Source organism: Cryptomeria japonica, chromosome 11 (genome assembly GCF_030272615.1).
Source record: "Cryptomeria japonica chromosome 11, Sugi_1.0, whole genome shotgun sequence".
Taxonomy (NCBI): Eukaryota; Viridiplantae; Streptophyta; class Pinopsida; order Cupressales; family Cupressaceae; genus Cryptomeria; species Cryptomeria japonica.
The window spans coordinates 2,214,402-2,286,490 of NC_081415.1; positions in this window are offsets into that span (position 1 = coordinate 2,214,402).

Sequence of the window (72,089 nt, forward strand, 5' to 3'; positions counted from 1 at the left end):
TGCCAAAAACCATTGTCTCTTATAGAGATACAAAGTTCTTAAGTAATTTTTGGCAAACTTTATGGAAGAAGATGGGGACTAAGTTGCATTTTAGCAGTGTCTATCACCCTCAAACCTATGGGAAAACAGAGGTAGTTAATCGTAGTTTAGGAAACCTGTTATGGTGCATTGTTGGAGAGAAGCCCAAGCAGTGGGATTTGCATTGCCCCAAAAAAATTTTGCTTACAATAGCTTAGTGAATAGATCTACAAGTAAATCACCATTTCAAATTATTTATGGTAGGAATCCTAAGGGTGTTCTAGATTTGGTACAGTTGCCCCTTGGTGATAGAAGTAGTGCTGATGTATTAGCATTTGCAAAACACCTTCACCAATTGCAGGAAGAGGTGAGACAAAAGTTGCAGGAAAGTAATGTGTAGTACAAATCTATAGTCAATGTTGGTCGATGACATCAAGTATTTAAGGAAGGTGATTTAGTGATGGTTTATCTGTGGAAAGAGAGGTTTCCTATAGGCACAAAAAACAAGTTAAAATATAAGAAAGTTGGTCCTTGCAAGGTTCTCAAGAAAACCAATGACAATGCTTACCAGGTCGATTTACCACCTGATCTTGATATCTCTCCTGTATTTAATATTTTTGATCTATACACATTCCATGGTGCCATTCATGATGATGGCATTGAGGAGGAAGTAGATTGGCAGTAGACACTCCCTAGTAAGAAACGAGAGAAGATTACACAGATTCTCGACAAGAAGACTGTTCGCACTCGACAAGAAGAATACCATAGATACCTTGTACAGTGGGATGGATTAGCACCAGCCGAGAACACATGGATTGCAGAGTGGGATTTTTTGTAGTTGGATCAAGGTCAGTGGCAGCAATTTGAGGACACCCACTTGCAGGAGGTGTGTTCTTTTCGACCAGAGGAGAATGATGCAGGGACTTCGCAGGGTCATAACTTTTGATTCGGTTGTCCGATTGGGCTGAAATTTTACATGGACGTAAATCTTGACTCTTTTATTGGATTTCCAAAAAAAAACTAGTTTGGTAGGGCCTCCATAAATTCAAATTTTTAGGGCGGGATTCCTTCATCTAAGGCTTCAAAATTGGCTTTTATTTTCTTTTTCAGTTTTTTAGAAAGTTGGTTTTTTAGTTAATTTAAAACTCGTAATCTTTTTGAGATTAGAAAGTTGGTTTTTTTTATCATAGTTATTGTTTTAATATTTCTAGAAGATTTCATGATTTTTGGGATAAATTTGAAAATTTCTTTAAATGGTAATTTTTGGATTTTGAGAAAATCTGCACAAAAAGGAAATTTTTGGTGATTGTTTAAAATACGGACTTTTTCATTGTAATGGCACAATGGTTGGAGTTGCAGAAGAATAATGAAGAACATATGATCAAGACTTGTCTTTATTTCTGATTATTCTTTGTTATATTTTAACTGGCTACATCATCTGGTATCAGAGCAGGAAGATGGTTGGGAGAGAAAGAGGAAGACGTCTTGCTCAGATGCATAGAGACATGCCAAACCTCCACAGGCAGGTTGCAGAGCTTACAAATATAATGGAAAATCAGAGACTGAGGCAAAGGGAAGATAATTCTAATGAAGGTTCAGATGAAGGAGAATAGATCAGTCTGAAGAGTTTGAAGAAGAGCCAGTAAATCATGGAAATTTTGAAGAGAGGATGCTTAGGGCATTAGAATGGAAGAATGAAGGAATAAAAGTTGAAGTTTCAGAATATGCAGGTAGTCTTAAACCAGAGGAGTTGATTGATTGGCTGAATGAGATGGAGAAATTTTTTGAGTGGAAATCTATGACAAAGGAAAAAAAGTTAACTTTGCATTCACTAAGTTAAAGAGTCATGCAATGATCTGGTGGGATCATCTACAAAAGGATCAAATGAGGAAAAGAAAAGCACAGATCAAAATCTAGAGCAAGATGGAGAAGAAATTAAGAGAAATATGTAGTGCCCCGCCAGGAAACCCCAAAGGGTTTAAGTTAAAAACACTCAAATAGAGTGTAAATATATATATATTTTTTAAATAAGAGCATTAATAATAAGTTACAACATTAAGATAATTAGGAGTCATCTAAAACTTAGATACCACAACGAACGGCTAAATGAACCTAAGGAGTTTCCCAACGCGATTACGCAACCTTACACCTAACTCAACTTGCGTCAATTGATCCAATAAGTTAGCTATCTTAATTACGAGATAATGCATAAGACATGATTATATATATGTTCAATGATTTGACATCTTAGAATTTTAGGAAGCGTTCATTTACTTTGGGTGGATAGGAGGCCATTGCGAGGTTATTTACTCATTGCACTTTAGATCATAATTACATTAAGAGGCCTCCCAAAATGTTCAAAGTGTTTAATATAACGAAGTTCATTCATTTGGGTTTAAGGTAACCACCCACAACTGATATCTTTCTTTAATATTAAAAGTATGGCTAATAAGATGAGATTCATTCATTAAGGATTAAACTACATTTAATAGAGTGAGGTTCCCTCATTAAAGTTTAAGCATAACCAAACTAAAGAGTCGTAGTTCTTTTATGGAGGGTAAAATGTGCGTAGCCATAGAATTCATTCATTGAAGTTTTAATAATACTAATAGATGGACTAAATTCATTAAGGTGAAAATGTAAATAGGAACACATGAGTTCATCCTTTAAATTAAAATATAATTAGCAAGATAATATTCATCATTACAGGGTTAAAATATTAGTTCATAGTGACGTTCTCCCATTAGGATTTGAATATAACTATCTTATTGCATGTCACTCTTTTTAGTTAAATTAAGTTAATATGAAGAGATACATTTACTAGGATTGAGATATAAACAACTAAATGAATACTTCCCTTTTCAGTTCAATTCTAACAAACATAAAGAGATTCTTTTATTAGGGTTATAATTATGGATAAATAGTTGAGTTCACCCAATTATCAAGTTAATTTGGTAAGGATTATTTGTTAAGATTAAAACATAAATAACTAAACAAATTCATCCAATAAAGTGAAGTATGATTAACATGGCGATACTCATCTAAGAAGATAAAAAGTAAATACCTTTATGGTGCTCATCCTTTAGATTTCAACTTAGAAATTATAACATTAATTCTAACTTTGTTTCCCATACACATTCGATCAATTTACCAACATAGATCAAGCTAGAACAATAAAGGCATCCTAATGAGATTCTTTCCATCATTATTTCCTTTAATTAACATAAACCAAATTCTTTTCCATAATCATACTTACAATGTTTTATGAACCTAATTACTACATTTATCAAGATGAATAATTTTATGCACTTTGATTTAAATTCATTAAATTTCCACCATACACTTATACAAGATAACAACCATACATGATAACTTAAAGCATGAAACAAAGGAGGCTAAACACATCGCATAACACAGATATGATCTCTGAGTTCACCCCTAAAGGGCTACATCTCTGGGTCTGCTCAACTGCAAGACCCCTTTGGTATTAATATCGTTAGGAATACATAATTTATAAGTCTTTTACATCTTTGCCACTTAGGCGAACACGACCAGTATACAAATGACAACTTTAGACCATAAATCCTAATTGACTTCCACGTAGAGGCAGAACCAACTGAGTATGCTAAAAGAAAGTACAAGGTCCATTGCCCAACGATACTCTATTTAGAGAACTAAGACTAAAATAGGTGCCCCAATTCCAACAACGATAGAGTCCAAACAAATACATCAAGGTTTGCCACCACTTTAAACAAGGAAAATACAGAATTTAAACTTACAACAATTTTCTTTTTAAACTGATACATTATCAACTTTCATTCATTCTGCTAACATATTGTTGAAGCAATAACAAAATATACGAAGATAAATTTAGATTCATATTCCATAAAAAACTTCTCATTAAAATGTAATACCAAACGTTAACAAAAATATATTATTTCAAAGATCTTCCAATAAAGACAATATTAAATCTCTGTTCCAAGATTACTCCCCTATTAGAATTGGTTCCAAAATTAAATGTTAACTAATATAAATTTAATATTCCATGATTAATGAAATTTTTTTATTAATCAACAAATTTAAATATACGCAAACTTCGTATTTAATGTGTGTATATATATATATATTAATAATATTTAGCAATAAAGATCTAAATTCAATTAAAATAGATCTTTCTACAATATATTACAACTTCTTTATATGTGCCCCGTGGCATTTTTCTTTCATTTTTTTAAATGTCAATATTATTTTTTTTTTCTTTTAAAAAAAAAAAAATATATATATATATATATATAAAATAAAACAATTTTTTTTTTTTTGTGGGAACCTAACCTATGGGTCCCACCTCCCATCACGGGAGTGGGAGAAGCCAACGCGCAGGTCCCTGTGGCCCACAGCGTGGACGCAAGTCCTGCGAAACCACACTGTGGTCGCAGGTTCCCTGCGGCCCACAGTGTGGACGCAGGCCCTGTGAGCCGCACTGTGGTCACAGGTCTCCTTGCGGCCCACAATGTGGACGCGGGTTCCCTACGGCCCACGTTGTGAACGCAGGTCCCTGCGGCCCACATTGTGGATGCAGGTAGAACTGCGGCTGCAGGGAGAGGGAAGACGGGGGGCGGGGGGAAATGGTGGCGTGAGTTGAGCCTCAGCTCCTCCGCCTGCCAAACCCTAACGCCCCATTTGATAATAATAATTTTTTTTATATATATTTACAGTCAAAACAAGAGGGATTTTTAGCAATCTTTTCTTTTTTTTTTCTTTTAGTTTCCTCACTACAAAATGTTCAAGAAACTGTAACAAACCCTGAATCCTAGAACAACCAAGCTTTCAAAAGAAACTGAAAACTAAATCTTTTGAACACACATGGGTAATATCATTTCTATTTTCCAGCATTTCATGGAGAACATTCAAACACCAAATTTGTTTTTGATTCAGCAAATAAATAAAAGGGTAGGTTGGAATCCTACCTCATATCGCATTTCTGGGCAAGACTTGAAGGAGAGCTCCACCTACAACTCAAAGCAAAACTCCATTTTCTCCAAAATTCCCCCATCTCCATTTTTTTTCCAAAAAAGGTCACCAAAAGAAAGAACCCCCAAAAATATTTCAAAAACTAGGTTAAATGAGAAACCCCCTTTTTTTGACCTAATTTTCAATTTCGAATTTAGGCATTTATTTTTAAAATAAAAGAAAATGAAAATGGAAATCATTCCTTTCCATTATTCAATACATCTTATTCGCTTTTCTTATTAAAATTAAAATGCTTCTATTTCTTATTTAATTCAAATTTTAATTTCTCCATATTACTTTAGCCAACATTTATATTTTGAACTATTAACAAGGGTAAGGTATTTAAATTAATTTAAATTTCCAAAAATCAATCCTTTATACTATATCAACCTAACAAGTAAAAAGAATAATTTCCTTTAATAATAAAATTTACCCTTTTCTTTTCCAAAATGCGAAAATGATTAATTTATTTCTATTTCCCAAATGACTTTAAATCCTTCCTTTCTAAAACGCATAACTCATTGAATTCGTTATTTTAAAATTAGCTATTAAATCAACTCGCTGTAACATAATAAAGCGACCTTTTTATTAAATGACTAATCTCATGAAAGAAATCTATTTATTCTAATTTTCTCAACTACTAATGTGTAAATGAACACATTAATTCAAGTTAAATTACAAATGCGTACATCCTCACATTAAATTGGATTAAATACTTAGGATAACAAACTCCACTTACCCTGCGCAAGGCACGCAAATCGAGGAAGTCCACCAAATCACATGACACGCAACCCAACAAAAAGAAAGCCCCACGAACCACACATGATGCTCACCTGACCATGGCTAAGGCGAGATGAGAGTTTTATGACCCACAAATCTGAATTCTGAGGATGGAGGAGGTTTACTCAAACCTGTGAATCCCGAAGGAGATGAACCTCACCCTAGGCGGTGTTGTCCCTGCAATCTCCTGCACCCATGAATCACGCAAGCATACATATACATATACATATTCAATGAAGGCATTAGCTCAAGATTTATCACAAGAGTTAGGAAACAATTACATTTACACAAGAATCGATGCAAAAGCACAATAATAGGTATGCACGATTATTTATATTATCTAAACTACCCATTGCATCATGGTTAACCTACCATTCAAGAATGCCACATAGGAAGTCAACCAAGTTCAAACGGGTTTTACAAGTCCGACTAGGGTAGGGGCATTACAAAATATTTTTGCCTTTAGACTATGCACAAACTCGATTTCACAGATTTCAAAATCTGAAGCAAAACTTATCTACTGTACAGGATTACATAGATGAATTTTACTAGTTGTCTATTCAGGGTGAGTGTCAAGAATCTGATGAACAAATGGCTACTAGGTATGTAAATGGATTCAAGTTTTCAATTCAGGATGAATTAAGCATGCATTGGATAGATAATATGGAAGAGGCCTATCAGTTGGCTCTAGAGGCAAAAGAAAAGCAACATAGACAGTATTTTCAAAGGAATAGAGGAGGAAGAAGGTGTACTTCATCTCATTCACATGGAGGTTCAAGTTATGGTAGGGGAGATTCATCCCAAGGAGTAGAGAAGCAAGATGACACCCGCCCAGAGTCCTCTAATCTACAACAAGGATGAGGGTTTCAAAGAGGAAGAGGTTATGGTGGCAATAGAGGATGGGAAAGCCAAAGGAAACCATTCACTTGTTTTAGGTGTTGGGAAGAAGGCCACAAAGCATTTGGGTGTTCAAATTTTAACATGCAAAATAGAAATCAAGGAGGACCGTCCAGGGTGATTTTAGCTAAATCGGAAAATGATGGGGCAGATTTAGAAGTTCTCCTGGATGTAGGAGAAAACCACATGATAAGAACAACCTTGATAATCCCAAAAAAGGAGAAAACACAGATTCATGCATTATTGGGGAGGCCTTGGCAATATGACAGAAAGTTCATGCATGAGGGGGAAAGGAATACATATACAATTTGGAAGGAGGGATCGAAAGTCATCTTATTACCCCTTAAGGATGTAGGGGAAGCTAAGAATATGTTGTCTAAAAAAGACCTTGTTAAGGAGATGAAGGTGACAGGATTCTATTATGCATTAATGGAACAAAAGGAGGAAGGAGGAGGGATACTAATACCTATTGAAGTAGCAAAGGTACTCAAAGAATATAGTGATGTTATACCTGATGAGATACCTGATGGTCTTCCACCAAAGCGAGATATTTAACATCATCTTGATCTAATTCTGGGAGAATCTTTACCTAATCAGGTAGCATATAGTATGAGCCCTACACAACATGCAGAACTCAACAAGGAGGTGATGGAGCTTATGAAGAAAGGTGTTGTGCGAGAATGCATGAGTCCATGTGTTGTACTAGAATTATTAACACCAAAGATAGATGGTACATGGAGGATGTGCACTAATAGCCACACAATCAATAGAATTACCATCAAATACCGGTTCCCTATACCTAGCTTCGATGACATGATGGATGTTCTTGCAGGGGCCCAGTATTTTAGTAAAATTGATTTGAGAAGTGGGTATCACCAAATTTGGATCCGAGAAGAGGATGAATAGAATACTGCTTTCAAGACTAGAGATGGATTATATGAGTGGATGGTGATACCATTTGGGTTGTCTAATGCACCCAGTACCTTAATGCGACTGATGAATACAGTGCTTTGAACTTGCATTGGTAAGTTAATTGTAGTTTATTTTGATGACATGTTAATTTTTAGTAAGAGCAAAGAGGAGCACTTTCAGCATTTGTGGATGATATTGGATGTGTTGAGGAAAGAGAAACTTTATGCAAACCTAAAAAAGCGTAGTTTTATGCAAGAGAGTCTGGTATTTTTGGGATTTATTGTTTCTGCAGAAGGTATCAAGATGGATTCAGAGAAGGTTAGAGCAATATGGAATGGTCTAGTACTAAGAGAATAACACAGGTAAGAAGTTTTCATGGTATGACCATATTTTAGTGAAAATTTATTTGAAATTTTAGCAGTATTGTTGCACCCATAATAGATTGTACCAAAGCAAAGGAATTCATGTGGACCAATGAGGCTAAAGAAAGTTTCAAGTTTGTAAAGAAGAAGGTACCTGAAGCTCCCATATTAGCCAGACTTCAAAAAAGTATTTGAAGTTGATTGTGATGCCTCACATGTAGGTATTGGAGTTGTTCTTAGCCAACCAGGTAAACCAATCACCCTTTTTAGTTAAAAGTTGAATGAGGCAAGGAAGAACTATTCCACATATGATCTAGAGTTTTATGCACTTGTGCCAGCCTTGTGACATTGGAGGCATTATTTAGTGCCAAAGGAGTTTGTCTTGTTCACAGATCACATCGCATTAAAATATCTAAACGCACAAAAGAAGTTGAGTAGTAGACGGGCAAAATGGGTTTCATTCTTACAAGGCTATACATTTGTTTTGAAACACAAATCAGGAAAGCAAAACCAAGTTGTAGATGCATTGAGCAGACATGTTGTACTTCTAACAACAATGGAGAATGAGGTAGTTGGTTTTGATGAAATCAAAGATTTTTATAATTCTGGTAATGACTTCTAGTAGATTGTGGAACAATTGAAGAACCCAATAGCTGGACATATGTCTGATATTCAAGTTGAATACTTTATTCAAGATGGCTATCTCTTCAAAGCGAAACAATTATGCATTCCAGTTGGTTCCATAAGGGAGAATATCATCAGGGAATTTCATAGTAGTGGTTTGGCTAGACATTTTGGCAAGGATAAGACAATAGCCTTAATCGAAGATAAATACTAATGGCCAAAGATGAAACAAGATGTAACCAGATATGTGGCAAGGTGTAGGATCTATCAGGTTGCTAAAGGACACTCACAGAATACAAGGTTGTACATGCCACTTCCCATACCTCTAGAACCATGGACAGATTTGAGCATGGACTTTGTTTTGGGATTGCCAAATACACAACAAGGTAATGATTTTATTTTCGTGGTTGTTGATAGATTTAGTAAAATGGTTCAATTTATTGCTTGGAAGAAAACTAGTGATGCAACACGAGTGGCCGAATATTTTTTTCAGAAGATGTTACGTTGCACGGTGTGCCAAAAACTATTGTCTCTGATAGAGATTCAAAGTTCTTAAGTCATTTTTGGCAAAATTTATTAAAGAAGATTGGGACTAAGTTACATTTTAGCAGTGCCTATAACCCTCAAACTGATGGGCAAACAGAGGTAGTCAATCGTAGTTTGGTAAACCTGTTAAGGTGCATTGTTGGAGAGAAGCCCAAGCAGTGGGATTTGGCATTGCCCCAAGCAGAGTTTTCTTATAAGAGCTCAGTGAACAGATCTACAAGTAAATCCCCATTTCAAATTGTTTATGGTAGGAATCCTAAGGGTGTTCTAGGTTTGGTGTAGTTTCCCCTTGGTGAAAGAATTAGTGATGATGCAATAGCATTTGCAGAACACGTTCACCAATTGCAGGAAGAGGTGAGACATAAATTGCAGGAAAGTAATGCGAAGTAAAAATCTATATTCGATGTTGGTCGACGACATCAAGTATTTAAGGAAGGTGATTTAGTGATGGTTTATTTATGGAAAGAAAGGTTTCCTATAGGTACATACCACAAGTTAAAATATAAGAAAGTTGGTCCTTGCAGGGTTCTTAAGAAAATCAATGACAATGCTTATCAGGTCGATTTACCACTTGTTCTTGATATCTCTCCTATATTTAATATTTCTAATCTATACACATTCCATGGTGACATTCATGATGATGGTGGTGAGGAGGAAGTAGATTGGTAGCGGACACTCCCTAGTAAGAAACGGGAAAAGATTGAAGAGATTCTCTACAAGAAGACTGTTCGCACTCGACAAGAAGAATACAATAGATACTTGGTACAATGGGATGGATTAGCACCAGCCGGAAGAACATGGATTACAGAGTGGGAATTGCATCAATTGGATTGAGGTCAGTGGCAGCAATTTTAGGACACCCACTTGCTGGAGCTACGTTCTCTTCAACCAGAGGAGAATGATGCAGGGACTTCGCGGGGTCATAACTTTTGACTCGGTTGTCCGATTGGGCTAAAATTTTATGTGGACGTAGATCTTGAGGACTTTATAAAATTAATAATAGAACCTAGTTTAGTAGGGCCTCCAAAATTACAAATTTTTAGGGCCAAATTCCTTCATCTAAGGCCTCAAAACTGGCTTTTACTTTCTTTTTCGGTTTTTTAGAAAGTTGGTTTTTAAATTAATTTTGAGCTCGTAATCTTTTTGAGATTAGAAATTTGGTTTTTTGTGTTGCAGGAATTTTTTTTAGATTTCTAGAAGATTTCTGGATTTTTGGGATAGCTTTAAAAATTTCCTTAAATGGCATTTTTCGGATTTTGAAAAAATCTGCTCAAAAAGGAAATTTTTGGTGATTGTTTAAAATAGGGATTTTTTCATTGTAATGGCAGAATGGTTGGAGTTGCAGAAGAATAATGAATTACATTTGATCTAGACTTGTCTTTATTTCTGATTATTCTTTGTTATATTGGTTATATTTTAACTAGCTACATCACACAATGAATTAAGTGAATTTTATTCATTTAATTATTCTTAATTCTTCCTATTAATTAATTTCCATTTTCTTCTAATCACCTATTAGTGAAATTAAGATTTAATTAATATACCCTTCTTCTATCTAAGTCATTTAATTAAATCCCCCTTCTACTCCATTTAATTAAATTTATATTTATATTTAATTAAATCCCTCCACTTGCATTTTCGTACATCTCCCACTTGCCTCCTAAAACCCCTTCATAAATTCTTCTAGAACCTATCTAATCGTAATCAATTAGCCTAAACCCTTCAATCATTCCTTTTCCCTAAATTTGAGGACGTCACTTCTCAAATTTGGAGGAAAGTCTTCCAAAAGCAATAAAGCCTTTATGTCTTCAACAAGCTAACTTGTTGAGTTTCCCCAAATTTGGAAGGACTCTTACAAATTTTTCCCCAAAGGACCAAACCATTAATGGTTAACTCACCCTTATGGCATGGTTAGAGACTTTTTGCCTAACTCAACCTTCATCTAACCCAGGGGTCTCATTAGGCACTCATGGTTTTACCCTTGGTTATCCCTTTAACCCTTGCACAAGAGTTTATCCTTTGGGTAAAATCTTTATCCAATGGATGACCTAGCCTAACCTTAACCCTTACCTCCTAGGGTAACCATGAGGTCTTCTCAAGCATTTAATGCTTCTTACATCTCCTCTCAAGCAGTCTTATGTTTACAATTGTCACCATTTCATTGGTGAGAATTGTAAACATGGATTGATAACTTTCAATCCTGGCCCTTGACAAGATTATCCAATCTTGACCATCCATTGCCCTATTTTCCCTATAAATAGAGCCCATTCCTTCTTCAAACAATCAAGTGTGTATGCATCAAACTTGTTATCACTGTTTAAAAATGGGTATGCTTGTCCCTTAATTGGGTAGGGTTTTTGAAAATTTAGTGTCTAGTATGCCCATGTTCTTTCAAATTGTTTTTATGTCGTAAGGGGTTCAGGGTTTAGGTTTTAAGTCACTTCAATATCTGAGAAAAACCCTTTTGGTTTCTAATTTGGCATTACCTTATTCACTTAAGTGATGGGTCCATCTCTCATAAAAGTGTTCCCCCCTTGTCATTTACCTAGGCGATCCCTTTAAATGTTTTAATTTTTATTCACTTTTAATCTTCCTTTTCTAATGTCCGTCGGGCCTTGTAAGCATCATGCAACTTTCTATTGATCTGATAGCCCACGTTGATTCATGACCAAAAGCTGCTCACAACTTAGTTTTCGCGAAATAGCGAAAGGCGAGAGTGGACCCGGCATATAGGTTTGGACTAAAGCTAAACACCGATCAAGTTCCATCTGATCGGACAGACAACGTGGTTTCGTGAGATCAAGTTGAACGTGCTTTAACCTTCACGAAATGGCAAAAGGGTTTGGCAGGACCTAGCAATGAAGACTTCTCCTTTGGCTAAAAGGTGATCAGGTCAAGCAGAGATCGACGTCTTGCATTGTTTCACGGTCAAGAGATGCTTGTGGTTTAATCCTTGTGAAATAGTGAAAGGTTGATGGGCCCAGGCGAGGAGGTTTATAAGAGGCGTAACAGATGCACACGTCCCCGAGATCTAATGGCCAGCACAGTTTCACGGGATGAAGGTGCTCAAAAGTTAGCTTTCACGAAGTGGCAAAATGACATGGCATTCCAAGTGAGTAATCCAGCTGGCTTAAATGGCAAGTAAGAAAGTGACACATGGCTGAAAATCAAAGTGATCAACGAACTAAATTTGAGAACTAAGGAGTGGGCCCAAGGAGGTGAGTCATACCGTGAATAAAGAAGTGACCTTTCAGACACAGGTGGCAATGAAAGAAGTGGATCCCGCTGAATTCTTTAAGCGAGTTAGAAGTTGACATGTTAGTTCAAGAGGGATTAAATGCCAGGTGGATAAAGTTGAGTCAGAGGACCCACATCTGCCAGTTTTAAACAAGTTGTTAAGCGACAAGCATCTCAAGAAAGATCTGACGACGGGCGTTATTTTGCAACCCAAAGATGCAAGCTTTTTACCGTTCACGAAGTAGCAAAAACGGCTAGTGATAAACAATTTGAGAGCGGTTAGTGATATAAACCGCCAGGTTAAGATGGTGTAAAGACCGATCAAGTCTCAGTTGATCAGATGGCTAGCATAGTTTCGTGAGGGCGAAATGCAAGATGGTTACCTATGGCGAAATAGCGAAAGGATTTTTAGCCCGTTGCCAAACAAGGAAGAGTCAACGGGGTAAAAGTAGTGCAAGTTCTACCTGATCCAATGATTGGCGTGACTTCGCTAGATCAACATGCGAGGGTTTTATGCTCTGCGAAGTAGCGAAAGAGAAAAAAGGAAGAATACTCTATGACCCGTTGGATCCAAATTTTTGAATTCTTTCATAAATACAAGTCTAAAGGGACGATCGAAGCATGTGGAGTTAATGTTAGAGTTAAGAACCCCGATCGTTGTATGTACCCTTGCCATCAGTTGAATGAATGCATCATTTTGAAGAAGTTAAAGCAGGGAGAGCTATTGCAGAGCAGAATTCTTCGAGCCGAAATCAGGTTTTCTTGTGTTTATTCTTGTTTATCATTTGCTTAAAGATTGTTTAATTGTGGTCTTGTGTTTTTAGAACATTGCTTTGATTGATAATCGGCTCAGTCGCATACCCTTAAAATGGCACCCAGAAGAGAATTAACAGGGAAAGTGAATTATCAGGACCAAAATATTTGTGATGACTTCCTTGAGTAGTTAACCATGTCGACCAATGTCAGGGCTAGGGCTAAGGAGATAGTGCCAAAGAACCCTCGCTTGAAAATTGGGGATGGTTTATATGACAAGGGGAATTGGTTGAGGGACCCTGAAATAGGGATTTCAGGTCTTAGTTTGTTCAAAATTGGTTTTGGTCAAAGACATTCCTCTGCCCCCTTGAATAGTATTTGGGAACTGGATGTAGGAAAACTTGTTGGCCCTAGTTGCACAGAGATATGACCCTATTGCCAGATGTATCAGAACCATAAAGGGATTGGCCCTAGTTGAAATCAAAGATGTGGAGTTTAGGAATGTTTTCAAGCTTAGTGAAGCTTCGAATTATCTGGAGCCTATTGATTTCAAAGAATTAGCTCAGGTCTACGGTGCACAAAGAGATCATCTTAGGAGTGGCCCATTGAAAGAATTCTTTGTTAAAATAGGAGGGTTAATAGTTGTAGGCCCTAGCACAATGGAATCATTTTCCCTAAATTTGTTTACCCTAAGAGCTAAGGGTATGTATTGGACACTGTGTCAGATCTTTGGAGAAGATGCTGAGAAGAATATGCCCATCCACTAAACGCTGATGATTGCCCAAATTCTGAACCCTTCCTTGGCCATAACATTTGACTTTTCTCCTTAACTCATAGATGCTATCCATGCAGGCCCAGTAGGAATTAAGAATGGTAAGGTAGATAAGCCATTTGGATGGTATTCCATGTTAATGCACATGTTCTTGTTCAAGGGTGCTGATTATTTTGCAAAAGAGATGGACCTGGATAAGGTCAAGGATAAAGAGGAGATGCCAGTGCAATTCTGGAGTACTGTTCTATCTTGGGATAGAGAGGATGCAAGTTATCTAAAGTTTGATAGATGCTTTGCATCTAAAATTAGAGTTCTCTTGTCTGCAGAAAACCCTAGGATTCCCAAGGCTCTTTTGGAATTCCTTAGGCCCAAAGAATTTGCAGAGGATATCAAGATTGTTCATAACTGGGGAGATATGTATCTATACCCTATGTCTACTATTTTTAGAGTGTTTGGATTCAGAGGCACCCCCTATTTACTACCCTATCAGGTCCCATTGAAGATAGGGATTGGAGAAATACTAAGACAAATTGGGGGAGTGCAAGAGGCAGAGCTAACCAACAGGGGTAAAGGAGCAATTTTCCCAACCATCACAATGGCTCATCACTTTGTAATAACTAAGGGTGGATGGAAATATTTTGAAGAATTATTTAAGCCATATAGGCTGTCAACTTTACTATCAAGATGTGCAGACCCCGAGGACTTCTTCAATGGCATGTTTAGAAAAAGAGCAGTGTGTAGAGGTAGGCCTCATCAATTTTAATTCCTAGAAGATTTGATTAGAAATTTATTCAGCTTAGATGAGCAGGAATTGAGGAAGGAGAAGTGGGTTGCATATAAGAAAGCCCTGGATTTTATCCATCAATTTGACACTAGCTATGATCCTCTCTCTAGCTTCAACCCATTTGAGGAGAAAATAAAGTTCCTGATTCTTTATTTTGAAGACCTTATGCATACCTTCAAAGAAAAGAGCGAGGCCATAATGCAAAATGATCCTGATAAGGTTAAGATGGTATTGGATAAGCCTACCTTTGCTAGAGCTATCCCACCTAGTGACTATGTAATGCACAAGAAGTCAAAGTACACTGTGATGATGCCAGTGACAGGTGAGCCCTCCACTTAAAAAGGAAGAGGAAAATTGAAGATGTCATTGACATTCAGGATTCCCCCAAGAGGCAGAGAGTGGGAAAGGAAATTGAAATTGATGAGCCTCAATATTCTCCATCTCAGTCCCCTTATTGTTAAAAAAGCCAGTGAAGAATTCTTGGCTGACAGTAATTTTGTTACAACAAGAGCTTTCATGCAATTTGTATGGAAGCAAAGCATGGATCAATTCAAGGTCAGATGTGAAGAGAGGAAGAGTGAACAACCTCTCAAAGATACAACACAGGTGGAAGAAGAATTAAAGCAAGAAATGATGGAGGAGTTTAAGACAATCACCCCTAAGAAAGGAAGAGAAATGGTAGCAAAGGCTGGTGTGTTGATTCTCCCTGAATGGTAGTAATATAGGCAGCTATTTTTTTATGGAATCCCTGGGTATCCTAACCAGGTTCCAACCGAGTTAAGAGATAGACTTCATAAGTTCGCTGTGAACAATACAATTAGTGCAGAGGAGCATTTGAAGTCCTTTGGTGATTTGATTAATGATTATGAGATCATAAATAAAGATGTCATAATGAAACTATTTGTTCAATCCCTAATAGAAGATGCAAGAGATTGGTACAGGGGTCTTCCTGTTAATAGCATTGGGTCTTGGGAGGATTTTACAAATTGCTTTCAAGAACAGTATGGTGACAAAACAAATGCGAGCTTCATGCTTAATGAGTTCAATAACATCAGAAAATTTGATAATGAAATAGTTATAGATTTTAATGCTAGGTTTCAAAAAGCAATGCATAGATTATTTCAGGTAATGAGACTAGATGATAACATGTGCCTGAATACTTACTATAATGCCTTTGATTCCAAAATGGCATATATTTTGAGGGATAAAAATCCACATAGCCTGGGAGATGCATTCTGAATTGCTATCAATGTCGTGAGTAATAGAAAGGCATCTGGAAAATTAGGAAGAAGAACTGATGGTAGGCTAAAGCAAGAAACAAAATAGCAACCAAACAAAGTTGCTAAGGAAGAAGATAAAAGTGAAAAGTTGGTGACTGCCATGAAGGATCTCACTGCCAAAGTGAACAAAAATGACAAGCCTCATTAGATTTGGCAAGATAGACCTCCTAGGCTGCATGATATGCCTTACAACACCAATTGGAAGGATGGTAAGCCTCAGAATGATAAACCTAAGAATGTTCAAAGCCAAGACACCCCTGATCCCTTAAAAGGAAAAAATGTTCATAACATAGAAAATACTCCTTGGTGCGAAGCTTGTGATGGACCACACTCTCCTTATTAATGTGCAGTAGCTCAAGCCCTTGAAGAATCCATGAGACAGGAGGATGAGCCTGATATAAACATGTTTGAGACTGTTATAGAAAGTGATGGTGAGCTAAAAGGCCAAGAATTGGACCTTACTATTAAACAAGCCAGTGAAGAATTCTTGGCTGACAGTAATTTTGTTACAATAGGAGCTTTCATGCAATTTGTATGGAAGCAAAGCATGGATCAATTCAAGGTCAGATGTGAATAGAGGAAGAGTGAACAACCTCTCAAAGATACAACATAGGTGGAAGAAGAAATAAAGAAAGAAATGGTGGAGGATTTTAAGACAATCACCCCTGAGAAAGGAAGAGATTTGGTAGCAAAGGTTGGTGTGTTGATTCTCCTTGAATGGGATATAGCTAATGCTCTAGTACTTGATGTAGTAAGGAAGGAAACAAAGCCTATGGAAGGAGTGACATTTAGCAAGGATAATGCTGCTCTTGTCATGTGGTCATTAAAGAAGGATGAGAACAAAAGAAGGAAGAATGCATCAGATTCTAGCCTCTTAGGAGGCATGATAGTTAAAAGAGTCCAAGACACAGGGGCAGTGGAAGCTGCAAGCATAGTTTTGGAGACTGCAAAGTTTAATGTGGTGGTAGCAGAGAAAAAGGCACAAGAAATGGCTAATCTCCAATTGAAGTTGGAGACTATTTTAAAAGCTTATAATGATGCTAAAGAAGGAATAGCCAACAGGGTCAGCATAATTGCTAGACTCCAGAGTCAATTGGTAGGTCAACATCATCTAGGTGAATCTTCTACACTTTTTATAGCCTCCTCTCCAGCAAGACCCCCTCCTACTAGTCCCATTCTTGAATACCCCCCTTCTCCTATGCCTTCTAGTTCCCAATTACCTGAAAATGTCCAACATGAGTTGGAAAGGTTGAAACAAGCTCAAACCTTGTATGCAAACAAATATGAGGAGAAGGTGAAAGCCACCATCTTGAAGTTTGCTGACTCAGTCAGAACCTCCAATGTATACATAAATATGAAGATAATTCTGGAGATTTTAATCAAATTAAAAGAAGATGAAGCCACTTTGGAACCAATCCTGAATAAGTGGGTGCTTAGAGGTAAGGAGTTGGAGCTCATGTGTTCTTCCCATGCAGATGCAGAAGAGAATGACAGTCTCAGATCTACAAGTGAGTTTATTAAAGAGATGAATATTCTTTCAGAGGAAAGGACAGGTATAAAAAGAAAAGCCCAACTTTATAGAAACGAATATTCAGATCATAAATTTGAAATGTTTCCAAGACGTTTCATTGGTCTTGTTCAATTGAAAGAAGAGAAGACTTGGTTAGAGGAGGTGGACCACAATTTGTCCCTAAGGATAAATCAGATTATTAGTACTGATGACACATCCTTATTTGTCCAAACAATTGAAGAAATTGAAAAAGTAAAATCTCATTATGGTTTCATAGAAACAGAAATTGGGCATTTAAGAGTCACTTGGAAATAGCTAGAAGATATGAAATAGAAGGTTGTTGATTTTTCTTGGCCTAGTGATGATGTGTATCAGGAGTGGAAAGATAATTATGTGAGATAGAAAAAAGATGCTCCGGAGTAGTTACAAGAGGTTGCAACCGACCAAAAGGTGCAAGAGGGCGAAGATGCTAAAAAAGACTTGTAACCATTTTTTGGGGGAGTATTTTCAGTTTGTAACAAGCTCTTTTGAAAAAGGGGTCCGAAGCTTGTATGCATCCATGATTATATAAATGGATACCAGGACTAATTTGAGGGATCTCAAGAATTTTGTAAGAAAACTCTGCAGAAATATATCTGGGATTTTCTAGTCTTATGGAGAATACTCTGAGTCTTGTAATATTTTTCGAAATTAATATCAATATACAGACTATGAACTTGTGAGCCTAGAATTTGTGATGTCTTCAAGTTTGCTTGCAAATATTTACTGTCTTCAATTTGAGTAATCTAGGGTTATTCATTTGAGTATGGGTTGTAAGGCAATCTTAAATAGAGGTGTTTGTTAGCTTTTCTCTTCAGGAGGGAAATTAAATATGCATGAAGCATTTCTATCAGTAAATTCCTTGTTGGAGACTTTGAATTTGATGAATGCAGTCTAGTTTGATAAGGGTAAATTCTTATGTATGTTAGGCATATGTGGGTTTTTATAAAAGCTGAGGTGATGGGATGTGTGGAGATATTTGATTGTGGGAGTATTGTTTAAACTTAGATGACTCTGTGGCTTGGATAAGGTACTGGTATCAATCGTAGTTATCTTTTACATATCTTGTAGATCAACACTGAGCATGAGCATAAGCTTTATTTCTTTGTTTTAGTTAGTTTAAAGGCAAAAAGATGCACTGGTTTTTGGACTGGTTTACTGTGGATCTTTTTTTTTTGTAGTGTGAATTCAATTCACAAGAGGTAAACCCGCCTAAACTTTGGAAAAGTTGGAAGTGTAGAAGGTGCAAAAAACCTTGTCAAATGTTGCTCCAAAGTTCCTTTTCCTTGACCTCTCTTTTGCAAACAGAGTTATAAATTTTTTCACAAGAGATAAGAAGGACTCAGAACTTGAGAACAACAAGAAATGGTGACTCTACTGGGGAATGATATAGTGTGTATGTGTTGTAGATTTGTGCTTCAATGAGCTATGAGTGTTATCTGGATATCTATATTTAGAGATTTTCGTGATCTCTGATTAAGTGCTCCCTCTTTTTCTAAAAAAAAATCCTTGTGATTTTGGTTTGAAGATTGGCAATTATTGTTGTTTAGGGATTGTTTTCATATTTCCTATAGTTTTTGTGGGTGGCGACTCTGTTAGTCTTAAGTAGTCCTTTTGGAACAAGTAAAACTCTGTAAAGAAAACAAGTACAATGCAAGGAGGTAAGCATACCAGATCTTTCATGAAAAAGCATCCTCGTGAGACACTACAGGAAGGATTACTTGAACAGTCACGAAGAGGTCAAAAAAGGTCTATGCTACATGAGCCATCAATTGTTGCTTGTGTGCAGAAAAGAAACAATATGGGTAAGATATCTGAAAGACCTATTTATGCTAAGTCAAATTCTTCTTCACGAGAATCTGAACATGATGTTTTTGGTTTCCATTCTGGCTTATTTGGAAATATAGAAGATGTTAATGTTTTAAATCAAGGTATATCTCATACTAGTTTTTCTGGAAGAGACAAAACTAGTTCAAATATAGTCAGAAATTTTGTACCTAGGACAATTGATGGAAACATCAGTTTAATTGATATTGACCAAGTCAATATATCAGACTCTGAAGAAATCTTCCCTAGTGAAGATAAGATATCCCAAGAGATAGAGGACCTCAATAGAAAAGTCCATTATCTAATCTCCTTGAGAACCCAAAAGGAAGCAAATAAAGAGAGAGAAGTTAAGGCAAAATTGACGAAGAGTTACAGGCTTCTAAGATAGATAGCTGATCTTGAGGTGCTTGCCCAAGAAAAGGAAAAGAGTGATGATGAAGGTCCTGTCATTAGAGAGATTTTAGTCCCTAAAGCCAAACCAGCACGTAAATCAGTAATCCAACTGAATAACGAGGTTTTTAGTGACCCACATCCTTTTAGAAAAGATGTAGACAAATGAAAGCAGAAATGCATGGAAGATGGGTCAGGATCTAAGACTACAGTAGAAATCTCTCATAGATTATCAGCACATGAAAAGGAGATGGAAAGGATGAGGAAAGAAAAAGAGGGTTTACAAATGGAGTTGGAGGCAGCTAACCAAGAAGTTAAAAGAAAAATTGGCTATTTAAAAGCTCGCCCCATCATCTTTCCATCAGAGGATCTAAATAAACCTGTGCCTCACCAAGTTTCCCTCCCTCCTGTTAAAATTCAACCAACCTTGCCTGTTAATATAGCAACAACCAGTCAAGCCCCTGTTATTAACCAAAATAACCAGATCCCTCAAACTCAAATTCCTAATGCAAGAATGAATATGGGTAATAACAATGTCGTTAACCCATTCTAGAGAAGACCTATCAACTTAGAACAATATAGACAGCTATTTTTTGATGGAATCCTTGGGTATCCTTACCAGATTCCAACTGAGTTAAGAGATAGACTTCATAAGTTCGTTGGGAACAATACAATTAGTGCAGAGGAGCATTTGAAGTCCTTTGGTGATTTGATTAATGATTATGAGATCATAAATAAAGATGTCATAATGAAACTATTTGTTCAATCCCTAATAGAAGATGCAAGAGACTAGTACAGGGGTCTTCCTGTTAATAGCATTGGGTCTTGGGAGGATTTTAAAAATTGCTTTCAAGAATAGTATGGTGACAAAACAAATGTGAGCTTCATGCTTAATATGTTCAATAACATCAGAAAATTTGATAATGAAATAGTTACATATTTTAATGCTAGGTTTCAGAAAGCAATGCATAGATTATTTCAGGTAATGAGACTAGATGATAACATGTGCCTGAATACATACTATAATGCCTTTGATTCCAAAATGGCATATATTTTGAGGGATAAAAATCCACATAGCCTGAGAGATGCATTCATAATTGCTATCAATGTAGAGAGTAATAGAAAGGCATCTGGAAAATTAGGAAGAAGAACTGATGGTAGGCTATGGCAAGAAACAAAATAGCAACCAAACAAAGTTGCTAAGGAAGAAGATAAAATTGAAAAGTTGGTCACTGCCATGAAGGATCTCACTGCCAAAGTGAACATAAATGACAAGCCTCATTATAATTGGAAAGATAGACCTCCTAGGCTGCATGATATGCCTTACAACACCAATTGGAAGGATGGTAAGCCTCAGAATGAGAAACCTAAGAATGTTCAAAGCCAAGACACCCCTAATCCCTTAAAAGGAAAAAATGTTCATAACATAGAAAATACTCCTTGGTACGTAGCTTGTGATGTACCACACTCTCCTCATTAATGTGCAGTAGCTCAAGCCCTTGAAGAATCCATGAGACAAGAGGATGAGCCTGATATAAACATGTTTGAGACTGTTATAGAAAGTGATGAGGAGTCCCTGCAGAGTGAATTTAGTGATTGTGATGTGATGAACAGTAAATGGTCCTACCAAGGACAACTAACACTTGATTGGCATCCTACTCTAAATGTAGTAACCATTGAGGATGAAGAAGTTCATCTTAGAAGGCCTAGTGAGGAAGAAGTAAAAAATCTCACTAAGGCTGCTATAGCCAAAGCCAAGCACAATTATAATCTAAGGAGTACCAAGAGGGATTGTGATCAAGGTGAACCTGGTTCTTTGTTTATAAAAGAAGTATCCTAGAAGAAAGCAACAAGTAGTACTACTTTGCCTCAAGTTGGTCAAGAAAAGAAAGATCAAGTTAAAGAGGTACCTAAGGATACAGATAATAAAGCTGCTAATGATATGCAAGGAGCTGCCTCAACAAAGAAGGCAAGTCAGCCTAAAGCAGAAAGGATTAGAGCTAATACTGAGTTGAGTAGTAATTCTACATTTGATATGGCTCAGGCTCTTACCCAAATGAAAGTTACTGTCCCACTGATAGAATTATTGAAAATTAAAGAACATAGAGAAGCTACTTTGTCTCTATTTTCTAACATATCTGACAGTAACACAGTTTTACCTACCGGTTCAATTAAAGATGAGAAGGATCAGGAGTTCCAAACCCCAAAGGTGTATGTTGGAACAACTATTACTCAAGAACCCTCACAAGTAGATCCTTTTTATGTTACTCTGTTAGTGAATAACCAGTTGATAAAGAATTGCATGATAGATTCTAGTGCAGCTGCAAATATAATGCCTTATGGTGTTATGAAGGAACTGGGATTATCAGTGAATACAGTGTATGGGAAATGCTATGCCATGGATAATAGAGAAGTGCCTGTAATAGGTACAATGAAAGATGTTGAAGTTAAAATAGCAGCCTTCCCTGAGGCAACATATAAAATGGATGTCATTGTCACTGACACAAAACCCCATTGTGGCATGTTATTATCTAGGCAGTGGGCCGCAGCAGTGGGTGGAAATGTTCAGTTGGATTTATCATATGCTACCATCCCCACTAATGGAAATCAAGTAAAGTTGTACAGAGAGCCACGTGCCCCTAGGGTAATTGAAAAAGTAGACCCTAGTATGCTAAATTGTATGATTGAAGTGGATCTTGATAACTTTAGAATACAACCAATTCTGCCTCCATTGAAAAATACTGACAATATTGTGACTGAATTGAAGTCTCAGCAACATGCTTTGTGGAACATGTACATTGATGGAGCCTGTTCTAGAGAAGGATCTGGGGTAGGTGTTCTCTTTGTGTCCCCTTTAGGTATTACTTTCAAATATTCATTTTTGTTATCTTTTCAATGTACCAATAATGCTGCAGAATATGAAGCCTTGTTATTAGGGCTTGAAGTGGCAAAAAGGCATGGGATACAAATGTTAAGAGTGTTGAGAGATTCAGAGCTGGTTGTCTCTCAAGTTAGGGCCAAATATGCATCTAAAAATGAGAGACTAAAACAATGTAAGCATGCAGTGTGGGATGTAATTGAATATTTTAGTGCATTCTCTATCAATTGAATAGAAAGGTCCAAGAATATTATGGCTTATTTTTTAGCAAATGTTGCATTGAAGAATGATGATGTAACACTAACAGGTGTATCCACAATAGAGATAAAAGCTAGGCCCGCTATCCCTGACAATGTTTATAACTAGCAAGTGTTTAAGGATGATGAAGATATCCTTAGGTTTATACAATGCATAGATGAGTATGACGGACAGAAAATCAATTGCAATGCATTGGTAGAAGTGGTTGATAACAGAGAAATAGTATTTGGAAATGACTTGGTCCAGCTAGAAACAAATGAGATACCTAAGGGGTTAGTAGAACTTGAAGGTATGTTTAGCTACAATGACAGACATCTGCACTAGTAGTCAACCACTAAGTTAGAAGAACTAGAGGAGGTAAACTTAGGGACTGAAACATCCCCTAAGTTGGTTTATATTGGAAAAAACTTGCCCCCTCATGTCAGGATTAACCTCATTAATTTGTTAAAGACGTACAAGCATGTTTTTGCCTGGTCTTATGAGGACCTAAAGGCGTATAGACACGATTTGTTTCAACATGAAGTTCCTTTGCTTCCAGATGCTAAGACTTTTAGACAAAAGCAGAGACCTATTAAACCCCTGCTGGAAACTAAGATGCAGCAAGAATTGATCAAGCTGAGAGAAGGGGGGATCATTAAGCCTATAAGGCATTCTTCATGGGTCTCCAATTTCATCTCGGTTAGAAAGAAAAATGGAGACATAAGGCTCTGTGTTGACTTCAGAAACTTGAATATTGCTTCCCTGAAAGATAATTATTCATCTCCAATTATGGAAGCTATGTTGCAAAGGGTGACTGGTTGTGATTTACTATCTATGATGGATGGGTTCTTAGGATACAACTAGGTATTAGTGAAAGAATCAAAATAGTTCAAAACTGCTTTCACTACCCCTTAGGGCACTTATGTTTATGTCAAAATACCTGTTGGTTTAAAAAATGCAGGAGCTACCTTCCAGAGGGCAATGGATGTAGCATTCAAAGAAGTTATAAATATCATCATGGTATATATCAAGATGATCTAACATGTTTCTCCAAGAGGGAAAATAACCACTATGGCCATTTAGAAAAGGTTTTCAATAAGACTTTGGAATTCAGAATATCTTTGAATCCTAAGAAGTGTCATTTTGTTGTTACTGAAGGGAAGCTGCTAGGGCATATTGTCTCTAAATAAGGAATAAGGATAAATCCTGAAAGAATTGAGGCAATAAACAATGTGCCTGAACCAAAGAATGTTAAAGGTATCCAATCTTTCTTGGGAAAAGTTAATTTTGTTAGAAGATTTATTGCAAATTTTGTGGAAATTGTCAAGCCCATTGTTAGAATACTCAAGAAAAATACCAAGTTCTGTTGGGATCAAGAAGCTTCAAAAGGTTTTAAAGAGATCAAAAAGGCTATTCAGGAGGCACCAGCTTTGAAATCCCCTAATTACAGTAAGCCTTTCTCTTTGTTTTATTTTGCTTCATATCATACATTAGCTGTTGTACTTTTGCAAAAAGATAATGAAGGGTATGAGCATCCCATAGCTTTCTATAGCAAATCTTTACAGGCTGCAAAGTTAAAGTATGAAATCATGGAAAAGAAAGAATATGCTTTGGTCAAGGTTGTCAAAGCTTTTAGGCCATATCTACTAAATGCACAAATAGTTGCTTATGTCCCACATGCTGCAGTCAAAGACATTTTATCCCAATCTGAAGTCACAGGTAAAAGGTGCAGATGGATAAATAGAATTCAAGAGTTAGATTTAGAGATAAAGATTACTAAATTAGTAAGAGGTTTAGGCCTTGCAAAGCTCATGACTGAATAAAATCTTCCTAATATCAAGGTAAATAATGTTGAAGTTGATAATACCATGGTCACCAGTATTGAAAGGCAACCCTGGTATTTAAAGATAGTCCATTTCTTAAGAGATGCAACATTTTCAGAAGGAATGACGCATAATCAAAGAAGAACTCTGAAACTCAAGTCACAAAATATGTTCTCATTCAAGGTGACCTGTTTTGGAGAAATAGAGATGGGGAACTGCTAATGTGTTTGGATGAATCCTAGGCTAAGAAAGTGCTGACTGAAATGCATGATGGAGTGTGTGGAGGTCATTACTCTGCTAAGACAACTGCTGGCAAGATAGTCCAAGTTGGGTATTATTGGCCTACTTTATTTAAAGATGCCCATGAACATGTCAAGAAATGTGACCCATGTCAGAAATTTTCATCTAAATTGAAGTATGAAGGAGCTTTACCCCTAAATCCAGTCACAGTTGAAGCCCTTTTTGTCCAATGGGGCATTGATTTTATTGGAGAAATTGTTGAGAGATCAGGAAGAGGTCACAGGTGGATCATAGTGGCAACTGATTATTTTACCAAGTGGATTGAAGATATTCCCACCAGAAGAGCTACAAGTAAAGTTGTCATTGACTTCTTGATGGATAATGTTATAACTAGATTTGGAGTCCCTGCAAAATTAGTAATGGATAATGCCATGAGCTTCAGGTTAGAAGAGTTTGTTGAATTTTTCACTAGTCATGGAATAATCATATCTTACTCTTCACCTTATCATCCTCAGGGAAATGGACAAGCCAAGTTCAGTAATAAAAGCCTCTTGAACATTATCAAAAAAATCCTGGAAGAAAACAAGAGGTCTTGGGATCAAAAGTTGAAATTAGCTTTGTGGGCTGACAGAGTTACTGTCAAAAAGGCTATTGGATTTTCACCTTTTGAATTGGTTTATGGTACACAATCTAGAGTGCCAATAAACAATCTTCTCCCACTACACAAGTTCCTGCAAGCTGAAGACATGGAGTTGTCTGAACCTATGGAGGACTGAATGATTTAGATAGTAGAAGTGGAAGAAATCAGAACTCTAGCTCACAAAAGAAATTTAAAAATCCAATTGCAGTCCAAGTACCTATTTGACAAGAGAACCTCACTGAGAAAGTTCCAAGTAGGAGATGTTGTTCTTCAATGGAATGCAAAAGGACAGGATAAAGGAAAGCATAAAAAATTTGAGTCACTATGGATTGGCCCCTCTTTGGTCTGTGATCTAAATGGAAAGGATTCATACTTTTTGAAGAATATGAATGATGAAGTACAGGAATTTCCAGTGCATGGACAATTCCTAAAAAATTATTTCTCTTGAAGTCCATGCACAGTAGGTCCTTGTTTGTATATATTAGGTTTGCTTTAGTTGTTGTTTTTGGGTTTGTGTTTCGGTCTCTTTTTCTAGAGTTTTCTAAGTTCTTGTGTTGATCTTGTGATCAACCTTCCCCAGTCAGAGCCATTGTTATCATTGTTTAAAAATGGGTATGCTTGTCCCTTAATTGGGTAGGGTTTTTGAAAATTTTGTGTCTAGTACGCCCATGTTCTTTCAAATTGTTTTTAAGTCCTAAGGGGTTCAGGGTTTAGGTTTTAAGTTGCTGACAAAAACCCTTTTGGTTTCTAATTTGGCGTTACTTTATTCACTTAAGTGATGGGTCCATATATCATAAAAGTGTTACCCCCTTGTCATTTACCTAGGTGGTCCCTTTAAATGTTTTAATTTTTATTCACTTTTAATCTGCCTTTTCTAATGTCCATCGGGCCTTGTAAGCATCACGTAACTTTCTGTTGATCTGACCGCCCATGTTGATTCGTGACCAAAAGGCGCTCACAACTTAGTTTTTGCGAAATAGCGAAAGGCGAAAGTGGAACCGACATATAGGTTTGGACTAAAGCTAAACATTGATCAAGTTCCATCTGATCAGACAGACATCGTGGTTTCGTGAGATCATGCTGAACATGCTTTAACCTTCGCAAAATGGCGAAAGGGTTTGGCGGGACCTAGCAATGAAGACTTCTCCTTTGGCTAAAAGGTGATCAAGTCAGGCAGAGATCGACGGCTCGTGTTGTTTCACGGTCAAGAGATGCTTGTGGTTTACTCCTCGCAAAATAGTGAAAGGTTGATGGGCCTGAGCAAGGAGGTTTATAAGAGGCATAATAGATGCGCAAGTCCCTGACATCTAACGGCCAGCGCAGTTTTGCGGGATGAAGGTGCTCGAAAATTAGCTTTCGCGAAGTGGTGAAATGACATGGCATTCCAAGTGAGTAGTCCAGCTGGCTTAAATGGCAAGTAAGAAAGTGACACATGGCCGAAAATCAAAGTGATCAACGAACTAAATTTGAGGACTAAGGAGTGGGTCCAAGGAGGTGAGTCATACTGCGAATAAAGAGGTGACCTGTTAGACATGGGTGGCAATGAAAGAAGTGGATCCCACTGAATTCTTTCAGCGAGTAAGAAGTTGACACGTCAGTTCAAAAGGGATTAAATTCCAGATGGATAAAGCTGAGTTAGAGGACCCACGTCTGCCGGTTTTAAACAAGTTGTTAAGCGACGGGCATCTCAAGAAACATTTGACGATGGGCATTATTTCGCAACCCAAAGATGCAAGCTTGTTACCGTTCACGAAGTAGCTAAAACGGGTAGTGGTAACCGATTTGAGTGTGGTTAGTGATATAAACCGCTAGGTTAAGATGGTGTAAAGACTGATCAAGTCTTAGTTGACCGGATGGCTAGCATAGTTTTGCGAGGGCAAAATGCAAGATGGTTACCTATTGCGAAATAGCGAAAGGATTTTCAGCCCGTTGCCAAACAAGGAAGAGTCAACGGGGTAAAAGCAGAGCAAGTTCTACCTGATCCAACGATTGGCGTGACTTTGCCAGATCAACATGCAAGGGTTTTATGCTTTGAAAAGTAGCGAAAGAGTGAAAAAGAAGAATACTCAGTGACCTGTTGGAGCCAAATTTTTAAATTCTTTCATGAATTCAATTTTGAAGGGATGGTCGAAGCATGCTTTGTTAATGTCACAGTTAAGAACATCGATCGCTATATGTACCCTTGCCATCAGTTGAATGAATGTATCATTTCGAAGAAGTTAAAGCAGAGAGAGTTGTTGCAAAGCAGAATTCTTCGAGCCAAAATTAGGTTTTCTTTTGTTTATTCTTGTTTACCATTTGCTTAAAGATTGTTTAAGTGTAGTCTTGTGTTTTTAGAACACTGCTTTGATTGATAATCGGCTCAATCGCATACCCTTAAAATGGCACCCAAAAGAGAATTAACAAGGAAAGTGAATTATTAGGACCGAAATATTTGTGATGACTTCCTTGAGCAGTTAACCATGTTGACCAATGTCGGGGCTAGGGCTAAGGAGTTAGTGCCAAAGAACCCTCGCTTGAAAATTGGGGATGGTTTATATGACAAGGGGAATTGGTTGAGGGACCCTAAAATAGGGATTTTAGGTCTTAGTCTATTCAAAATTGGTTTTGGTCAAAGACATTCCTCTACCCCTTTGAATAGTATTTGGGAACTGGATGTAGGAAAACTTGTCGTCCTTAGTGTATTCATGGATGTGGACTTGTTTTCCCTAATTGCACAAAGATATGACCCTGCTGCTAGATGTATCAAAAGCATAAAGGAATCAGCCCTACTCGAAATCAAAGATGAGGAGTTTAGGAATGTTTTCAAGCGTAGTGAAGCTTCGAAATATCTGGAGCCTATTGATTTCAAAGCATTAGCTCAGGTCTACGGTGCACAAAGAGATCATGTTAGGAGTGGCCCATTGAAAGAATTCTTTGTTAAAATAGGAGGGTTAACAGTTCTAGGCCCTAGCACAATGGAACCATTTTCCCTAAATTTGTTTACCCTAAGAGCTAAGGGTATGTATTGGACACTGTGTCAGATCTTTGGAGAGGATGCTAAGAAGAATATGCCCACCCACTATATGTTGATGATTGCCCAAATTCTGAACCCTTCCTTGGCCATAACATTTGACTTTACTCCTTTCCTCACAGATGCTATCCATGCAGGCCTAGTAGGAATTAAGAATGGTAAGGTAGATAAGCCATTTGGATGGTATTCCATGTTAATGCACATGTTCTTGTTCAAGAGTGCTGATTATTTTGCAAAAGAGATGGACCTGGTTAAGGTCAAGGATAAAGAGGAGATGCTAGTGCAATTGTGGAGTACTGTTCTATCTTGGGATAGAGAGGATGCAAGTTATCTAAAGTTTGATAGATGCTTTGCATCTAAAATTAGAGTTCTCTTGTCTATCGAAAACCCTAGGATTCCCAAGGCTCTTTTGGAATTCCTTAGGCCCAAAGAATTTGCAGTGGATATCAAGATTGTTCATAATTGAGGAGATATGTATCTATACCCTATGTCTACTATTTTTAGAGTGTTTGGATTCAGAGGCACCCCCTATTTACTACCCTATTAGGTTCCATCAAAGATAGGGATTGCAGAAATACTGAGACAAATTGGGGGAGTGCAAGAGGTTGAGCTAACCAACAGGGGTAAAGGGACAATTTTCCCAACCATCACAATGGCTCATCACTTTGTAATAACTAAGGTTGGATGGAAATATTTTGAAGAATTCTTTAAGCCATATAGGCTGTCAACTATAGTGTCAAGATGTGTAGACCCTGAGGACTTCTTCAATGGCATGTTTAGAAAAAGAGCAGTGTGTAGAGGTAGGCCTCATCAATTTCAGTTCCCAGAGGATTTTATTAGAAATGAATTCTGCTTAGATGAGCACGAATTGAGGAAGGAGAAGTGGGTTGCATATAATAAAGCCCTGGATTTTATCCATCATTTTGACACTAGCTATGATCCTCTCTCTAGCTTCAACCCATTTGAGGAGAAAATTAAGTTCCTCATTCTTTATTTTGAAGACCTTATGTAGACCTTAAAAGAAAAGAGGGAGGCCATAATGCAAAATGATCCTTATAAGGCTAATATGGTATTGGCTAAGCCTGCCTTTGCTAGAGCTATCTCACTTGGTGACTATGTAATGCACAAGAAGTCAAAGTACACTGTGATGATGCCAGTGATAGGTGAGCCCTCCATTTCAAAAGGGAAGAGGAAAATTGAAGATGTGATTGACATTCAGGATTCCCCTAAGAGGCAAAGAGTGGGAAAGGAAATTGAAATTGATGAGCCTCAATATTCTCCATCTCAATCCCCTATCTACATTAGAGATGAACAAGCTATGGCTGAACAATTACTGCAATTAGGGAGTCTCTCTGAGAATGCCTATACCTATTAGGAGACCCAAGAAGGGATGCCTGAAGAGCCACCTAGTGCTGAAATGGATCTGACTGATGGTGAGCTAAAAGGCCAAGAACTGGACCTTACTGTTAAACAAGCCAGTGAAGAATTATTGGGTGACAGTAATTTTGTTACAATAGGAGCTTTCATGCAATTTTAATGGAAGCAAAGCATGGATCAATTCGAGGTCAGATGTGAACAGAGGAAGAGTGAACAACCTCTCAAAGATACAACTCAAGTGGAAGAAGAAATAAAGCAAGAAATGATAGAGGAGTTTAAGACAATCACCCTTGAGAAATGAAGAGAAATGGTAGCAAAGGCTGGTGTGTTGATTCTCCCCAAATGGGATATAGTTGATGCTCTAGTACTTGATGCAGTAAGGAAGGAAACAAAGCCTATGGAAGAAGTGACATTCAGCAAGGATAATGTTGCTCTTGTCATGTGGTCATTAAAGAAGGATGAGAACAAAAGAAGGAAGAATGCATTAGATTCTAGCCTCTTAAGAGGCATGATAGTTAAAAGAGTCCAAGACATAGGGGTAGTGGAAGCTACAAGCACAATTTTGTAGACTACAAATTTTAATGTGGCAGTAGCAGAAAAAGAGGCACAAGAAAAGGCTAATCTCCAATTGAAGTTGGAGACTATTTTAAAAGCTTATAATGATGCTAAAGAAGGAGTAGCCAACAGGGACAACATTATTGCTACACTCTAGAGTCAATTGGCAAGTCAACATCATCCAGGTGAATCTTCTACACTTTTGATAGCCTCCTCTCCAGCAAGACCCCCTCCTACTAGTCCCATTATTGAATACCCCCCTTCTCCTATGCCTTCTAGTTCCCAATTACCTGTAAAATGTCTAACATGAGTTGGAAAGGTAGAAACAAGCTCAAACCTTGTATGCAAACAAATATGAGGAGAAGGTGAAAGCCAGCATCTTGAAGTTTGTTGACTTAGTCAAAACCAACAATGTATACATAAATATGAAGATGATTCTAGAGATTTTGATCAAATTCAAAGAAGATGAAGCCACTTTGGAACCAATCCTAAATAAGTGGGTGCTTAGAGGTAAGGAGTTGGAGCTCACGTGTTCTTCCCATGCAGATGCAGAAGAGAATGACAATCTCAGATCCACAAGTGAGTTTATTAAAGAGATGAATATTCTTTCAGAGGAAAGGACAGGTATAAAAAGAAAAGCCCAACTTTATAGAAAAGAATATTCAGATCATAAATTTGAAATGTTTCTAGGAGGTTTCATTGGTCCTATTCAACTGAAAGAAGAGAAGACTTGGTTAGAGGAGGTGGACCACATTTTGTCCCTAAGGATCAATTAGATTATTAGTACTGATGACACATCCTTATTTGTCCAAACAATTAAAGAAATCGAAAAAGTAAAATCTCATTATGTTTTCATAGAAACAGAAATTGGGCATTTAAGAGTCACTTGGAAACGACTAGAAGACATGAAACAGAAGGTTGTTGATTTTGCTTGGCCTAGTGATGATGTGTATCAGGAGTGGAAAGATAATTATGTGGGACAGAAAGAAGATTCTCCAGAGTAGTTACAAGAGGTTATAACTGATCAAAAAGTGCAAGAGGCTGAAGATGCTGAAAAAGACTTGTAACCATTTTTTGGGGAGTATTTTCAGTTTGTAACAAACTCTTTTGAAAAAGGGGTCTAAAGCTTGTATGCATCTATGATTATATAAATGGATACCAGGACTAATTTGAGGGATCTCAGGAATTTTTTAAGAAATCTCTGCAGAAATATATCTGGGATTTTCTAGTCTTATGGAGAATACTCTGAGTCTTGTAATATTTTTCGAAATTAATATCAATATACAGACTATGAACTTGTGAGCCTAGAATTTGTGTTGTCTTCAAGTCTGCTTGCAAATATTTATTGTCTTCAATTTGATTAATCTAGGGTTATTCATTTGAGTATGGGTTGTAAGGCAATCTTAAATAGAGGTGCTTCTTAGCTTTTCTCTTCAGGAGGGAAATTAAATATGCATGAAGCATTTCTATCAGTAAATTCCTTGTTGGAGACTTTGAATTTGATGAATGCAATCTAATTTGATAAGGGTAAATTCTTATGTATGTCAGGCATATGTGGGGTTTTATAGAAGCCGAGGTGATGGGATGTGTGGAGATATTTGATTGTCGGATTATTGTTTAAACTTAGATGACTCTATGGCCTGGATAAGGCACTGGTATCAATTGTAGTTATCTTTTACATATCTTGTAGATCAACATTGAACATGAGCATAAGCTTTATTTCTTCGTTTCAGTTAGTTTAAAGGTGAAAAGATCCACTGGTTTTCGAATTGGTTTACTGTGGATCTATTTTTTTTGTAGTGTGAATTCAGTTCACTAGAGGTAAACTCGCCTTAACTTTGGAAAAGTTAGAAGTGTAGAAGGTGCAAAAAACCTTGTCAAATGTTGCTCTGAAGTTCCTTTTCCTTGACCTCTCTTTTGCAGATAGAGTTATAAATTTTTTCACAAGAGATAAGGACTCAGAATTTGAGAACAACAAAACTTATAGTCTCATAACATTAAGCATATTATCTCTCTTTGATAGAATATTATTTTAGATCATTTTGATAGCATTATAATCTTAGATGTATCATGTTAATCTCATATCATGTTAGCTTCATCTTAGTATCATTTTCATACTAGTTCAAGCTTCATATCAATATCTTACATCCTATCGTCATCTAGTTTCATATCTAAATCATCATTGGGATCTTGGTTGCATTCCATTTAGATCTTAGAATGACATAAATCTCATTCTTTAGGTTTTCATCTTAAAGAATCAAATGCTCTTCCAAGCTGAGAGCCACATTGAATCTTGAAGATCCTTGGAGATAGAGGAATATGGAATGATTTTAAAGAGTTTAGATTCATTTAACTTGCTTTGTTTGGATTTCTAACCTTTAATGCAATGTTTCATGTGTGTGTTTGAATTGTTTTCTCCTATTGCAGGTTGACACCACATTTTTGACATACATTTCTGGAGCCCACCATGGGGCACATCCCCAAAAATAACATCATTATTCATGCAGGTAGAAGAAAACAATCACACTAAAATACCAGAATAGCGCATCCGAAACTTTCTGTAGCGCATCCATAGCATATATTAGTGCATAGAAACCATCTTGCAGTGCATCTGATATTATTTCTAGCGCATATCCCTCTCTGTTATTTCAGCGCATAGGAGCAATGTTTTAGTGCATATGGGCCTCAGAATAGCGCATCTGCTTGATTTTCTAGCGCATAGACATCATTTATTAGCACATTTGTTCCATAGTTTTTGCACATAGAGCTAACAGAGGCAAAAATTTATGATAGAGTCAAAAATTAGACTTTCGGGAGGAGAATATAAGTGACAATATATATTGTCAGGATGTTTGAGAGGGGTGTCAGACGTCTAGGAGTTATAATGCAAAATCTAGTTTTTGGAAGATCCTCCAAATTTCAATCCAATTTTCAGGGCATTTCAGGATCAGGATTGTAAAATTTGTAACCAAGATTTGAGATTATGCTTGTGGAAGCCCACCAAAGGTTTTAATTTTTCACTAACTTTTTTTCTTGCAGGTTTTAACAATTTCTTGCAGGTTGGAGGAGTTAGAATTCGGATTTGTGATTTATTTCTAGCTTTTTTAAAAGTTAGATAAAAAGAACTCACTCTCCTTTTTGAAAAAGTTTAAATAAACCTCATCATTTCATTTGGATGCATAAAATGAACTTCATGCCTTCCTTTTTGGTGTTTTAAAATAAAACTTCATCTTTTCCTTATTGCATGGTAACAAGAACAATTAAACAAACCTTTCATTTCTGCAAGTTAGGGAAAACATTTCGTTTGGAGCTCTAAAAGGAACAAACAAACTTTATTTATGCAAAGCCTTAAAAAGAACCTCACCATCCTTTGGTGTCTAAAAAGATCCATTACATTTTCTTGCATAAGTTAAAGAACCTCACTTGTTTTTCAAGTTCTAGATAAAAGCAAAAGAGGGAAGTTCTTCCCCTATTGAATTCATTTTGTTGACCATATCAAAGAATTTGCTTTGTTGACTAGGATTTCATTACTTAGCTAAAAAAATCACTGATTTGAGACTTAAAAAGAACACCATGCCTTTTTGGAGTAACATCTCCCAATATACTTAGCAAACAACTAAATTGTAAGATTAAAAAGAATCATTTTGTGCCTTATCTTGAAACTGGAAGGTATATTCTCTCCTGTTAACTTGGTGACCAAAAAGCTAAACCACTCTTAAAGCTTTCTTTACTTCAAGAATTTTAAGTCCTTTAGTAGGTTTGCCCTCCCGAGTTTCTCTTAGAGTGCCATTTAAATGGTCAGTGAGAGGGGAATGACCTAAGTGGGAAATGGCTTTATCGGCAAGTGTTCCAACCCACTATAATCAAAAGTGGAGGTTGACGAAATTCCCTTCAATAGTTTTTCGTAGCGATTATCCTTCCCCTAGTATCTTTACGATATGTAAAGCCTTTATTCTAAAGGTTGGGAAGCCTCCTGAGGGAGTTTATCACTGAAGACCGAACAGAAGCCTAATTACGAACCTTAGCATTAGAAACTTTGAGCTGAATCAGTTGCCAAACATTGGCAATATCATAGTGCAAGGGTGGGGAAGAATCCACCCCCAAGACTACTCACCATATATCTCCCAAGATAACTACTCAATTATGAGGCAATTCACTTTGAGTTAATTTCTGGCAAAAGGCAAAAAAGTGGGCATCCCCTAGGGCATGACAAGGCTATTTGAGCTAATGGAGTATCGAGACTAGTGGGCTATGATATTGTTAATGACCTTTGAATAAAGAGTCTATGTGATGTGTCTTTTGTTGTAAATCAAACCAGTGATAACATCGAGGATTTGAACACATCCTCAAAAAGAACATACACTCAATGTTTAGGATTAAGATGACCATTGTCTTCACGTGTGCTATGTATTCTTGTCATAAATGTTAAAATATCTTGCAAAGTATCCAACAATCAAACTCAAAATTCAATTTAGACAAGGAAAAATCATAAAGTGAAGAATATTTCTAAATCCAACAAAGCATATTTTGCGATGGTTATTAACATTTCAACTATCTTTAGGAAAGACTTTCATCCAACAAGATTAGGGGTATATCAAATCAAATGATCAAGAGTTTATCTATTCGACTTAGTAAACTTGAGTATCCAAAACAAAATCATCCATCAAAATCACAAGTGTTAAAATTCAAAAACAACAAAAACAAAGCAATCATGGCAGTTTAGCGCATAGGAGCAACTTCCTAGCGCATCTGGAATATTCTCTAGCGCGTACCAGCCGAATCTTAGTGCTTTCATTAGTCAAAATAGCACATAACTAGTATCATACTGGTGAAATTTTAGGTAGCGCTTGTCAGCATCAGTCTAGCGCATTTAGACATCATCATAGCGCATTCAAGACATATCATAGCACTTTCAGTCCAAACAAAAGCGCATAATCGAAACATATTAGCACGTAACCCATCTAGAGTAGTCATTTTCAAACAATCTGAGTCAATGCATAGGAGAGGAAGCTTAGCACATACAAAGATTTCTGTAGCACATCTAGACCATTCATTAGCACATCCAATCTGTGTTTTAGCGCATGGTAAAAACCAAGAAAAACAGAGAGCAAATCAGGTCTTTAAGGAAATTTTCATCAACAGTCTTGAGAACCCTTTTAGGTCTTCTGTCAAACTCAACTGTCAGAATCCAAATCCAATTAACAAAGAAAAAAATTCCAAATCAACAAGGCATTCTTAGACTAAGTTTTTCGAACCTTAAACTAGCTTGAGATAAGACTTTATTCAATAAAATCAGGCAATATCATAACAATGATCAAGGTTCCACCATCTAATGGATTTTCTATCAAAAACAACATACCAAGTTTAAACCTTAAGTTGTCAAATCAAGTTTCCATATCAGGAAACTTTTATCCATATCATTTGACACACTTTGTCATGGAGGCAAATCAAGCTAAACCTGTACTTGATAAACTAAGCTTGAGTTTTTCAAACGAAATATACAAATCCAACATCAACATCAACCTTTGATCATTCGTTTATGACCACTCCTCATATTTTGAGAAGAACAAGTCTTCATCACAAAGATAAGTTAAAGAAGAGACAACCTAGTCCTACAACCCTTATCAAAAGGAGTAAATTTCTCTACGTCAACCTATCAAGAACATCAACTTTTATCATTCATCATCAAACCAAGAAACAGGAAACTCGGTCAAAGGAAATGACTCCTAGCATAAATCAAGATCAAGATATCATGACTTCCCAATCTGATCCCATCTTCAATCAAGATACCACTTGTCAAGAATCTTATGATGATCCCCTAATCTTTTGGTATTCCATCTATGATGATCCACTTCCATCTCAAGATAAAAGTCCCATTCAACATCCATATCCTAAGAAAGAGCATGATATCCCTTCCATATCCTCCACTAATCTAATTGAAAATCAAGAAAAAGCACAAATGATCCTACTCCAAGTCAAGATCAAGATCAAGGAATCCTTTCATACTCCAAATCTATCTTAGGTCCTTTCATTCCAAAGTAAATCTCTTCATCCTCTAAATCTTGATGAATACTAAGAGAGGGGGGTGAATTAGTATACCTAATAATCTCAATAAATATTGAAACAGTTTAACTGCTGACCGGTGAAGCAAGTTAAAAAATAGTGTAGGAGCACCCTTCCAAAATCTTTCTCCTTCCTGTTTGTTGGTGTTGTGCTTCTTATGAAGCTATTGTACATGAATAAGAGCCATGAGCTCATGTGTGCTAGACTAGGTCCTAGTTTTAGGTCCTTAGTGTTTATTGTGATTGCTTGTGCAAGAGAGGTTGAGTGTGCCTGGAATGTGTGTTAGGCCTTATTGGCAAGGTGATGTCCTTAGGATAGCCCAAAATAGGCTTAGGAGTCATGAAAAGCAACAATGGCAAAGTTGCTCAAAAGATGCAAAAGTTGCATGACAACTTTTGAAAGTTGTCAAGCAACTTTTCCACCCAAAATGGTCATAGACCCTTGTTGTGCATGGAGAGCCCTAATTTTGGCACACCGATCGAGGTATAGGTGGTATAAGTATTTGAAAACCCTAAATGAATGGGATGGATGTCAGAGATTGTACGGCCTAAGCAAGAAGAGCCTGACTGTGACAGTTTGTTGGTTACCAGTCAGATTGAATGAAGCTACCGGTCAAGTAAATGGATTGAACTGCGTGCAAAACTGTGTGAAATGTCTTATATGGTGTATATATCTTCATTGTGAGTGATTAGATTAGCTTTTTGTTTACTGGATTGAGTGTGTTTGTAAATAGTTTGTAATTTGCAGTCTCACTGTCCAGTCTTGGACTGGTTTGTGAAAATGAAGTCTTAACTCCATTCCCCATTGTGGAACCACCATGAAACCATGGGGTATGGATGTGAAGACCCTGTACTATAGTCACATGCAATAAGGGCCCTTGGAAATGCAAGGAGGCCAAGCAAAGACCCATTCCTAGGCGAGACTAGACAGTGCCCGGTTAGGAATGGTTGTTGTTGCAGAGGTCTTGGAGAGCAAGGTTGGTCAGAGGAGAGTGCACCCTTTGGAGGAGGTGTAGAGGAGTGTGTGAAACACCATTGGTGTGAAGGGGAAGTCACCACCAATCTGAACAAGGTGGCTAAAACACAAAGTATCCACTATGATCCTAGCAGACCCTAGAAACCCTCACAAAACCCTTTAAAACCCCAAAATTCGCCCAAGGCACTGTACGACCACTTGGAGGCCTAAAACCTAGAAAATCCTTGAGTCATTGCCAAATGAATGGTAGTCCATTTTGGGAGTTTGGTTTTTTTCTGCATCGTTTGTGAGAGGGAGCCCTAGAAGACCAGTTAGGAGGCCTAATTGGTCCTAATCCTTGTAGACCTATTTTGTAGCCAAAACACAAAATAGCAAAATCGGTAAGGGGTTAGAACCTTGAAACCTCCTGGGGGAACATGAATGGGTGGAAATACCATGAAATAGACATGTTATAACCTTGCTAAGACCTTGGAAGGTGTGGAACAAGCCTAGCCCTTATTAGCCATAGTAAGGGATTGTGAGTCTCATGAGTAGGTGAGACCTTAGGAGCAGCATTGCAACTCATTGGTGGGTGGATTGGGCAAGGTCAGGAGATTCCTCAAGAAAAGGAAGTCCTAGAGACCCTAGGGTGTGTGGAGAACACCTGGTGATCCAAAGTAAAGGATCCAAGAGCATAGACTAGGCTAGTCTATCCCATACCCCATCCCATTAGATTGGTATCAAAGCCAAGTTAAAGACTTGGAGGATTGTGTATGTCTCTATATACTAGTGAATCAGTAGGGGAGAGTAGAATTGTTACTAATGCAGAGCTGGCTAGAGAAGTAGAAGAGAAGAAGGAGAAGAATAGACTCCTTGAAGAAGCTATGACCGAGATAAGGGATAAACTGTAGGAAGTGGTGGATCAAAGGATACATGAACCTTGGGATGAAGACACCAAGGGTAAAGGCAAGAAAACTATAGACATAGATGACATTATACTTGAACCAGATCCCTTGCTTAATGAAGAACCATTTGTAAAAGCTATCAAGGCTTTGAACACCAAAGCTTTTGAAGGATTGCCACATTTGAATGGACATAGACACTGTTATGGAATGGATTGAGGGCATGGAAAACCACTTTGAATGTGAAGGAGTGATAGAGGCTCAAAAGGTTAAGGTTGCCAAATCAAGATTAAGGGGAGCAACTTTGACATGGTGGAAGTACCTACAAGAAGAAAGGGTTAGTATGGGAAAGCTACCTATTGCAAATTGGAAGGCCATGGTGAGTAAGATCAAAGAGAACTACTTACCAGAGGATTATGAAGTCCAACTTCATAAGAAGAGATAGGGTTTGAAGCAAAAAGATCTTGATGTAACCTCCTACATCAAAGAGTTTCAAAAGCTATGTCTTAGATCAAAGGTTCAAGAAGATGAATCTATTAAGGTGGCTAGGTATCTAAGCAGCCTAAAGTGGAACATTCAGGAGGAGATAAGCGTATGGACTCCTACTACTATTCAAAAATGCCATCAGCTTGTTGTCAAGGTGGAAGAGAGGAACAAAAGGAAAGGAGACTCCAATAACAGGGGTAGAGGCAGAGGTAGAGACCAAGTGAATCACCGAGGTGGTTACCAAGGCAATACAAATGAGCAGAGGAACCAAGGAGAAGCCAAGTTGACTGAGCATGGTAGTGAAACCAATCTCAGAGGAGGACATTCTAGAGGAAGGGGTGCACAAGGCAGTCCAAATAGGGGTAGAGGTACTGGCAGAGGTAACTCCTACTTTGCAACTACGAAGTGTTACAAGTGTGGACAATTGGGACACCCGACATATAGATGCCCTGACAAGCCTACCTCATCAAACAGTGGAAAGAGGGTTGCTTATGCACAAGAAGACTCTTCAAGCAGCAAGACACTAGATGTGGACCAAATTGAATCAGAAGTTGGTGAGAATCTGATGTTTGATAGGATTTTGATCAGACAACCAGTTAAGGAGGAACACAAACATAAGAGAGCATTGTTTAGGGTGAGATGCAAAGTGCTTGGTAAAGTGTGCAAGGTGATAGTTGATTCAGGCTCAACTGACAATATCATATCAAAAGAGGCAGTTAGGAAGTTGAAACTCACAAGAATACCCCACACCAATCCTTACAAGGTGACTTGGTTGAACAAAGGATAGAGTGTGCTAGTCAATGAACAAACTTGGGTAGAGTTTTCTATTGGAGGATATAAGGATAAGATTCTTTGTGATGTGTTGCCTATGGATGCATGTCACTTATTACTAGGAAGACCCTGGCAATTTGACAGGAAGATGATCTATGATGGAGAGGAGAACTCCATATCATTCAAGAAGGACAACAAGACCTTCAAGATTCAGTATTTGACAGAGGATGAAGAGGGCACTTCAAAAACACCTAGTGTCTTAATGGCCACTGGTAAAGAATTCTTAAATTTGCTACATGAGGAGGAGATAGTGAAGTGTGCCATCTTTGTGAAGCCAAAGGAGGAAGAAGACAAGTTGCAAGCAGAAGTACCCAAGGAGGTGAAGCAAATGTTGCAAGAGTATACAGATATAGTGAGTGATGGAACACCTGCAACACTCCCACCTAGAAGGTCTATAAGTCATCAAATAGACTTTGTTCCTAGTGCATCCTTACCTAACAAGGCTGCATATAAGCTCACACCTGATCAAAATAAGGAAGTAGCAAAGCAAGTGTAGGATTTATTGGAACAAGGACTGATTAAGAAGAGCATCAGCCCATGTGCAGTCCCGGTAGTGCTAGCATCAAAAAAAGGAGGTAAGTGGAGACTATGCACTGACTCAAGAGCAATCAATAGGATTACCATAAGATATAGGTTTCCTATTCCTAGAATAGAGGATCTAATGGACTGTTTAGTAGGGGCTATGTATTTTACCAAGCTAGACCTTAGAAGTGGTTATCACCATATAAGAATTAAGGAGGGTGATGAGTGGAAGACTACTTTTAAAACCACAGATGGATTGTATGAGTGGCTTGTGATGCCATTTGGGCTTACTAATGTTGCAAGCACCTTCATGAGGTTGATGAATGAAGTGTTGAAGGATTTCATAGGCAAATTTGTGGTAGTGTACCTAGATGACATTCTCATCTATAGCAGAACCAAGGAAGAGCACCTTGAGCATTTGAGGTTAGTTTTAGAGAGGTTGCATGAGGAGAAGCTATCCATCAACCTAGAGAAGTGTGACTTATTGAAGAAAGAGATGGTTTACTTAGGATTTGTGGTGTCTAAGGGAACCTTGAAGATGGATCCAAGCAAAGTGGAGGCAATTTTGAATTGGCCTACACCTAAAACAGGGACTGAGGTAAGAGTTTCCATGGATTAGGTCAATTCTATAGGAAATTTGTGAGGAACTTCAGTGGCATATGTGCACCAGTCCTTGACACCATAAAGGGAGGTCTTAAAACTAAGTTTGAATGGACTGAGCAGGCAGACAAAGCATTTCAATTGTTGAAACAAGAAGTAACCACAAAACCTATCCTTATCCTACCTACGTTTGATAAGCTATTCACTTTGGAGTGTGATGCAAGTGGAATTGTTATAGGTGGTGTATTAAGTCAAGAGGGAAGACCTGTGGCATTTTTCAGTGAGAAGCTTAATGAAGCAAAGAAGAAGTACTCAGCCTATGACCTAGAGTTGTACGCATTAGTGCAATCACTAAAAAATGGAGGCATTACTTACTCCCAAAAGAATTTGTAGTGTTCACAGACAACCAGGCATTGAGTTACATTAATATTCAAGAGAAGCTAAGCAATAGACATCTGAAATTGATGGAATATCTCCAATCCTTCACCTTCACCATCAAGCATAAGAAGGGGCAACTTAACAAGGTGGCAGATGCATTAAGCAAGAAGTTGTTGACTGTTCAAGAGCTACAGTTGCAGAGCATAGGAATAGAAGGTTTCAAAGACCTCTATGAAGGAGATGAAGACTTCTCAATAGCTTACAAGGTTTGCAAAGAGTTTGAGAACCATTTCCATTGTGAGTATGCAGATTACACTCTCCAAAATGGTCTCTTGTTCAAGGGTAACCAGTTATGTGTACCTAGAGGATCTATGAGGGAGAACCTCATCCAAGAGAAACATAATGGCAGTTTGAGTGGACACTTCAGAGTCAACAAAACCTTGGATTTAGTATAGAGGTACTATCATTGGCCAAAGTTACCAAGAGATGTGAAAAGATATGTAGAACAATGTGGTGTATGCCAAAGAGCAAAAGGGGGATCAAGCAATTTCGGTCTCTATCAACCATTGCCATTCCCTAATAGACCTTGGGAATGCATAAGCATGGAATTTGTAGTAGGACTTTCCCAGACTAAGACAGGTATGGACAGCATCTATGTGGTAGTAAATAGATTTTCCAAGATGAGTCATTTTATCCCATGTAAGACTACACATGATGCAAGTTATGTTGCACATCTCTTCTTCAAAGAGATTGTTAGGATTCGTGGACTCCCTTTAAGAATTGTTTCAAACAGGGACAGCAAGTTCATGGGTCATTTTTGGCAAACATTATGGAGGAGACTAGGAACTAACTTGTCATTTAGCTCAGCTTACCACCCACAAACAGATGGTCAAACTGAAGTCATCAATAGAGTGTTAGGCAACCTGTTGAGGTGTTTAACTAAGGAGTATGGCCAAACATGGGACCTAATCACTCCTCAAGCAGAGTATGCATATAATGACAGTGTGAATAGAACCACTGGTAGAAGACCTTTTGAGGTCGTCTATGGCAGACATCCAAGGGGAGTATGTGAGTTAAGAGACCTTAGTAGTTTGGAAATGAAGAGTGGGAAAGTAGAAGACTTCACTCAAACCATCAAGGAAGTTCAAGAGAAAGTTAAGAAGGCCATCCTTGAATCCACTCAAAAACTGAAAGCCAGAGTGGATGAGAAAAGGAGAGAAGTTCAGTTCAAGGTGGGTGACTATGTGATGGTGCAATTGAGCAAAGCCAGGATGCAAAGTGGTAAGCCTACCAAACTGCAAATGAAGCGTGTAGGACCTTGTCAAATTCTGGCAAAATATGGTGAGAACACCTATAAGGTTGATTTACCTTCAGACTTAGCCATTTCACCAATCTTTAATGTTGCTGATCTGGTAATGTACAAGGGAGATATAGCAGGGTAGACTAAGAACCAAGCCAATGTACTGCAGGACCTTGATGTAAATACCTTACCTCAAGTGAAGAAGCCTAAAGTAGAGGAGATCTTGGAATCAAGGGTGAAGAAGTCTACTAGACACCAGGTCTACATGGAGCACTTAGTGAAATGGGCAGATCAACTAGTATCAGAAGCTACATGGGTGGAGGAGAGCAGGTTCAAGACACATGGAATAGACCCGGCTCTCATCTCTTCTTCTTTTTCTTAATTGTGTGTAGAGGGGGGAGTATGGTGTAGGAGCACCCTTCCAAACTCTTTCTCCTTCTTGTTTCTTGGTGTTTTTCTTCTATGAAGCTATTGTACATGAATAAGAGACATGAGCTCATGTGTGCTAGACTAGGTCCTAGTTTTAGGTCCTTAGTGTTTATTGTGATTGCTTGTACAGGAGAGGTTGAGTGTGCTTGGAATGTGTGTTAGGCCTTATTGGCAAGGTGATGTCCTTAGGATAGCCCAAAATAGGCTTAGGAGTCATGAAAAGCAGCAACGACAAAGTTGCTCAAAAGATGCAAAAGTTGCATGACAACTTTTGAAAGTTGTCAAGCAACTTTTCCACCCAAAATGGTCATAGACCCTTGTTGTGCATGGAGAGCCCTAATTTTGGCACACCGATTGAGGTATAGGTGGTATAAGGATTTTCAAACCCTAAATGAATCGGTTGGATGTCAGAGATTGTACGGCCTAAGCAAGAAGAGCCTGACTGTGACTCTTTGTTTTTTACCAGTCATATTGAATGAAGCTACCGATCAAGTAAATGGATTGAACTGCATGCAAAACTATGTGAAATGTCATCTATGGTGTATATATCTTCATTGTGAGTGATTAGATTAGCTTTTTGTTTACCGGATTGAGTGTGTTTGTAACTAGTTTGTAATTTGTAGTCTCACTGTCTAGTCTTGGACCGGTTTGTGAAAATGAAGTCTTAACTCCATTCCCCATTGTGGAACCACCATGAAACCATGGGGAATGGATGTGAAGACCCTGTACTATAGTCCCATGCAAGAAGGGCCCTTGGAAATGCAAGGAGGCCAAGCAAAGACCCATTCCTAGGCGACACTGGACAGTGCGCGGTTAGGAATAGTTGTTGTTGCAGAGGTCTTGGAGAGCAAGGTTGGTCAGAGGAGAGTGCACCCTTTGGAGGAGGTGTAGAGGAGTGTGTAAAGCACCACTGGTGTGAAGGGGAAATCACCACCAATCCAAACAAGGTGGCTAAAACACAAAGTATTCACTGTGACCCTGGCAGACCCTAGAAACCCTCACAAAACCCTTTAAAACCCCAAAATTTGCCCAAGACACTGTACGACCACTTGGAGGCCTAAAACCTAGAAAATCCTTGATTCCTTGCCAAATGAATGGTAGTCCATTTTGGGATTTTGGGCTTTTTGTGCATCATTTGTGAGAGGGAGCCCTAGAAGACCGGTTAGGAGGCCTAATTGGTCCTAATCCTTGTAGCCCTATTTTGTAGCCAAAACACAAAATAGTGAAATCAGTAAGGGGTTATAACCTTGAAACCTCTTGGGGGCACATGAATGGGTGGAAATACCATGAAATAGACCTGTTATAACCTTGCTAAGACCTTTCAAGGTGTGGAACAAGCCTAGCCCTTATTAGCCATAGTAAGGGATTGTGAGTCTCATGAGTAGGTGAGACCTTAGGAGCAACATTGCAACTCATTGGTGGGTGGATTGGGCAAGGTCAGGGGATTACTCAATCAAATGAAGTCCTAGAGACCCTAGGGTGTGTGGAGAACACCTGGTGATCCAAAGTACAGGATCCAAGAGCGTAGACGAGGCTAGTCTATCCCATACCCCATCCCATCAAAAAATAACTTGATTAGAACAAAAACAAACCAGATAGAAAATAAAGAATTCACCCACAAAAGTGCAATCACCATAACAAAAGATGTTTTTGATGTGGAAACCGAAATGGGAAAAACCACAATGAGTAAAACTCACAAGTCAACTATCTGCAGAATAGTAACCAGACCGGTTAAGGTCTTACAATGTTCTTCACCAGAACATATCTTGTTAGGAATCTAGATCTTTGTTAGGAGATAAGTTATGTTAAAGACTAATTTGTTAAAGGATTTCAAATTCACAACTGTGAATCACCTTGTTAAAGGTTTTACAAAAGGCTTGACTGGGCCTACCTAGTTAAGGGTTGCAGACTTGTTGAAGATATTAGTAATCAACAAGTAAATGATCTAGATAGTATCACATAATGCTTGAGTAGATCCTTTACCATTCCTTGTTAATGCATTCAAGCATTACTTCAGTCTTCTATGTTTTGCACCCTCAATCTTAGTCACGAGATATCTTTTCTTGATCAAACCTAATCTTTTCAAAAACTTCGCACATAACAACTTCTCTTCTCTCATGAAAAACCCTAGACATGATGTCCTTATATAGGAACTTGATTTCATGTCAGTCCAATAAGATTAGACTACAATTTCCTATGTACAGTGCATCTAGACACTTTTGGTAACATGACACAAAAACATCACCATAGTGTCAGTGGATGGTAACTCATCACACATTACATGTATATCGGTTAAGTACATATATCGATTACCCGTTAACAAGTGAAGACTGGAAAACTGGAACATAGTTGTTCTAATCAAAAATATTAATTGTCGCTCAAGGTCTTTGTTCTGCTTGAGATCTTCATACCACTTGAGGTCTTCGGTCATACTAAGACTCGAAGGCATCTTTTGCATAACACCGATAGTCTTCAACAAACAAAGACTATACATACAATACCGATTAGAACAGATATCGGTTGAGAATAACATATTCATCAAATAAGTGTGTGTCCATCAATGACAATCACAACTAAACATCATCAAAATACCAACAATCTCCCCCTTTGGCATTGATGGCAACACTTAGGAAATTTTTTGACATCCAAGTGCTTAAATAAAAAGAATGCCATGAGCAAGATTACTCCCCCTAAGCATATACACTACTCCATTACAAGTATGTGCAAAATACTTCGTAAAAATTTGAATATATATTTGAATATACACTACTCCCCATTTGCCAACAGTGACAAAGTAAATGGAAAATATGTCCAGTTTGCATAATGAAAAAAAAAAAGAGTATGTGTTCATTTCAATAAAGAGTAAAACTTTTCAAAAAGAGATTTAAAGTTTTGCAGAAAGTCCTTCATATCTAAGGACCACGACTCAAGAAGTGAGGTAGCAATTTCACTCTCAGTCTTCATCTGGAAGGATAATTCATCCATCGCATATATGGTGCTCATCTCCTATGTCACAAAGATAGCTTCTAGGTTCAGAAAGAATTTCTGGAGTACCTACAATTTAGGCACTAGGAGCAATTGAAGCTCCTACAAATCTTGAGTCCGATTACAGATTTCTGAATAAAACTTTGTAATCTGATGCTGATACAGATGAATAGTGTGTCCGTAGGTTGTGAATGGATCATAGGGCAGTTTGAAGTTGCCGATGTACTTCTGTAACTTTGTTTGTAATAGTGACTTTTGCTTCAGAGCATCTTCACAGGATAGGTGCAGTTGACAGATTTTACTCAAAAGTAGGTGATCTTCACCCATAGCTGACTTTATATCATTTTTTTGTTTAACCAGTTTTGCCCAATCGTCATTCATGTGTTGTACTAAGGCAACTGAAAGTGCCTTTTCATGACTTTTCTTTGGAGTGGCTTGGGCAACATCTTCAAGACATTGTACCTAGTCATCGACTACTGTGCAGAGAAGTTTGAGTTTAGCCAGCGAGGAATCGGTACTAAGGATATTAGTACCAAGTATTAGATTAGAGAGGGTGTCAACAACAAACTGAATGACATCCTATTCTTTTTTTTTCCTTAGTTCTTCCAATCTTTCCTACGCAAAGTGAATGCTTCGTAGCAACTCAGTTTCATCAGCCGATTGGGTCAAACAGGCAAGAGTTAAATCAGTGGAGCTAGTGGAGTCGACTTGCTTGGCTTGATTGTCAGTTGTCTAAGGAATCTATTATCCTTCTTTGGCTTTGACCTCCACTTGTCTTCGCTTTTCCTCTTCATCTTTTTCTTGGGCTAGCTTGGTAGCGTCTGCTTTCTCCTCTTGTTTCTTCCTCTCTTCTTCTCTCTATTTCTCCTCTTCCTTCTTCTTTGCAATTTCTTTCCTCTTTTCCTCTTCCTCTTTTTTCTTTTCTTCTTCTTCTTGTCTCTTCTTTTCCTCTTCTTCCTTCTTCTTCTTTTCCACTTCTTCCTTCTTCTTCTTTTCCACTTTCTTTTGTTCTTGTTTTTCTTTTTCTGATTCCTCTTTCTGTTCTTTCTCTATTCTTTCTTTTGCAGCTTCCTCCACATCTAGAGTGGTTTCCTCCATGTCTAGTGCATGAACATCAATGGGTTTATTTTGTTCTGCTAGTCTTTCACCTGTACTGTCAATGACTTCATCGGGAATGACTGTGGATAGATCAGGTTCTTGTTCAACCTGTTGATTTGCTTCGTATGCACTTTGCATGTTGATAGCAGTTTTCACCTTCAAATGGGTGTCTTCTTCCACTTCAGAAGATTTACCTTCGAGTAGCAGAAGTCTTCTTCTTTGCATGAAGAAGATGCCTTTATATTTGTCAATGATTTCAAACAATTCAGAATTCGAGACATCTGGAAAGTACTGAGCAAAAATTTTCTCCCTGATGTCTTTCTCTTTTTCAATGGCAATGTGCCATTTGTTATCCAAAGAATCATACAAAGATTTAGGTATAATAGATTTAATCTCAAAAGGTGACCGATCATTTATACATAGATATTTAATGAGTTCTTGCTCAACATCCTCTTTTTCATTATCATTGAAATCATCAAAATAATCTTTTATGTCATTAAGAACTTTTCTTCTGATATTCTTTACGGTCCTTTGACAATGTGTCATAGGCTTGTAAGAAGAAATATCTAAGTTTACTGGTGCAGAGTTTGTAGGTACATTACCGATTGATTTCATTTTCTTGGTAGATTGCCTTGTCTTCTTTACTTCTACCTATGATTCAGAGTCTTCTAGGTCAGGTGAATGATTCCTAGTTTTCCGTGTCCTTTTGAACACTTTTGCCGGAACAGCCTTCGGTTTTTTTTTAGCAAGTGACCTTTTGGTCACTTTGAGTTTAGCAGCAGATGTAACCGGTGTCGATGCTGATGGCACTGTTTTACCCTTTGTCTCCTTTGGTACTTCACTTGATTTGATTCTCTCTAAATAAGTACCAGTCCTCTTCTTTTTGGGCTCCAGTGGTGAGGCTAGAAGGGTTGAGGCATATCCTGTCAATATATCATTTACCACCTCATAGGCCATAGGACCAACTACATCTTTTCTGGGTTCAACTGCTTCCATTACGCATTCATCTGTTTTGATGGTGAAACAAATGTAATCTTCATATTCTTTAACTAAATCACCAGATATTCTCATTCTCTGGTGTATTTTTAGTTTGAATTCACCAAAATACTTGTTCAAAGTCTCTGGATATCCAGTTCCTACTGCATGCAGACTCTCCTTTATTTGTCTAGTAACTAGTAGATCAGCTGACCATTCAACATCTCCGACTCCAGGAAAGTATCTTTGAAAGTAGAAAAATAAACCAATTAGTAATTGACCAAACTTGAACCTTTGAGTTTTATCTAATTTGATCGACTTCAGGTTCTCTAAGAGTTGATTCTTCATACAGGTACATAGATCACATTCTGCATCTTCCTTCATCATTCTATAAGCGGCATGCACCGCAATTGAAGGAACAAAATTCATTCTGCTAGCATAAAATATTCTATACCCAGTTACCATACATGCATATTTTACCAAATCATCTCTAATGGTATTAACAGTCATTGCTCGTTGATCACTTACTTAACCACTGAGCTCCGTTACTTTTTCTTTAGGGATTTTTCGAAGAACGGGTACTTCCCCAATATTGCAAAATCCAGTCATGGCATGAATTTCCTTCGGTGTAATGTCATGAGTTCATTCAAGGTATATTTTGTCACCATGAACCCTACTGAGGATAATCCTGATGTGTTCCTCAGTAAAATATTCGAGAAAGTAAACTGCATTGTGCAATTTATTCTTCTCTATCATGTTATATTCAGGTTTAATCTTTTTATCATCTCCACATAACAGACTCAGCTGGGAGTGAATTACTAGGGACCCTAGGTCTTCTAGTTTACAATCAATATATCCTGTAACATCACCTTCGATAATGAATCTGACGGGAATTTGAGATAGGGCATTGTACCTCATCTTAAGAAGCTCAAGTGTGTCCTCAGGTTCAGTAGAACTAGAGGGGAAATTTGATGCAGATGCCATACCAAACTGATTCCAAATGATAAGAATGTTTCAAAGAGAAACACCTTTATTCTCCAAGTTTAGGGTTTGCTGATGACGACCAAAACACACTTCTCTGGATGCTTGACTATCACTTTGACTTTCACACTGATAGTATGAAACAGTTGCAAGATTTGTGCAAGATTCCTTTCTAAATTCTTTCAAATGCGAGATGAATTGCTCTAGTTGCGCTAATTAGCTTAAGAAAAGTTTCTCGAGACCTAGGTAAGTAGAAATGATGACAAAAGTTACTTTTAAATATGCTCCCACCTACCATAATAAATGCATCACTATTAGGGTTCAAACCCTAATTTTACTTTTTATTGCTTCACTTCTTCTGTCTATTGACAGGTAATAATTATCGATAAAAATGTCTTACCAATATACTTTAGGGGTTTCTAAATGTTTATACCGATATGTTCCCCCTAAGCTTTTTGAAGCTCGGTTTACTGATTCAGGGATTTCCACACTTGGTGCGGAAAGTGGTTCATCATGTGGCTTCACTTCAGATTTCTTTTTCCAAGTTTTGTCCATATCCTCTTGAATGGTTTCAACATCAATTTTCCCTTCGATGTTGATTGGTATGTCTCCCGATGGATTCTTTCTTAGTCTACATGCTCTGGCGGTGTGTCCTGATTTGTTGCAGTGATAGCATACCATTCTAGGTGTTCTCCATGGTCTAGTATTTACATTTCCATTCTTCCTTCTGCAAGTTGCAACAGTGTGACCACTAACACAACAAATTAGACATGTTTCTCTCCAACTGGTTGCCGCTTCACAACAATTTGACCGGTGGTCATGGGTTCTGTACTGGTTTGGGTTCCGGTTTATAGGAGGTTTAAGGGCGGCTCCATTGGATCTTCGTGGATAATTTCCAGAGTTGTTGATAATTGACCTACACTCAAAAGCTCTATTCCCAAACTCGTTGCATGTATAACAGTGACCATTAAATCTACCAGGTCTAGCAGCATTATTTTGAAAATAAGGAAAATTGTTGTAGGGCTTGCTCCTACATACATTGGCAGTATGTCCTTCCTTAAGATAGTTAAAGCAAATAGGTTTAAAAAATTTCTTACCTTTATTTCCATTGTTGTCCTTAGGTGTTGATTGCTTCTTCAGTGCAACATTATTTATTCTAGAGGTCTCACCTTCTTCGTATCCAGAGAAACCAAGTCTTGTGGTATCCTTTGATGGTTTTACCAATTCTAGCTTTTGCTCTAGCTTGACAGCACTCCGGTTGAACTTAGCAAGTATTTCTTTGGTCTCAACAAGCTCCTTGGAAAGAGCATCATTGGTCTTCACCAACGTTTCATTTTGAGAGATAGTTGCATTCAGTTCAGCTTGCATTTCTTCTTTCTCTTCTTTACCCTCCTGCAGATAGGTGGTAATGGTACCCACTTCTTGCTTTAATTTAAAGATCTCATGCTCCTTATCCTTTACCAGCTATTCAACTTTTCTTGTATTTTCCAGTTCCGGACTCATTCTGATAGTCAATCCTTCTAACTCCCTCTTTAGGTTAGTTTTGGATTCATTTAGTTTCTCCACTTCTCCAACTAAGGCATCCATGTATGCTTCATCGGAAGAGCTATTTTTGGTAAGTTCCATCAACTGCTCAGCAAGCTCTCTTCTCTTGACTAAAGAGGCTTTAAACTTGATCTTGAGTTCATCATAGGCTTTCTCAGATTCAACCAAATGATGAGTGAGATCCCTCATACTGTATTCTCCCATATCTCCTTTTAGCTGGTTAGACTTATGGAAAGGTTGGCTCTGATACCAATTGATGAAAAATAAAAGGAGGGGGGTCTGAATTAGTATACCTAATAATCTCAATAAATAGTGAAACCGTTTAATTATTGACCGATGAAGTAGGTTAAACAATAACTTGATTAGAACAAAAATAAACCAGATAGAAAATAAAGCATTCACCCACAAAAGTGCAATCACCATAACACAAGATGTTTTTGACGTGGAAACCCAAATGGGAAAAACCATGGTGAGTAAAACTCACAAGTCAACTATTTGCAGAATAGTAACCAGTCCAGTTAAGGTCTTACAATGTTCTTCACCAGAACAAATCCTGTTAGGAATCCAGATCTCTGTTAGGAGATAAGTCTTGTTAAAGACTACCCTGTAAAGGATTTCAAATTCACAACTGTGAATCACCTTGTTAGAGGTTTTACAAAAGGCTTGACTAGGCCTACCCAGTTATGAGTTTCAGACTTGTCGAAGATATTAGTAATCAACAAGTAAATGATCTAGATAGTAGCATAGAATGCCTGAGTAGATCCTTTACCATTCCTTGTTAATGCATTCAAGAATTACTTCAGTCTTCTATGTTTTGCACCCTCAATCTTAGTCACGAGATATCTTTCCTTGATCAGACCTAATATTTTCAAAAACTTCGCACATAACAACTTCTCTTCTCTCATGCAAAACCCTAGACATGATGTCCTTATATAGGAACTTGATTTCATGTCAGTCCAATAAGATTAGAATACAATTTCCTAGGTACAGTGCATCTAGACACTTTTGGTAACACAACATAAAAACATGGCCATAGTGTCCATGGATGGTAACTCATCACACATTACATGTATACTGGTTAAGTACATATACCGATTACCCGTTAACAAGTGAAGACTGGAAAACTAGAACATAGTTGTTCTAATCAAAAAGATTAACTGTCGCTCGGGGTCTTTGTTCCACTTGAGATCTTCATACCACTTGAGGTCTTCAGTCATACTAAGACTGGAGAGCATCTTCTACATAACACCAATAGTCTTCAACAAACAAAGACTATACATACAATACCGGTTAGAACAGATACCGATTGAGAATAACATATTCATCAAATAAGTGTGTGTCCATCAATGACAATCACAACTAAACATCATCAAAATACCAACAAATCTATCTTAGGTCCTTTCATTCCAAAGTCAAACTCTTCATCTTCCAAATCTATCTTACGTCATTTCATTCAAAAGTCAAAATCTTCATCTTCCAAATCTATCTTAGGTCCTTTCATTCCACAATCAAACTCTCCATCCCTTCCATCAATCTTGGGTCCTTACCTCCATCAAATGATCCATAAGAAAGATCAACAAAGGAACACATCTTTGAACTTCTTTCAACCATCTATCGAAACATCTTTCCAACACTATTCTTCCATCATTTCCTTTATCTATTTTGGGTCCTTATGTCCCAAAAATTTGATTTTCCTCTATCTCTTCATCATTTCTCAAGTTGCATACCAACACTCATCCTGAATACATTTCCATCTATCCTCACACAAATCTTCAAACATTCTATCTATTATCCAACACCTCTTTTCTATCCTTCAATCCCTATCATTCTATCCTTTGCATAAATCCTTCATCTGTGAGATAGGTGTTTGTGTCATTTTGTCACATACTTGCCCATGCTCGAATCTAATGTTCAGTCCTTTTCCTAGATATCTCTTCATGAAATGCTTCAAAATTTGAGGTGGTTCCTCTTTAACATTTTCTTTTGGTTGGGATATACACTCAATCTAGAAAAGAATGACTTATCGTATCTTGGTACCGACATCTTTTGATTACTATATCTCATACACTTAATCAATTTCTCTAAATCATTGTGATCTCTTAGTTGAAGACATGGCTAGTGAAAAATCTTAAATCTTTCTTCAGTGCCACTATAATTATCAAACCCATTTAAGTTTCATCACTTACAAGCCAATGAAAGAAAAATAAAGAGCAAAAAGAAATATCAAAATAATGAGCAAGAAAATGAATATCAAAAAAAGCAAAATGCAATGAAATGCAATATCAAATTGCTTGGCTATGGGAACATGCAAATAACTCCATCGGGGCTATGGACGCCTAGCTGATAATGGAGCAATATTTGTGAGATTACAGCGATAACCTCGTCAGGGCTATGGACGCTTGCTGGCAGTGAGGCTCTATCCAGGATTCTTTTGAAGTCAGGGTAACTCATGTAGCTAGCCATGCTAGATTATGAAGATTACAATGATCATATGAGCTGGAATAAACCCACTTGCAAACACATGGGTAATCAAAGACTAAGTACCTTGATCCAGTTTGGGATTCTTCTTCCCTTTTGAGTCTACTTCCTAGTTGCTAGAAATGTTTAGTTTAATTTTCCAGAGCTTCTAAGTGTGGGTTAGGTGTCTATCTTTGAAAATTTTAGGAACACTTATTCAGATGGCGATAAATACTATGACAATCTTACATATCACCTCTTTGCAAATGGAAACCTCTATGCTTAGGGGCAAAGTTCATCCACTCTATTATTCCTACCATATCTCCCATTATCCTTCCTCCAATATCCATTACCCTATATAACTTCATCATTATCTACAATCTTGCTTCACTTTATCTATACGATCTATCCTATCTATTCATTGCTTCTATCATCCAGTGCTATCTATGATCTTGCTTCACCTCATCCATATCCTCTAATCCATACCATCTATCCTATCTATTCATTTCTTCCATCATCCAGTGCTATCCATATCCTATCTCTATCCATACCCCCTTTTCCATCCTTGATCTTGATCAAAACTATGGACAACAACAAAAAAAAAAATCCATTTCCACCTCAATGGTTCAGTCATCCATTCATAATATCCTTGTCTTTCTATACATTAGGGAAACCAAATACATCTTTCTTCTAATCCAAAAAAAAAAAAAAAAAAAAATATCCAAAAACTAAAAATCAAAAATAGTGTCAAAATCAAGAACAAAATTGAAAATCAAAAACATGAAAGCATGGACCATCCATCAATTCAACAACATGAAAACTCTCGAAGTCTGCAATCGAACTGATCACATTTCTTGATAATCAATCCATCTATCAAAATCAACATTAGCATGTCTTATAGAGGGATAGGTACACTCGAAACTAGACAGATCAGTTTTATATGGGGTACTCACTCTTTGAAACTAGATATTCTTATCAATCATCAAACAAATCAAAACAATGACATAAGATCAATATGACTGCTATATTTTGTTCTATTAGCCTTATCTTTATCAATTGATGGCAGTACATGTTTCACAAGTCATATTTTACATATCATATCCACCCATCTGAGACATCACCAGAAATTCACAAATGCTTATCAATCATGGACATACTTAGCATAGTCACTATCCTTGGTTTATCTGAATCAGTTATCCAAATCATATCCCACCTGGCTTGGTGATCAGTGTACATATCCATATCAAAGTAGTATCAATAGCAAGGGGCAAAATCCTGAACTCGCTGGGGCATTTCGCCTTCAATATTTTCAACATCAGACCAAACACGTAGCAAGACAACAAGGATCAGAACAATAAACAAATGCAAACGACAATGCGAGAAGGCTAGACATCACGGAGTTGAACTGATTTCAACTAAACAAAGATCTATTTGCAAGATGTTTTATTTGACAAGAATACATTCCAAATAGTATGCATGCTTACTTATGGTTGTTAATTTTTTCTTATATCATATCTCCTGAGCACCTCCAGGATGTCTTACGACTAGAGAAGCAAGGAAGGTGTTCGGGCTTCAAATTTCCAAGTAATTTCAAGCACCCTACTATTAAAAATGGTGGTCACTTCATGGAAATGGCACATAATGGATGATTAATGATTTGAACACCTACAGTAAAGGAGGATATAGATAAATTAATTCCAATGGACCCCATGAAAGACTAGAGTTTTTGATCTGTAAAAAAGATGATATGAACAAAGAATTAAAATGAATGAAACATGAAAATATAAGAAATACCCATTTCAGAAAATCACATTTCCAAGCTCCAGTAAAAATATTAGATCTATTAAATGTGTTTTTGGCTGTAGACCATAAAAGGTTGAAAACCCTATTATTTCGACTTGCATGAAATAAGATGTCGACTTGGAATGAAAATGTAAGCAAATATCAAATCTGATGAAGACCCATTTTAGAAGTGGATGTTTCCTACCACCACAAAATATTTCAGATTCGTATCGAAAGTTTAAGGCTAACAACCAAACGAAAATCTGAAAGATAGCTAAAAGCAAGGTTATTGACTAACCAATTTGCATATTAATTTCAAAGGGTTTTGTTAATTTTAATGTAAAATGGTGACTTTTCACCCCAAAAGGGGTATGGTGCCCATTCAACCACATATATAAGTGGTTAAAAAATGTAGATAAGAGGAGGAGATTAGAATAGGATTAATGAGGGGAGAATAATACTTTCAGACATTTTGTACTTTCAGAAACTTGCATCAATATAATCAGTTGTATTTCTTTCTATAGTGTTACAGATTAATGCTTTCCTGTAGGAAGTTCTTTTTTGGTATTATCTCAGAAAGATAAGGTTACTTTAAAATCTTCATAGCAAAGTTTATTTCCTTGTTGTCATCAGTTTGAATAAAAGAAGTGCATGTGAAATATAATTGTTCCCTACATTTCTTCCCTGAATGGTCTCCTAGGATAGGGGTTAAACTCATTTAGGCAAACCATTGCAAAAGTTGACTAAAACAAATATATTGGAGGAAGGATAACTGACTGATTCAAGCAGAGGGTGGGTTTAAACATTGTCCCATAAGAGTTATACATTAAGTCCTATCGGAAATTCAGACTCTATAGCCCAACAAGAGGTAAGGCACTAATCATTTGAGAGCGACAACCTTTTCAGATCAATTACACTTTTACTTTCAAGCATAGAATAGTTTCCATTGGGATATCAGGTAGGAATAGGATTAACATAGACATTTAGATTTATGGGATAGACAACAAAGACCGAATAGCTTCTATTAAACGACAATCTTGAACTCATATGCTATATCTCTATCCCAGAACCCAATGCCACTCTAAGGTAGAGTCAAGCTTGAGTAAAATCACACAACCTTGTATAAACAACACTAAGTGAACAAATAGTGAATAGGTACACCCGCCTAGGTCTTGCAAAGCCTAAAGTGAGAGAGTTAATAAATTTATAGGTGGCCAAGTCAGTTGGGAAATTTAAAGATAGAATTTGGTATATTCATAGAATCCTCCAATCTGCTAATTTGAGATCCAACAGATTGGCAACTCTATTGTGGGAGAGAACTCAGAAGAAAGAAATAACTTATGTCCTCTATGAAAGAGGTGGTGGCTCTGTAAAAAAGGAAAATTAAATGAAAAAGATCAATAGCATTCAGTATGTTTCACTATCCATATTTTTATGAAGCATCTTCAGAAAAGAAATATGCATAGTGGCAACCATAGCCACAAAGAGACAGGAATATTCCAAGAAGATTTAAGCCATTGGATTTTGGTAACATCCTTGAGTATCCATACGCATTTCCATGTGAGTTGAAGATCTATATCTCGAGGTTCCATGGAGATGAAAGGGAATCACCAATTGGGCATCTAAAATTATTTTATTGGTTTATTGAGACCTTCAAAATCTATTCAAAAGAAAGGATCATGAAATGGTTGTTGCTAACATTGGAGGATGTTGCAAAGCAGTCATTCAGCTTGTTACCCCCACAAAGTATCTCATCATGGGAAGAACTTGAGTGGTGGTTCATGGAAGAATTCTATGGTGTAATCAAGGACAACACTTCAGCCACTAGCCCTTCAATTGGTTCTCCATACCAAAATCAGATTCAATCAGATTATGATTGTGGAAATACCCTCTACAACATAAGAAGAAAGGAAGGTGAATATATAGAAAAACTGATTGGAAGAATAATGGTGACTTATTTTCAAATGCCTGATAATATACAACTTAATGCAACTATAATGAAGGAATTGATCGTGAGAGAATGTGGGCCTGACAGTTTGGAATCAACATGTTCAATTTTTGAAGAGTTGAGTAAAAAACTACATGTTATGTATGAGAAGAGTAACATCAAAACAAGAGATGAACATGAAGATGATTGTACAAAAGAACTACATATCCCTTTTGGAAAAACCATCAGATGAAGAATCAGTTGATGATGTTTGTGAGTAAAAATCAGAACCTGAAGAAATTATTGCTAACATTGATCAATAATATTGTACCAGTCATGAGGAAAGTGAATCCATACCTAAGTACCTTGATGATACAATTGATAAAGAAGAGGTATACGAATTTGAAAATATCTTTCAAATATTTTCAAACCCCTTATGTGATGAAGTGGTAGAGGAAAATCATATTCCCTATTGCCATGGTATGTGTGAAAAGGATTTTCATGTATTCTCAAATCCTTTATATGATGAGGAAGAAATATTTTCAGGTAATACATTTTATACTAAGATAGAATCACCTGCACCAAATGAACACACTATAGCATCACTATTGCATGAAGAATTGGGAAATGTTTTGGAAGCAATAAATGGCATGGCTGATTAGGATAGTACCAAGATGAATGATCATGATGTTTTTGAAAATGCAATGTTGCTACATGCCCAAAATCAAGTATTTAATAGAGGGAAAAATAGATTTTCACTATTGGGGCTTGAGGCCACCAAATCAGGTCAATGAATAAGGCACATGGTCTGCTCCACTAGAGATCTGAATTCTTGCTATGCCCGCAAGGGGCATACATCCCCAGACAGAGCCATTGTTGGGGCTTCAAATTTCCAAGTAATTTCAAGCACCCTACTATTTAAAATGGTGGTCACTTCATGGAAATGACACATAATGGATGATTAATGATTTGAACACCTAGAGTAAAGGAGGATATGAATAAATTAATTCCAATGGACCCCATGAAAGACTAGTGTTTTTGATCTGTAGAAAAGATGATATGAACAAAGAAATAAAATGAATGAAACATGAAAATATAAGAAATACCCATTTCACAAAATCAAGTTTCCAAGCTCCACTAACAATATTAGATTTGTACAATGTGTTTTTCGTTGTAGACCATACATAAGACCATAAGAAGGCTGAAAAGCCTGTTATTTCGACCTGCATGAAAGAAGATGTCGACTTGGAATGAAAATGTATGAAAATATTGAATCTGATGAAGACCCATTTTAGAAGTGGATATTTCCTACCACCACAAAACATTTCAGATTTGTATCTGAATTTTCACGCTTCCGACCAAAAGAAAACCTAAAAGATAGCTAAAAGAAAGGTTATTGACTAACTAGTTTGCATATTAATTTCAAAGGGTTTTGTTAATTTTAATGTAAACTGGTGACTTTTCACCCCAAAAAGGGTATGGCTCCCATTAAACAACATATATAAGTGGTTAAAAAATGTAGATAAGATGAGGAGATTAGAATAGGATTAATGAGAGGAGAATAATACTTTAAAACATTTTGTACTTTCAGAAACTTGCATCAATATAATCAGTTGTATTTCTTTCTATAGTGTTACAGATTAATGCTTTCCTATAGGAAGTTCTTTTCTGGTATTATCTTAGAAAGATAAGGTTACTTTAAAATCTTCATAGTGAAGTTTATTTCCTTGTTGTCATCAGTTTGAATAAAAGAAGTGCCTATGAAATATAATTGTTCCCTACATTTCTTCCTTGAATGGTCTCTTGGGATAGGGGTTAAACTCATTTAGGAAAACCATTGAAAAAGTTGACTAAAAAAAATCAATTGGAGGAAGGATAACTGACAGATTCATCTAGAGGGTGGGTTTAAACATTGTCCTATAAGAGTTATACATTAAGTCCTGCCAGAGACTTTGTAGCCCAACAAGAGGTAGGGCACTGATCATTTGAGAGCGACAACCTTTTTAGATCAATTACACTTTTACTTTCAAGGATAGAATATTTTCCATTAGTATATCAGGTAGGAATAGGATTAACATAGGTATTTAGATTTACAAGATAGACAACAAAGACTGAATAGCTTCCATTAAACGACAATCTTGAACTCATCTGCTATATCTCTATCCTAGAACCCAATGCCAATCTGAGGTAGGAGTCAAGCTTGAGTAAAATCACACAATATGCTATAAACAACACTAAGTGAAAAACTAGTGAATAGGTACACCCACCTAGGTCTTGCAGAGCCTAAAGTGAGAGAGTTAATAACTCTATAGTTGACCAAGTCAGTTGGGGAATTTAAAGATAGAATTTGGCATATTCTTAGAATCCTCCAATCTGCTGATTTGAGATCCAATAGCCAAGTAATTTCAAGCACCCTACTATTGAAAATGGTGGCCACTTCATGGAAATGACACATAATGGATGATTAATGATTTGAACACCTAGAGTAAAGAAGGATATGAATAAATTAATTCCAATGGACCCCATGAAAGACTACTGTTTTTGATCTATAGAAAATATGATATGAACAAAGAATTAAAATGAATGAAACATGAAAATAAAAGAAATACCCATTTGCGAAAATCAAGTTTCCAAGCTCTAGTAAAAATATTAGATCTGTACAATGTGTTTTTGGCTGTAGACCATACAGAAGACTGTAAGAAGGCTGAAAAGCCTATTATTTCAACCTGCATGAAAGATGATGTCGACTTGGAATGCACCTATATGAAAATATCAAATCTAATGAAGACCCATTTTAGATATAGATATTTCCTACAACCACAATAAATTTCAGATTCGGATCTGATGTTTAAGGTTGTCGACCAAACAAAAACCTAAAAGATATCTTAAAGCAAGGTTATTGACTAACTAGTTTGCATATTAATTTCAAAGGGTTTTGTTAAGTTTAATGTAAAATGGTGACTTTTCACTCCAAAAGGGGTATGGTGCTAATTCAACCACATATATAAGTGGTTAATAAATGTAGATATGAGGGAGGGTGAGATAAAAAAATAGGATAGCCTCCGGCAAACTATTGTACCATTTTGAAGTTTTAATAGAATCAGTCGTTTTTCTTCTGCATATCTGTTGTGGATTATCTCATTTTCCGTAGGCAGTTGTTTGTGATATTATCTAAAGGAGATAAGGTTATTCATATTCTTCTAGTGAAGTTTATGTTCTTATGTTATAAATATGGATTAAAAAGATCTACTCGTGGATTGTAATTGTTCCTTGTAGTTCTTCCTTGAATGGTCCCTTAAGGTTAGGGTTAAATTCATTCAGGCAGTTTATAATATAAACATTTAGCAGATCTCATAAGAAATAGTAACTGACAGATTTACCAAAGGGGGTAGATTTAAAAACCGTCTCACAAATCATACATTAAGTCCTAGAGAAATATAAGACTCTGTAGCCCAAACAGCAAAGAAGGCACTGGTCATCCATAAACCATAATTATCATTATATGAACACACCCTTACATTAAAGCAATAGGGATTAGTTGAGTAAGAAGTGTAGAGTTAGTTAGTAACAGTGTACATATATAGGAATTTCAAGCACAAAGATCGAATAGCTTCCATAAAAATAATCTTAAACTCATCTAAAAGGCATGTATTCCAAGAACCTTTACCATTCTGAGATAGGGGTCAGTTAGATCAAAATAATCAATCTTCTATAAAAAGAATTAGTTATCAAAAGCCACTAGTGAATAGGTATACTCGCCTAGATCTTGCAGAGCCTAAAGTGAGAGAGTTAGTCGTGTGGGGGAAAAAGTGACACTAAGCAAACATGCCCTAATCTCACTTTCAATCACACATTTGTGGAATACGAAAGAGCCTAGAGGTATCACACAATTGGCTACTTCTTTTTGTGGAAGAGAGAGCCACAGGCTACCTATTAGGATTTTTATTCCTTTGTTGTAATTGAAAAATAAAATGATGCAAGTTCAATTCCCAACCCCAAAGTGCAAGTATGAACTAATAACAAGATTGCAGAATTGAACTTAAACTATGGAAAGCTGGAAACACCAAGACAAGACAAGAATGTAAATGCGTACCTGGTGTTAAAATCTGAGTGGAAATGTTCGGGACGGGGGTGTGGGCACCACTGTCCTGATTTTGCTCCTGAAACTACTCCTGAAACTGCTGTTTTGCACTGTGGAAAACTGTCGGAAATGCCAAAAATTGCTGTCTGTCAGGAGGACCAGGGCGCCTAGCGCCCCTGTCCCAGGGACCAGGGCGCCTAGCGCCCCTGTCCTGGTCTTCTGCTCTGAAACTTGGTGTGAAGTTCTGCCTCCGTCTGCTTCTTCCGGATCTGCAACTTGCGGCATCGTCCGAATTCCGAAACCTGCACTTATATCTGAAAAGGTGTGGTGGGCGGCTATATAGGTTTTTCCTTAGTCAAATCCCCGCTTTGGTGATTTCCACCTCCACGAATAGCCAAGTTGTATTGTAAAAGTAATGTGTGTGTGCAGACCTTGTGTGTGTGCAAGATCCTAAAATGCAAGTAAGCAAACTAGAGCAACCTAGAAAGTAAACCCTAATTGCTTGCAAATGATAATGTAAATGCTCAAAATCAAGATGTAAAGAGATCTAAAGCATGAATACAAGTGATATAATGAGGCTTATGCAAAGACATGAAAACAACATGAAATCATACCCAACCCCAAGGGAGGGGTACAAGCCAATCTTCAGTCGGTGATCCCTTATTGTTCTTCAATGCCTTCAAAGCCCTAAATGGATGAATGAAATTGATAGATGCTTGATGGATGGATGTTGAATGTTGTTGAAGTCTTCAAAGATCTGCTCTTTCGCTGCCTAGAAGGTCCTTGAAACCCAAAATTCGTCCTCCTTTCAAATGAAGAAAGAGAGCTCTTATATATGAAACCCTAGGTCTTAATTTCAACTTTTGGCTAACCTAGAGATTGAATCTCCCACCAATATCTTGGGGTTAAGCTTTATTTTATGATTGGATCGCGCTCCTAAAATTTCGGGAAAAATGTCCGGGACCATGTGCACGCCGAGCGCCATGGTCCCGACAACTTTTCACCAAATTTTCAGGGCCGTCAGATATGATGATTTTAGAGAGAATCTCGAAGTTATAGGCAATTTCGAGATGTTTTGACCCCCGAAATCAAGCCCCCAAGTTCAAAATAGGACCTAATTAGGGTTTTTGATTAAATGATGTATTGGAAGAATAAAATGTAAGGGGCACACTTTAATGAAAAGGGCCCAACTTTATGATATGGGAGATGATAAAATATAACCTTAGACCTAATTAATTTAATTAATTAAGTGCTAAAGGGGAAATGTAATGCAAAATGCAAAATGCGCCAAGGCGGGTGCTAAACTAGGTGTGAAATTGTACTACCCTAGCAAGTGCGTACAATTTACGACGCTACATTTAGCCCCCACTTTAGCAGTCATATGAACACTACGTGCATATGCAAGCTAAAGTACAAAAAAGTAAACATTATTTGAAAAAGGATATATCCATAAGTTTTCGGATGAAGCCCCCAGCGGTATCTGCAGTACTTAGTTAAGAACCACAACCTACAAAACCACATGTTAGATCACAAAATCACCTAATGCTTACTAAGGAAGGTGATGAAAATTCGAGGGTAGCTATATGCCCCCCCCTATTTCGGCTTGCTAATTTTAGTGAGTTGAAACAGGGTATCATGTTTACCACTTCGAATTGTTAAAGAATATTGATGACAAATGCTCACAAGAAGATTTGATATGAGATCAAAAACTAATGGAGAATCATTTGGTAAGAAAGAGAACTAAATCTCAATTCCAACAAAACAAAGAGTGTGAGGATTTGAGAGTTCTCTAACACAAGATGAAGGATGTAAATGGAAGCAAAATGCAAAGAGAAGAAAAGAAAGGGAAAAAAGCATGAATACACACATTGGTGATCCATGAGAAGAATAATGAGAGAGAAAACACAGACTTCTCGCCCCTAGATCTTGTCTAAGTGATCCATGGGAAAAAGAACATGGAAAACTAGCCCCTAGAGTCTGTCTAGGTGATCCATGTAAGGGAGGAGAGTGAGAAAGTCTAGCCTTATGCCGCTAGTTCCACTCAACCTTGTGCATGTGTGTGTAAGGGAGGTTAGAAGCACCTCATAGGAGTCTATGCCCGAGTATGCTACAACCTGTATATGTATAGTACAAAAGCGTGACATCTCGCTCTAAGAGTTTGTGCTTTGGTTCCGAGAATAATCACCTTGCATAAAAGAAAAATGGAGACATCTCGCTCTAAGAGTCTGTGCTCTGGTTCCGAGAATGACCCATTGCTCAAAAAGTGTAATGTTTATGTCATAAGCAAAGTAGAACAAGGATACCTACCTTCATCACCAAAAGAAGATACCCCAAAAATGCAACAATGTCATAGATCCAAGCAAGAGAGTTTTGCACTCTTTAAGCAAGGATAAGATAGTTGAAAAGGGACATCTTGTAGTATGTGTAAAGGAGATCCTTAGAGGAGAAGAGATCTTTGTACAAAAGACACCTATCCCTGAGACAATTGTCTTAGACAAATTTAACATCTTCTAGAATAGGACAAAGAAGAAAATAAGAATGCAATACTTCCTTCTTTTGCGAGGTGAAAGTGATTCTTAATGAAGGATGACGCTCTTTTTAACCCAATTGGGAGAGTGAATTCATTATGGATGTATTTTACCAAGTGCAAAAGAGGTTGTAGTCAAGGACTTACACCTCTTGTAAGAGAGAATCCTTGAACAAACAACAACAAATGCATACAAGGGATAACATCAAGTAATAAAGTTCACACCATCCACGAAATAGGAAAAAGTGGATCCTTAGATAAAAATAAGGAAAGATCATTGCCTCCCAAGGATAAGGACAATGAGAAGGACTTACACAATCTTCTAGGGAGAGATTTAGACATAAGCAAAATGTACTACATACTCACATGAGTTCATGCAAGCAAGACATTAGTGTATGTAAAATGCTCCTCACAAGAAGTGGGTAGGATAAGAAAGAGAATACACATCTTCTCCCATATCTAGGAAAAGAGGATTCTAAAGAAAAGATGATCAATATTTCCACATTATTACCCCATAGGAACAAGAGATAACATAGAAAAATTAGGCTATTATGTTGCTTCAAAAATATGATTGCACTTGAAATTGTACCATCATGAATGACAATGAGCCCCCTAGTAAATGAGCTACCAATGTCACATAATGATGAGCAACATAATAGCCATTAATGTTATTTAAAGACATGATAGATTGAATGAGGTATTTGAATATGACATGCTGAATGCTCAACTATAAGTGAGATCAAAAGCATGTATAAAATGATAAAAATTGAAGAAGAAAAGTCACAAGAAATCATAGAAGAAGGATGAGTGTATTTTATTAGAGCCTTATCCCTGGAGAAAAGGACTTTATGATGAATAGGAGATAAAGATTCATAAGTGAATTTAGAAATTTGAGGGGATTCATAAAGAGATTTGTTCATCGCCAAAATTTCCTTATGAGGGGAATGAGAGTTGATAGAAGTAGAAGATGATTTAGTTGAAATGAGATCATCATCACTACTAAATATAGCATTCACATTGAGAGATGGTCTTTTAGATGCTTTGGTGGGCTTAGAAAGATTATATCCAAGTCCAAATGAATATTCATGCATGTTATGTTCTAAAGGAACTTTAATTCCTTGTTCATTTGTGCCACAACCATTTCCACTATAGCCACTCTTAGCCAAAATATGGAAACCACGACCATAACGATTAGCCATTTCAGAAAGAAAAGGTGGTTTTTCATAAGACAAAGAATCAAATTCTTCAGAATTAGAGGTGTGAGGAGAAGAAGTTTGAGAAGCGGCCACAAAATTATTGCTCATAGGTTCAGGTAAGACTGATTGATCTCTAGTTTCTTCCTTCTTTTTAACTTTAAGCTCTCTAGGAGGAACCCTATACTCACCTACAAAGGTGGGATTGAAATCAAGAGATCCCCAATCGTCTTCTACGAGAACCTTCTTAGGATCAAAAGCCTTTTCATGTGTAGATTCAAGTTGAGAAGAATCTTCTTTAGGAACTTTAGGCTTATCCAAAGAATTTTGATTATCAGAGGGTGATGATTCATCCATAGGTATCTTGTTTAATGAGTCATCACTAGAAGAGGAACACTTAGAAGAACTCCCTTTGGAAGTAGATGTTTGCAAACAAGCTTGAAAATTAGTATCACCTATCAAGGTATATGTCTTATTATTATAAATAAATTTAACTTGTCTATGCAATGTAGAGGGGACAACTTGCATACTGTGAATCCAAGGCCTCCCTAATAACAAGTTGTATGTTAGATTTCCCGACATAACATGGATAGGAGTAGGCAAAGTAACAGGTCCCACTGTGATGGGTAAGGTGATAATACCTAATGAAGACTTAGCCACATTATCAAAGCCTCGAATGGGACGAGGGTCAGGCTCAATAAGGGATGTATCCACATTCATCTTATGCAATAGATTAATGCTACCCACATTAAGGCCAAAACCATTATCTACCAGTGTTTGCCTTATAGCAGTGTCATTTATGATAACCACAATCATCAAGGGATCATATTGATGTTGAATTTCACTAGTAGGCAACTCATCTTGAGTAAACACAATTTGAGCTTTAGGATTCATCACAGAGTTAACCAAAGATACTATATTACTAGATGTATTAGGTGGAGGAACATTCAAATCTTTCAAGGCATCTTGTAACATTCCATGATGAGCAGAAGAAGTTTGGATCAAATCCCAAAGGGATATCTTAGCAGGGGTAGCTTTAAGTTGTTCTATGAGATCATATTCCTTACCAAGAACTTGTGAAATACGAGGAGCTTGCGGAAGAATTGGTTGAGAAGGAGGAAGTGAAGTTGGGCTAACTGGAGGAGGATTAGGTTGCCTATTGTTTCTTGTGTTATAGGTATGAGCAACCGCATGATAACTCTCTCTAGTCAGTTGCTTAGCATACTCATAAGGGCTCTTAGTAGAATAACCTCCTTGCACAGTAATAATAGGTTTCTTAGGAGTGAAAAAAGAATCATTAGCATAACCACCTTGAACCACTAAGATAGGCTTATTTAAAGGTTGAGAATTTTGAGAAGGACAAGCACCTTGGACAGTGAAGAGAGGTTTGTTAGGTGTTTCATTCACATGTATCAAATTGATTGAGGATGGTTTAGAGGAATGAACAAAAGTGCTGGAAGAATTATTGATAGTCTTCTCTTGCACTAAAATCTCATCATGAATTAAATCAATTTTAGGAGAGAGACAAGGCGTAGGCATCGATGTTCCAGTAGGAAGAGTAATACTAGGAAAGGTCATATCATCCTCTATCATCAAAGGATCTACATGGGGAATAAACTCTCTAGGAGAAGGACCAACATTACTCTCTAAAGTCTCACTTTTGAGAGGGAGATCTTCAAAAGAGATGTTAACCATCTTGCTTTGAACTAGGGTATCCTTATGAGTAGAACCAAGTTGAGGAAAGGGAGATGCTTTATTTTTAGAGGGAGAATAATTGAGATTCAAGGAAGGTGAGAAACTATCAAGGGAGTTTTCAATCTTGATTTCATCCCCTTTGGCTAGGGTTCTCTCATGGGGTAGAGAATAATCTACACCTTCTTCTAATGGTTCATCCCAAGTAGTGAGGTTGTTGAAAGGAATGTTTAAAGTATTGTCAATTTCGGGAGAGGAGATAACATTGTTTATTAATTCCTCATTCTTAGGAGGGAGAGCATCAATAGATGTGTTAAACTCATCCTCTTTCCTCAAAATATGTTCAATATGATCTTTAGGGGAGAGAGAATTAAGGAAATTTCTTATTATTTCATCTTCTTTCTCTAAGGGATGCTTATGGGTAAGACAAACTTTAGGAGAAGGATAAGCATTTATCATTAATTCATCATCTCTAGTGAGAATTTTGTTGGAAAAGAAAATGCCATCACTAGGAAATGTAGGGATAATGTCATCTTCTTGCACAAAAGGATCCTCATGAAGGGAGTGTTTTTTAGGAGGAACATGAACATATTTCTCCAAAGATTCATGCTTAGGAAGGAGATCTTTGAAAGAAGTGTTCATAACCTCTTGTTGCACTAACATGCCCCCATTGGAAGGACCAAATTTAGGAGAAAATAAGTCAATGTCCATAAATACCTTTTCACTTAGAGAGGCATAATGTAGGGAAGGTGAAGTAACATTAAGAAAGGTTTTTATGATATCATTCTCTTCCTCTAGGATAGCTAAATAGGAAGGGCACATTTTAGGAGAATTGTCAAGATCACTCTTAAAGTCTTCATCCTTAGAGCATGGGAGAGTCTCAAAGGGATTGGTAGCAACTCTTCTAGGCACTAAAATGTTGTTATATATTGGGGGAGGTTCTTTAGGAGAAGGAAAAATTGAAACAAGGGAAGCTAACCCATTATTACATCTATGAAATGAATGCATCATGACAACAATTTTCCTTTTTCAAATGATAACACATGCAAAATAGAAGGAAATGTTTAATTTTAACCAATGCAAGCACTTAGAATGTAGATTTAGAAAATGAAATTTATGATTCAAATGAGTTCCTAAATCAGATTTAAAATTATTGATCCCAATTAAGCTATCCACAAGTTCAACTTTGAATTGAAAAATTAAGGTTTTTAGCAAAAATTTCCTCTAAATTTTTTAATCTTGCAAGAAATTAAGACTTGTAAATAAAAATTTGAATTTGAAATAGCATAAACACTCAAATTTGAAAACATAAATCAGAATTAGAGAAGATTGGAATTCACGTCAGGTTCACCAAAATGTGTGGGGGAAAAAGTGACACTAAGCAAACATGCCCTAATCTCACTTTCAATCACACATTTGTGGAATACGAAAGAGCCTAGAGGTATCACACAATTGGCTACTTCTTTTTGTGGAAGAGAGAGCCACGGGCTACCTATTAGGATTTTTATTCCTTTGTTGTAATTGAAAAATAAAATGATGCAAGTTCAATTCCCAACCCCAAAGTGCAAGTATGAACTAATAACAAGATTGCAGAATTGAACTTAAACTATGGAAAGCTGTAAACACCAGGACAAGACAAGAATGTAAATGCGTACCTGGTGTTAAAATCTGAGTGGAAATGTTCGGGACGGGGGTGCGAGCGCCACTGTCCTGATTCTGCTCCTGAAACTGCTCCTGAAACTGCTGTTTTGCACTCTAGAAAACTGTCGGAAATGCCAAAAATTGCTGTCTATCAAGAGGACCAGGGTGCCCAGCGCCCCTGTCCCAGGGACCAGGGCGCCTAGCGCCCCTGTCCTAGCAGGACTAGGGCACCCCATGCCCCTGTCCTGGTCTTCTGCTCTGAAACTTGGTGTGAAGTTCTGTCTCCATCTGCTTCTTCCAGATTTGCAACTTGCGGCGTCGTTCGAATTCCGAAACCTGCACTTATATCTGAAAAGGTGTGGTGGGCGGCTATATAGGGTTTTGCCTTAGTCAAACCCCCACTTTGGTGATTTCCACCTCCACGAATAGCCAAGTTGTATTGTAAAAGTAATGTGTGTGTGCAGACCTTGTGTGTGTGCAAGATCCTAAAATGCAAGTAAGCAAACTAGAGCAACCTAGAAAGTTAACCCTAATTGCTTGCAAATGATAATGTAAATGCTCAAAATCAAGATGTAAAGAGATCTAAAGCATGAATACAAGTGATATAATGTGGCTTATGCAAAGACATGAAAACAACATGAAATCATACCCAACCCCAAGGGAGGGGTACAAGCCAATCTTCAGTCGGTGATCCCTTATTGTTTTTCAATGCCTTCAAAGCCCTAAATGGATGAATGAAATTGATAGATGCTTGATGGATGGATGTTGAATGTTGTTGAAGTCTTCAAAGATCTGCTCTTTCGCTGCCTAGAAGGTCCTTGAAACCCAAAATTCGTCCTCCTTTCAAATGAAGAAAGAGAGCTCTTATATATGAAACCCTAGGTCTTAATTTCAACTTTTGGCCGACCTAGAGATTGAATCTCCCACCAATATCTTGGGGTTAAGATTTATTTTATGATTGGATCGTGCTCCTAAAATTTCGGGAAAAATGTCCGGGACCATGTGCACGCCGGGCGCCATGGTCCCGACAACTTTTCACCAAATTTTCAGGGCCGTCAGATATGATGATTTTAGAGAGAATCTCGAAGTTACAAGCAATTTTGAGATGTTTTGACCCCCGAAATCAAGCCCCCAAGTTCAAATTAGGACCTAATGAGGGTTTTTGATTAAATGATGTATTGGAAGAATAAAATGTAAGGGGCACACTTTAATGAAAAGGGCCCAACTTTATGATATGGGAGATGATAAAATATAACCTTAGACCTAATTAATTTAATTAATTAAGTGCTAAAGGGGAAATGTAATGCAAAATGCAAAATGCGCCAAGGCGGGTGCTAAACTAGGTGTGAAATTGTACCACCCTAGCAAGTGCGTACAATTTACGACGCTATATTAGTAACCAAATAGGTTCACTCTATAAGTTGGCCAAGTCAATTGGAGGGTTTTATCATAGGAGTTGGCATTTCCTTAGAACCTATCCAATCTATTTATTTGAGATCCAACAGAAGGAATGTGATGTTTTATTTGTCTTCTATCTGTGAGTGAAGTCTTTTACTATGCAAATTTGTCTTACGACGTGATCAGGTAACATATCACTGAAGACATTTCGGATTTGTATGGGACAAAGATTAACTTTTTTCTGTTTACGCAAGCAAAACTCGGGTCATCTTGGTTCAATTATACCTCGATGCTTGTTTCATCTTGCAATATCAAAATCTATGTAAGTTATACTCAGGTCATTATGGTTCAATTATACCATTATGCTTGTATCAACTTTCAACAAATCAAGGCTCGATGATGAAAACAAAGGAAGCATTGGCACTTTGATCACAATAAATGGCAACATTGAGAATGAGAATGCATATTAAGATTTGCATTAGTTGCACATCATTGTCATCTTAATCTTGCATTAAGTTGCACATCATTTTTAATCTTGAATTTAATTACACATCATTATCATTATCATACATCTCATTTTCAAGATACATCTCACATCTCATAAATAAAAGCAATGCATCATCACATTTTTCTTATCAAAATCATGAATCATACATTCACGTCATAATCGAAATCAAGAGCATTTATCTAAGCATCAAATCATCCTCATAGAATCTCATATTGAAACATAATTCATATCATTCATCATTCATCATTGCATCCATCACATGCATATCTATCGTATCATCATGGAATCTTTCTTCACTTTCATATCTTCATCATTCTTCCAAACTATCTTCTATCATGTCTTATACAGGATATATCATTCCTAAAACTAGATGTTTTGATCAGCTCTTATACAGGATATATCATTCCTGGAACCAGATGTTTTGATTAGCTCTTATACAGGATATATCGTTCCTGAAACCACATTTTGATAAGCTCTTATATAGAATATATCGTTCCTGAAACCAAATGCTCAATCATCCATGTCTTATATAGGCAGTATCATTCCTGAAACCAGATGCTCGATAATCCATGTCTTATGCAGGTGGTATCATTCCTGAAACCAAATGCTCGATCATCCATGTCTTATACAGGAGGTGTCATACCTGAAACTAGACTTGATCTCACTCTAATCAATCTTAATCTCAATCCAATCAATCTAATCAATCTTATCAAACTGATGCATGTCATCACTATCCACTCTTCTATCTTTCAAATAGCTTTCTTCTTCTTTCGAGAGATCATTCATGCCTTTAGTGCACGAACGATCTCCCGAGGGGGCATTATTGTATCAAATCTTGACATCAATTTCCTATCAATTTCATATTGACACCAGTCTCATATCAAATCAATTCTTCATATATGGAGCATCATCAATATCAATCATCAAATCTGGGGCATCGTATTGATATTTCAACACACAACATCATATCAACAAATTCTGACAGCATATCTGACAAATTTTCTTTGAATCAACATGTGATCACATATCGACTCAAAGAGGGGCAAAATGTAGACACCTACAAGTTGCACAATGAATTAAGTGAATTTTATTCATTTAATTATTCTTAATTCTTCCTATTAATTAATATCCCTATTCTTCTAATCACCTATTAATTAAATTAAGATTTAATTAATATACCCTTCTTCTATCTAAGCCATTTAATTAAACCCTCCTTCTAGCCCATTTAATTAAATTTATATTTAATTAAATCCCCCCACTTGCATTTTCCTACATCTCCCACTTGCCTCCTAAACCCCCTTCCTAAATTCTTCTAGAACCTATCTAATCCTAATCAATTAGCCTAAACCCTTCAATCATTCCTTTTCCCTAAATTTGAGAATGTCACTTCTCAAATTGGAGGAAAGTCTTCCAAAAGCAATAAAGTCTTTATGTCTTCAACAAGCTAACTTGTTGAGTTTCCCCAAATTTGGAAGGACTCTTACAAATTTGTCCCCAAAGTCTTCCAAACCATTAATGGTTAACTCACCCTTGTGGCATGGTTGGAGACTTTTTGCCTAACTCAACCTTCATCTAACCCAGGGGTATCATCGGGCACTCATGGCTTTACCCTTGGTTATCCCTTTAACCCTTGCACAAGAGTTTATCCTTTGGGTAAAAGATTTATCCAATGGATGACCCTAGCCTAACCTTAACCCTTACCTCCTAGGGTAACCATGAGGTATTCTCAAGCATTTAATGCTTCTTACATCTCCTCTCAAGCAGTCTTATGTTGACAATTGTCACCATTTCATTAGTGAGAATTGTAAACATGGATTGATAACTTTCAATCCTGGCCCTTGATAAGATTATCCAATCTTGACCATCCATTGCCCTATTTTCCCTATAAATAGAACCCATTCCTTCTTCAAACAATCAAGTCTGTGTGCATCAAACTTATAGTCTCATAACATTAAGCATATTATCTCTCTTTGATAGAATAGTATTTTAGATCATTTTGATAGAATTATAATCTTAGATGTATCATGTTAATCTCATATCATGTTAGCTTCATCTTAGTATCATTTTCATACTAGTTCAAGCTTCATATCAATATCTTGCATGTCCTATCATCATCTAGTTTCATATCTAAATCATTAGTGGGATCTTCCTTGCATTTCATTTATATCTTAGAATCACATAAATCTCATTCTTTAGGTTGTCATCTTAAACAATCAAATTCCCTTCCAAGCCAAGAGCCACCTTGAATCTTGAAGATCCTTGGAGATAGAGGAACATGGAACGATTTTAAAGAATTTAGATTCACTTAACTTTCTTTTTTTGGATTCCTA